Consider the following 69,044-nt stretch of genomic DNA (forward strand, 5'->3'; position numbering starts at 1 on the left):
TAAAAATCATTTTTGATATCAGCACATCAAAACGATCCAAAACATACAAATCATATTAAATTTTAATAAAAAAAAAATTCAAATTTTTTGAGAACGCAGCCGCAGCCGCGTTTCCAAACGTGTCCTAGATCACTTTAGAAATGCTTAGGTATAGTTGTTGATTTTTTTTTAAAAGGATTTTTTATTTAAAAATAATTTATTTTTAAAAAACGAATTAAAAATAAAAAAAAATCAAAATTTTTTAAAAGGCCATAACTAACTTAACAGGTCCTTTGTTTTGTTCATGTCTAATCATTTTGTCCCTTGCAATGTTCATGAGATGGAAGGGGCAGGAGAAGAGTATTTACTCACACAGTAGCATTCAAGACAGACATGAGAAATTTGGGGAATGGAAAGTCATCATTGTTAAAGCAAATACCAACCATGTTAAAAGCATAAACCAGATTCATTATATCTATCAGTCCCCTTCTTTTTTTCTTTTTCATTAGGGTATTTTTTTACTCCTACATTCTTGGTTTGATAGTTAACTCAACGACTCGCCGATCCAATCTAGAATTTAACTTGAGTTGAGTTTTAAATTATATTAAATAAGAATTGGTTCAATCAAATCTACTTATCTTAATAGGTTATCAACGATATAATCAACTTGATTAAAACTTGAATTTTCTTTTTAAAGATTTTCAAAATAATATTATTTCAAGTTATTTTTTAAATAGTTTTGAATCAATACACCAAAAGCAAAAAGCAAACTTGCCTTGGCTTTATCGTCAAGAATTTCATTCATTTTTCTTACCAAAAGGGCATACAGCTCCAAGAATGACGGTGCAGCCACACAAAAAAGGCGATGACAACTCCTAGAAAAAGTGATTGGGTCTTCTTAAAGGGATTCCAACCTACATTCGGCCTCCACACTGCCCTTACTTTTTATCCTGGGGTCCGTTATGGTTGCATATTCATTAGTTTGTGATAGCCCTAAAGTGAGAGAGATCCTGACAATAGTAAATCCACATTCTGTAATCTGTACCATAAAACTGCTGGGATTAGTAATGTATATTTGCTGTACTTTCTACCTTCTACTCACTGATAATTCTGTGCGTGCAAGGTCCACCAGAGAAGAGGGTATGAATGAAAATCCTACCCGTGCTAGCTGCTATCAACTAATTCTGTCTATGAAGGTCCAGCTAGGGAAAAAGAAGGTATGAATGCAGAGTCCAAGTACAGCTGCCATTATCAAGTGAAATACGAATAAAGTGGTTTCAATTATGATTCCAAAGCTCATCATTTGATTGTGATAGCATCAACTAACTCCACTACCTCGAGACTAGCCATCTCAACTACATGAGTGCATGACCAAACTCTCCACTACAAACCACCACTAATGAAAGATATTTGACTTCTATCATCCATGCATTTCAGGGTAGCAGACAAAGATTCGAAGAAAAGAAAATGATCAGAGAGCAACTGCTGAACGTGCAAAACACCATTGTATACATGCAGGCAATGGAAGAAGATAATTCCATTAAAGAATACCTATTGCGAAGATTACAAGCAAGGCAGATAGAACGTCCTTCACAATAAAAAAACGATTTAGAACATCAAATTACAGTGTTCCAGTTCCAATGAATCTCAGCAGAGACTCCTGTAGCCACAGAAAGTTGCTTCGATTACAATCATTCACCCTCCAATATACCTCTAAAAGAATCAATTGCAGATCTTTCACCCTAGGCAAGGATACCAATTGTTCAGTAGTCACTGCAAGTGGTGAAGAGCGTTGTCCAAATACCCCATGACACTGTAAGAGGTGCTGATTATGTATTTGCTCACAATTAAATTACATAAAACCATCAAGAGGCAATGCTCAATGAGCTCTCTTCTCTTGTTTCAAATCATTAGGATTGTCGTTTTAAAAACCTTAGGGACCAACCTGCTTCTCATCCTTCCAGATACAATTTTTTCGAGGGGAAATGAATAAGGATATGGAGTGCACAAGAAAAATTATCACACCTTTCTATCCACCCTCAAAGAGATGCAAAAAGAATCAAGAATTTGAACTAATGAAAGGATGTCTTGTGCTTCCCCCCTCATTTAAATTTTTGAAATTGATTCCACGAAATGTGACCAGAACAAAGGTGTATTTATCATTACCATAAACTTTTGGAAATAATCACATGCATATCCCCTACCACCATGCATGCCTGATAGAAGACATGCACGAAGATATTCTCTACTCTTCTACCTGTCCAGAATTCAGAGATTTTGCCTCAGATAACTTTTTACTTGAACTCCTTAAGCTTTCCATGGAGGTCTGAATCTGGTCTGAAATACTAGTGTAGAGACATCTCTGTGCTGCTTCATCCAATCCAGACAGGGAAAGGATGGGCCATCCTCTGGTAGGATTATGCAAATTACGGGACATAGAAATTGCCATTTGTGTCATTTTAGGAAGGTTGAATTCCATAGGCTCGCCAATAACTATGTTGATGCTCTTATTACACAACGGAAAAGGAGGCCTTCTCCCAAACCAAAAATTTTCAGGCATCACCTGCAAGTTATAACCAATGAAGTGAAATACTCAATGATGGCTGCATTTTATGTAAAATCCAGAAAGTTAAATAGGCCAAAAACGTTGCTGTCTGAAGAACTTCTAGACCAAAAATCAGTAAAATTAGTGTGTGAATGAAGAACTGTTACATGTAAATGTCTAGCTTTCTGGCACACAAGGAAAATGGGAACGCAATCCTCTTTCAGTTCTGTACATGTTCAAGTCACCTCTTCAAAATCTTTCAATTCTATGAATATTGAAGAAAAGTTACCTCTTCAAAACCATGATGAACAATTGGCAGAACTATTGGAGTTACGGGGGAACGAACAATGAGACTAGCAATTCCCCATTTCAATCGCCTTATAGGAGCATCTTCTTGAGACACTTTTCCTTCAGGAAAGGTATGTAGCTGCTCATTAAAAGCAAGAAAAGCATCAGGACAGTGAGAAAAAAAATTGCTTCCTCATAAAAAACTATGGAACAATTTACATAATTTCTCAGACACTCTGCCTGCTAGTGTAGGATATGTATCGCTATGATGGCAAGTGAGACTGAAACATCACCCAGGTAAAGAAAGCCATTAAATCATGCTTCCTGCTGTTCACAAGTCCATTGCAACCTAAAAACGTGCAATATTTTTCACAATATCAATGCCAATCCAGGTTCTCATCATATTACTATTCAAGCTACTGGTTTGAACTTGTAATAATTGAACTATACAAGTTACTGCCTGGAATTTTTTCATACTTGACAGTAATGCACCAATGTACGAAAAACAGGACATTGACTGAGCAACAACACATTAAACACTATGCTCTCATTCATGAAAAATTGACAAAACTAAGCATAACATAAATCGTCTCAATGTATCATTGACACTATGACAGCAATCTTTCTGTCAATCTAGTTACATCCATCAAGAAAAAGTGTTGAATGACCAAGCTGCTTCAGACTAAAAAGGCTCACATCTTTCACAAAATTGGCCAATGCTGAGAGAGAGGGAGGTGGAATTGCAAAGAATTATGTTTTAGCAGCCTAGTGAGGCCAGGACTTCATTGATACAATGAAGAAAGCATGGGCACTTTTAACTAATAGCATAAGGCCTGCCAGGAGAGTTCATTAAGACATAAAAAAAATGTAATGCTATAAACATTCAACACATTCATACACTAACCAAACTATGTTTCAGTAGAAACTAAACAACAAAACCATCCAATCATTACACCAGATAATGGTATAGCATTTTAACTAAATACCCATTCTCCATCACTCAACCGCTCAAGAGCTTCATTCATGTGCTTTTGATAGATTCCACCACCCCTTGTAATAGGTATACATTTCCCTGCAGAATTCACTACTTCAGACCCAAAAGCTTACTAAACAAGTATCACATAAATTACTTAAAAACAAGGATTTATGTCGCAACCACAACTGAAGATAGAATAGAACATGGCCTGTCCTATTTTAGTACTTTCAAGTGATATTGTTTCAGCAGCAGCTAAGGTTTGAACCGACAACAGAACACTAAATTGCAACTGATTTTCATATACACAGCTCAAATTAAAAAAAGAAAATGAAACAAAGAAAACTCCAAAACCAACAAACACAATAGACAGTTTAACACAAAAATCAGTAAGGAAAAAAAATACCAATACGGAAAAAATAAGACAGCAATGAATTCTTGAAACAAATGTCTTCAGCTGCAAGTGCCCATCTAGCCAAATTTGAATCAAAAATAGGAAACCCCTTGAATCCCCACATCACTGGATCATCCAACCTGTCAAAAACAACAGCAAAACTCTAAAAAACCAAACCTTCCCTTCATTAACGGTCAAAGAACCAATCTTTACCGAGAAATCAAGCATTAAACAAACAGAAAAAAGAAACCCAGAAAAGAAAAGGGAACCAAATGAGCATAAGTTACGTGGACATGTGATTGCTAACAGTGATTAGGGGCACCCCAAGGGGTCTAGATCGAACAAGATTGATAAGGGTATCAGCATTATGGACTGTAGTGGTGTTAAGAAGATTGGCAACTGCCTTTGCAAATGCTCCAACGGCCATAATCACCATCTTTCTTGGTATTCCTCTCATGTGGCTCCCTCTTGCTGCCCACTCCATCGTTCGAGTCATATTTTCCTTGACTTGTTTGCTGTTGCAGTTGGTCTTCGGTGGCTGTAATTTCTTTGCTGAAAATAAGAATAGTCAAGACCTTGGGCCTTTAGTTCGTTTTTTGTTTTAGGCCTATTGTGTGGGCCCTTGTAAATCCAGCCCATGCTTATTATTCGACACTTTACCCTATATGAAATTGCAATGAAATAAAATTCTCTAAATAAAATAAACTATAAAAATGAACAGTATAATTGAAAAAAATGCTTTAAATTATTTAAAAAACTCAATTCTATTAGTATATTGTATAATGAAAAATTAAAATCTATAGAACTAAAGCAGGAAATACGAAAAAGTAAATATGAGCAGTTGTGCCACTTTTTTCATACCTATCTTGAATTATACAGTGTCAAAGGTGGTCGTGATAATACGGTTGGTTGAAATATTTAAAATGATAATTAATGTAATTTGATTATTGTTTTGTAAAATATCTTATAGAATATCATGAATTAAAATAATAATTAATGTGCCTTCATTTTCTTTTTATATATATCCCTTACCAATTAATATCGAATCCAACCGGATATTGCCAAATATGAGTTGATAAAATGCTCGGTAAAACTTTACAACGAACCAATAATTTTGGAAAGTATAACTCGTTAGGTTCTAAATTTTTTTTTAAGGTTACCAGTTTGAGTTTTATAAACCTCATGGTTATTGAAGGTTTATATGATCATTAATTTCTAAACTTATAGAATTAATCGATATGTACGCAAGTTGACTTAAATACCGAGATTAAAAACAGAAAAAATATACAACGACGAAAAATGTACATAATCCTTGCATTTTCATCCCATATATGTTTTTCTGCATCACACATAACATTTTTCACAGGAAATTACAAATTAAGACAATAATATTAAAACTCAAAGACAATAATATTACGAGACATGTTTCTCACGTACGTAGCTAGGAAATAAAACACACAAAAATAAGCACTTCGTCAAGCTCTATATCAATTACATATCCAGAGATGGTGACTGAAGAGATGGCAATCACCACTCCAAGTGCACCCCATTATTCAACCACACTGTAGGCCGTGGACTTAGCGTCACATCACCTTTTTATTCTTCGCAAACTTTCTAAGATATTAATCATTCGTGTATCGTCTTGTTCCACGCCATCATTCATTGCATGATCGATCGATCGATCTATCCTAGCGACGGAAGCTCCTGACTGGACGGGGTGGATCAGTCTCGTCGTCCCGGAGCTTCACAAGCGTGTAGGTGCCAGCACCGACTAGGGCTCCAAGTGTCGGTGCCACCAGATAAATCCAAATTTCTTTGTAATTTCCTGCAGCTATTGCTGGCCCCAAAGTCCTCACTGGATTCATGGAACCACCAGTTGATGGCCTGCCCACGTCAAGAAGATTACAATTATACCACTGCACTTTCCAATATTTTTCTTCACCAAACTTTGTTTTCTGTGTTGTAAGCATTATATATTATGGTAAAATCACTATATTCTTGTAAAAGAAAATTATTTAGTTTTCATACTGTATATGAAAATTCCTGGAGCTTCTCTTGTTTGGTTCTTTCATGGTTTTTGTCCTTTCAACAGGAAAGGTTAGACCTATCCCTTCATCATTTCTCTAGCCATCTTTAACCCCGGCCCTAGCTAATGTGGTGTCATGTATTGCTAGCCCGCCTACTACCCTATTCGGGGAATCAGTACTGCTATCAGATACGACATTTTTAGGCTCTTCCTTGCATGCAAGGCTTGATATTATTGACTTTATAGAGAGCTGGATTTGTTTACTTATATTTCAACTTCCGTTTCCATGTTTTGTCACAAACACCTAGCAATATCCTCGAGATAAAATTACTGAAACGATGAAGTTTTCAAAAATCTCTATAAACAAATAAACGATTGCCTAAAGAAGGAAGGGAGACTTAGAGTAACTTACCCTGCAACAAGAATGTTCAGCAGAACCGTAGCTCCGACTGCTATTCCTGCCAGCTCTCCCACCTTTCCATCAGAAAGAAAAAAGAGAGAAAATATATAAGCTTATACATGTGTGTGCAGATGCACTCATGTGTTAGTACAAATTAATATATAACATTAATAACTTTTTTATTTCTTGCGACGCAGCCCAAGCCAATGCCTGAGCTGACGGGTCACAGGGTTTTGCAAAGGCGGTTTTTATTTCCTTATGAGAGAAACGCCATCTAGGTGGGTGTGTAAAGAAATGAATTACTAGGAAGAAGTACTCACAGCACGAGTGTCAGTGGCAACGGCAGTGACAACAAACAAGAGATTGAAAGTGATGAAGAACTCAAGCGCAAAAGCTTGGCCAGTGCTCACAGATGGAACGGTAACTCCACCAGACATGAAGGGGTGGAAGACTCCTTTAAGAGCAAAAGAAGCACAGATGGAAGCCGATACTTGTGCTGCAATGTAGGCAGGCACTTGGACCCAAGGGAAGTGGCGTAGAGCTGCAAAAGCAATGGTGAGTGATGGGTTCAAATGAGCTCCAGAAATGTGTCCAGTTGACAGGATTATGATCATCACTGCTAGCCCAGCACAGGCTGCATTTCCAATCAGTGTTTCTGCGTGATCATACTTCTGGTTCACTATTGGTCCTGCTGTCGCCATAAATATCAGGATGAAGGTTCCCACAAATTCTGCTCCAAGCTGCATGTACATGTCAGTAATTAATCCATAAACACCCAATCATCAATTCTTGATAATATTCGAAATGAATATTTTGACACGAACTATAGGCATTTTACCGCATTTTAAAATCATTAAAATAATTCAAGAACTCAATCACTCAACAAATTGACAACATGAAGAACTCATATAATTTAGCTTCACGTCAATTGGCTTTACATAGGAACTGATACATTCCAACCCTAATTTTCTAATGTTTGATGAGGATGCTCTAAAGAGACAGGTAGACATAGAAATATTATCTTCTAACAAGATGATGATATACGCAGTTTTACTAACAAACTGTCCTCACATAATCTTTTCAGGGGGGGTGGAGTGTCCGAGAGGAATTGTTTTTTAAAGTTTTGTTTTCTCAGTACATTAAAATAATAATTTTTTATTTTTAAAAATTATTTTTAACATTAATATTTAAAATAATTTAAAAACATAAAAATACAAATTAATTTTCAAAAATATATATTTAAATTTCCATAAAATACTATTTAAAATACAATTCTAAACTACAATACTAGGTGAGATGACTTCATGATTTTAATATTTTGGGTTATTTTTCAAAAAATTTAATTTTTTTTGCTAAAATTTAATATAGTTTTGTACGTTTTGGATCGCTTTAATAATGTGTTGATATCAAAAATAATTTTTTAAAAAATAAAAAAAAACCATTGACATGTATTTTAACATAAAAAATTATTTGAAAAGCAATCACAACTACTCTACATAAAAAAAAAAGATCCAAGAAGAAGCTTATTAGAATAAAATTAACCCACAAGCTCCCACCTCCTCATAGTGTTTAATTAGCATGCTGGTATATTATTTTAGTTAATTTGTAACAAATATTTAATTATAATAAAAACATTAATCATGCCCAACTAGTCATATAATTTAATGACAAAGAATTAATGAAAGAAGTGGACGTCTTAATTTCTATTTTAATCCCTCAGAGGCTAATAATGTAAGATTAACAAATATTAACTCCGGCTATACGACATCATGGTTATGCTTCTTAAAATAGAAAAAAACAGATATAAACGTCATTGATTACCTAAAAAAATATAAAAATTGAATATATTTTCACACAATTTCAAAATAAAACAATTATTTTTTTCTCGTCCCCTTCTCTTCTAATCTAGGGCAGTAAACAAACCCTAATTAACTATGAGACAGGACATCGCATTCAATTAGATTTACAAGCCACTAGGCTTGTTCATGTATGCAGGGTATCAAACCCACGGCCCCCCATCCAAGACTTTAGAGTTTGGAGGGTTATGGTTATTAAAATGGTTTGTTTTTATGTTTAAAATTATTATTTTTTTATTGTTAATTTTTACTTTAAATTAATTTATTTTTTATTTTTTAGATTATTTTGATGGGTGATATTAAAAATAATTTTTAAAAAATAAAAAATATTACTTTAATATATTTTCAAATAAGAAATATTTTTTAAAATAATACACCTTCTAAATTATCTAAATTGATCGGGGGGTTGATAATTGGATGCAATGTCACAATCATGTATAAAAATAAAATCTCTCACCGCCCGAAATTTCACTAAAACTCGGGAGGATAACTGCAAACAATGAAGTCAACATTGCAAGCAATAATAACTGCAGCGTTGAATTTTCAACGTATCAGAATTGGAGGTGTCTGTCGTGGCTTTTATTTCTTTTATCCTAAGTCAAAAATATTAAATTAATATTTTTTATATAGTTATTTTTATACAACTTTTTACAAAAAAAAAAAATAAACCTCATGTCATATCATAATTTTAAAAACATTACTAACATCCATATGAGAATACAGTCACTGTACCTACAGTGCAATCTAAGTTTCTAAAATAAAATTATCGACAAGTCCCAAGAATCTAAATTATTAACTGAAATCTGATAGGCAAAGTTTGAAAATAGTTTTATATTAATTCTATGATTTTCTTTCTATAAAAATCAATAGCAAAAGGAATTATTATGTGTAATACACGCATGATTAGAAGTAACGCCATGGTGATGTGAAGGGGTGGTGGTGTGTGTGCTTGCATGGCAGCTAGTGGCGTTCATGGGAGTCCAAAAACAAGAAAAAAAATAGAGAGAGATGATCATAGAGAGGTTTTACCTTGCGAGTTAGAGAAACATCAGGAGCAGGAATATCAAGGAAGCACGTGTGGGGTTGACCCCAATTTGGAGCAGTGACAGGCAAGCACTTGCATTTTGGCATTATTTTCCTATCTGAATAGGACAGTGAGTCCACCCTCAGCCCAGTAAAAAGTGGCCCTCCCGGTGTCCCCGGCGTATTCGGTGCCGTCACCGTCGGTGTCCCAGCTTCTTCTGGTCCCGGCATTCTTCTCTCCCAACTTCTTTCCTTTTTTTTTGGTTTTGATGATAACAAGTAACACTATAACAAAGACACAGACAAGTTTTTTTTTTTAATTTTTTTTTTGGAGATGATTAAAGGGTGGATAGGAGAGAGAGACAGTTACATGTTTTGAAGGTTTTTATAATGTTTTTGCTACAGGGTGATTTTGATCTTGGCCAGGAGGATCAGAAACAGTACTAGAGGAAAATTGTTACTCCTGATATGAAAACATATATAATAAATTACTAAAACTATTTTTTTTTTTTTTTTTTTTTGGAATGATGGGAATGAAGAACAAATTCAATTACATGCTTGACAAGCTTTTATAAATTTTCTGCTACGGAATAGGGGAAATGAAGCGAGCCAGGCTATAAACTACAAAATAAAGGCAGCTAGATCAGATGAAGCAATCTATGCATGGACAAAACTAGAAATTTTTTTTTTCTTTTCTGGGGGGGTTTCCTGGGATTTTCGAGAAAGCAAAGACTTACATGCTTCGAAAGTTTTTATAAAGGTTTGGCTAAGGAAGAAGGAGAAAATCAGACCGATCCAGCTTCAAGACTAAAACAAAGCAAACACAGTACTATAGAGCATAGAAAGCTGAGCAAGAAGAGGAGGAAATGGACAGAGGCAATTAGAGAGCAGTAGGGATTATTGTTCTAATAATATTTGTGACAGAAGAAATTAAAGAGACTGGAACTCGACAGGCTGCAGGGAAGTCAAGGAGGAAGAAGAGAGAGTTGGTGAAAGTGTGAGCCAAAAACTAATGCTATGTCAAAGCTTATATACACGAAACGAGGCTCCTATGGTGTAAGAACTAAATTATTCATATTCTATCAAGAAAAAGTCACTGCAAAACACATCATCATCATCCCTTAACAGCTCTAACTTAACCACATGATGCTAGAGTCACTTTACAATTTCCTCACAGGCACATTTGCTGCCGTGTGATCTCAGTAAACGCCACATGATGACCTCAAATGGGTAGCTATCTGATCATGCACTGTCATGCCATCTTTTTACTTGCTTAAAATAATTTCAATACCAGCCAATCATGGAATAAACAAAGCAAAATGAACCATCCTCCCTTCCCCTACAATAATACAAAACTTGCATTATTTTAGAGCTAGGACGCGTACATGAATAATAATGCATCTAGCCATAATCCCTTCTTGATCAGCTCATACAAGTATTAAAGCATATAAAGCAGGAGACGAGGGGCTCATTTCGAGTGAGTTCAAGAGGAAAAACTCAACATCCAATGATTTAGTATATATATTTGAATCAGTTTTGGAATACATTAAGATTTTTTCTCTCTCGATTAGACAAGTCATTCCATTGTTTTTTTTTTAATTTATGCTTGAATTTAAATTAGAAATGAATAAAATTTACAATTTGAGCCAACCCTTGGAGTGCTAAAGAATCAATACATAATTTTTTGAGATTGAGATGTCAATTATTAGATTAAAATATTAGATTGAAATGATATTTTAATATGATATTAAAATTTTAATAATATTTAGATGTTTATTAGATATGTGATATGTGCTATTATGTGAGTCGGTCTAGATATCTTTCATCATAAAAAAAATATTAATACAGTACAAATATTCTAAAAAACAAAAAAAAAACTCAAGTCATTGATGTAATTGGATTTAATAAGCTCCCATTGCAACAACAATATAATAACTAACTAGAAAAATTAGCAAAAAAGACAAAACAAAAAACGACTCAATCTCATCTAGCTTAGCATGTCAAATTTGTAATTAATACGGTGATGATATCAGGATAATTCTATCGAAAGTAAATTGAACAAGCTAATGAAGTTCAATTATCAAACAATTTAATGTTGATGGAAAAAAAAAAGGTATGGCTCAATCAATCTAGATTAACCCATTAACCTCGTGACCATGTATATAAGATTAGGATAGCTCTATAAATAGAAAAAAAAAACACGATAACCAATTCCCGATAAAGAAATAAAAATCTACAATAATTTCTATATATGAAATTAGATAACACAATAATCGTTATATGAAATTATATGTTTAGTAAGTTAATATAAAGTTATATCTAAATAGCATCTAAAACTTAAAATTTCCGAGTTGGGAATGGTTCTTTATTACCGAATTAAGATCAAAAGAAAAATCAAATGGTATAAACATGCAGTTGTCTATTATTACACTTTAGTTCATTTTATATATAATTAGGCATAATATATCATTTGACCGACAAACAACCACTCCGGAATCATGGCATCTCAACTTCAAGATCAAGGTTTAGCTCCTCCTATTTGCCTTCATCTAACTCAGCACTTTACACTTTACCATTATTTTAATTTTAAAGAAAAACCCACTTGTAGATCAACCTGCCCTAGCTCTGCGATTTTTCCTGTGCCTATAATCAAAACCATAGACCGTTGCCCTCCATCCTTTTTAACATCCCCCACATGCTTGATTATATTCCGTGGTCAGTTCACGTTAATTTGTTCTGTTTTGCCTCTCTTTTTCCCATTAAAATTTGATCAAGCATGCAATAACATTGATGTTGACGATGATGAAGATGATTATAATAATTCCCAGGTCATTATGGCTCATTAGTGCTATACTTAAGAATACGATGCTCATGAAGATACAATTCCAGGAAGAAGCTACAATCCTCCAAAATTTGCAATATGAACGAAGAAACAAGACATTGAATCGCCTTTGCATTGGTTGCTCTAATCTTTAAATACTTAGACAGGGCTGCCTATTGAAGATGAGCAAATCCCAAGATGATAAAATATTTTATTCAAGGAATCTTTAGAATTTGTCCTCGATTTTTCGTGCATTATTAATCCATCTTGCGTCTCATGCTAACACTTTGGATTTTGCTGTATAACCCTTCTTTTAACTCGAGTTAACTTGGGATCGAAATGACAACTACATTCAATCGACTTTAAACAAAAATAAAAGGGAATTAAATTAGTCTGACCTGGTATAAAAAACATAAATTAATTTATAACTCAATTGGGCTCAGAAAAAACTCAATATAAATTCGGTTAAAACCTATTAATTTTTTTTATTTTTTAAATGATATTATTTTTATTTTTTTAAATAAAAAATTAGATTAACCTAGATTAAGTCCAATTCAACTAACCCATGATAACCCATGACGAGTGATTTGTTTCGGGTGAATTACTGAATCGGATTTAAAAACTACGCATGTAACCCATGAAATAATGGGAAAACCTCAAAAGCAATCCGTCTGTAATGGATCTCGAATGAATCCTCGTACGCAGAGTTATGATTCTCAATTAGATCCCTAAGATTTATAAATTGAGCTCTCGACTGAGTTCTTTTCATTCGAAAACCACCACAAATTCCTTAAGAAAATGTATTAATTTAAAGTTTATTTTTAAAAAAATAAAGTTTCAGAGAAGTACAAAAGAAGGGTGCGGAAGGAATGTATAGAAATTCCAAATTAAGAGGCGTCACAGTGTCGATTAACAAGTAAATATTAAATAATGAGGCTAGAAGCCAAAGTGTAACAAATGTTCCTGTCTGTACTGCAAACGACCTATGAACTTCTGCAACTGGCCACCTAGAGAGAGAAACAGGTTCCTGAAGGACAATCTTGATAACTATCCACTACTCCTCTTGTATTTTACATTAATTTCTTCATGAATTATTGTACAATCTTAAATTTATTTAAAATCATTAAATTATATATATATATATATATATATATATGCCAACCTGGTAAAGTTTTGGGGTCGAATTCTCCTTAATTAGGTTATTATTTTATATTCAGGAAATGTGATAAAAAAAAATAAATTTATGAGATATACTAAGTTGAAAATGGATGTTTTATTTAAGATTAGATCAGAAAATAATTTGATATTTATTAATTTTTAATATAAAAAGGTTGATAAATGTATTTTAATATATTAAAAAGTAAAAAAATTGCGAACAACATAGTAAAAGTAAATAGTTATTTTATTAATATTATGATTTGCCGGTGACTGGTTGGATTAATTATACAGAAAAATAATAATATATTTTAATGCGTAACAGCTTCTATTTTAAAATATCTTTTAGGTTTGTTTCAAAGTCCATGGCTTTAAGATCAAATAATTCACTATTTTAATCAAGTTGACCCAATTAATAAATTTCAATTATATTTTTTTTCTTTTGACTTATTTGGATTTCTCTCTTAGAATTTTGTGCCTATTTTGTTTTTTTCATCATTTCACAAGTGATTTAAAAAAATTAAATTTGTTTTTATTTTAAATTATATATTTTTAGATCATTTTTTATGTTAATATCAAAAATAATTTTTTTAAAATAATAAAAATATTAAAAAATATATTTTAAAAATATACATTATAATATTTTCAAACACCTCATTGGTTCGCGGATATTGGCTTGAAGATGTGCAGCTCTGCTTTCCTATTGGTTGAATGTAAATAAATAAATAGAATAAAAATAATAATATTTGGTGAGATAGTCAATTGCATGCAGAGGCACCCTCGTCTCAATTTAAAACACAGTCGTGGTGATTAGTGACTCCATCACTTGTCGGTCACCTTCTACCTGAACCATGCATGACCTAAGCCAGGGATTCTATTTGTAGAATATCATGTCACCTCTTACATTATTAACTGTATGGAGTAAATAATCATCTAGGTGGTGGTCTAGTGGTAAGAGTTTGGAACTAAGAAGTTTGCTCTCTCTTAGGTCTCAGGTTCAAACCCTATAGCTACTCATATGATGGCCACTGGAGGTTTACATGGTCGTTAACTTCAGGGCCCGTGGGATTAGTCGAGGTGCGCGCAAGCTGACCCGGACACCCACGATAATAATAAAAAAAACTGTATGGAGTAAATTGTAAACCGTATTTTTAAAAAAATTAATTTTTTTTATTAAAATTTAATATATTTTGTATGTTCTAGAATGTACTAATATAAAAAAAAATTAAAAAAATATTATTGACATGCATTTCAATATGAAAAATTATTTAAAAAACAACCACAACCACATTGTCATACATATTAACCACTCGATGAATACAATATCTTTTTTTTTATTAAACTAATATGGGTTATGCGGTTGATCCATGTCTACTCGTAACAAAATCATTTCAAAATTTTAAAAAATAAAACAAAATGATGTTTTATTTTATTTAAAAAAAACAGTTAAGCTAAATTTTAAACGAGTCAATTGAGTGATAAATTGACCCGGTTATATCAAGTCAACTCCCATCTATTTTAATTTAAAATCTTGTCTAGGCTAAATTGATTAGTTATCGAGTTGACCCATCAAATCAATCAGATTATAACTTAATACTTCTTTAAACAGACCGTCGCTGAAACAATGTGCGGTCACTTAAGGTATCAATTGGTGCTCACAATCAACATATAAAATCTGAAACTGAAGGAATTAATTTATTGATTTCTTGAAAATGCATGACCGATCAAGTAATAATTTGATCGGTTACAAGAATTCATTAAAATTCACCAATTATTTTTATTAATGAATTATCCACCATTAGATTTTCACCGGTTAAAAACTTTTTGCATAAACTTTTAGGAAATAATGCACATATTGGAAGAAAATAATTGTTCTAGCCATTAATAAAGCGGTTGAAAGAGTTTGATTTTTTTTTTAATTTTTTTTATATATTTTTAGATTTTTATGATGTGTTAATATTAAAAATAATTTTAAAAAATTAAAAAAATATTTTTTAATATATTTTTAAATAAAAAATACTTTAAAAAACAACAACAACTATATTATAATATTTCGAGGAACTCAAATCAATTAAGTATTCCAAGTTAATGAAAGCACTAATTTCTTTTAAGATTGATTAGATGGGCAGTGCCCTTTTTCTCTCCGAGGGTTTTGAGTGGAGTTGATGCCACCAAATATTAATTAGCAAACTCTGAATTGTGCTGAGATTCCTCTACCACTCACAAAACTGGCTCTTTTAAGTATTCTGTACAGCTTTGATTAACCTAGCATAATGACAGAATACTTAGCTACCAAGTCCACTAGCACCTTCTTAGATCTCTTGATTAATGTGCTTAGCTAACTTAATCAAAACAAACAAGTATATCTTTGTGCAAATCAGGTGTGTCAGTAGGGAAATTCTGCCTCTTAGTCATGCCTCCTTTATTTCTGTGCTTGCTTGGCTACATACCCTTTAATCACAAGATATCCCCATCAACAAGTAACTGGGAATTTCTTCCATGAGCAGCAGAGGTTTTTTCTTGAAAAAGATGCGCAGAGGAAATGGATGTTTCAATGCATAACACTTGCAGACAAGATGTAGTGGAGGGCCTTTTTGGGAGAGGCCTTGAATGATGAAAGTTGAGACTCAATAAAGTCATCAGGATCTCTCCTCTCTCGAGCTCCTTTCCTTCCTGTTCTCCAATGTGACTAGCTCTTTCAAGCACAGTCAATACTCGAAAAAAACAAAACCCAACTTCCCCTCCTAGACAAAAGGGAAGATTCCTTGAATATTTTTATGAAAAGCACTTTTTGCATAATTTTCTCCATGTATGGAAGCGACATTCTCTACTAACTATTATGCGGTTAAAGCTAATCACAAGTAAAGCATACACCTTATATCTTAATTGTCTGGCATAATTCTGTCGGAATAATTCTGTCCAAGTCCCACAAACTATCAAATTTGAGATCAGAAATGCTTAGGAGAAAAAGTTGCTGTGGATTGCGCACTATAATGATAGCATGTGGGATACAAGAAAGTGGTTTGACCATCAAGTATACTCCATTTCTTTCACGCTTTAATGGGATTTTGTGTGGCAGAAACTCTAGGTGTGTTTGTTGAGCAGAAGATACACCGCATCATTCTTTCCGCTCTTTTCTGTTCCTTTTTATTTTCGAGTGCCAAAGGACTTTTCCACAAAATCAACTTTGCATCAATGCCAACCCTAATCATGAACCAAGCAACACCAGCAGTATCTCACTAGAAGCTTCTGACTAGTACTCCAATGAATAGATGAGCTTCACAAAGACAAGACCAGTGCTAAAGAGACATGGATTGCCATCCTTATTTTGCTAGCGTGGGATGCAACTTATTTGACTTGGGAATAATAACAAGACAAAAATGTAGGCATTGGTCACTGACAAGATCCCTTTTGGCCAGATCCTGTCAAATCTGCATTTACACGGTCAAGTATACATACATATCTTAGCATGCACTGGAACAGCTATGAGGAAAAGGAAATACAGGCAAACAAAAAATAATACAAGAAGCTAGCTATCAAATAGCCCATGGTTTCACCTAAAAGCTGAAGAACTAAATCACTCTTCACATAGATCTTGGTATTTAACTTGGAAAACATGTCCTACTACCAATCGATTACCATTACCAGAAGAATTAAAATCGAGATCAAGAAATGAAGCTGTGAAAAACCCATTACTCATCACAATATATATATATATATATATATGCGCAAATTATCTGTGAAAAAGTGAAGCTGCTAAATTATATTCAGATAACTTGCTTATTTGAGAAATGAAATGAAGAACCTGAGGAGAAATCAATGATTAAGATCAGATTCTATATCAACTCAAAATGCAAAATTTTAATTAAAGACACTTCTTATGTTGATGGAAGGTACACTAGCTCGTACATTAGAATGACAAAAATGATAGATTGACTAAATACGGTCAATAATCAGAGATTATCCTGCAGTAAATAGGCGGAGATGAACACAGACAGTGCACAAATAGATAAAACTAGCAGAAGACCAGAAGGAATCAATTTTTGGGTAGCTGCCAATCGTATTCCTGGATAGTATAAGAAAAACAAAGAAGAAAAAGGCAATAGAAACAGTCAAATTTTCAAATTATGATGTACATACTACATAGGACCAACATCAAGATACCTAGGACATTCTGAACAAAGAAAAGACTTACCAAATACAGAAGAGAATAGGAATGCTGACCCAAACCCGAGGGAATCCCCAATAGCTTTTGTCTCCGGAGCTTGCATCAGAAAGTAAGCCTACATGGAAAAGGCAAGCCTGGTTATCAATGTAGTAGCACAAACTTTATAATCTGGTTTCGCTGTTTACGTTACTCAGAATTCAAGGATGGCTACCTCCAACTTGCATTTACACAAGTTCATGCGTGATTGTATACACATGCACACATTCCCAACATTTCTGAAAAACAATCTAGTACTGCTAATTCACAATAAGTGGGCAGCATGTTTGAACCACCTTCAGCCTTGTCCTAATGCATTTTGAACAGTCTAGTACGGTTAATCATAATAGAGTTTAATGGTATTGAAAATGTTGATTTTGTTTAGTTTTTCCAGGTCTAACGTTGCAGATTCTTTCTTTTGTTTTTTCTTTTCTTTGGATAGACAAATAAATTCATTAACCAAAAAGGAACAGGTGGCTAACACTTGTAAAGAATAAGCATTAAGATAAAGGTAACAGCGATAATAAGCTAAATACAACTGATGCAAAAAACCTTAATATAGTAAAGTAAAGATTTAAGAAGACTAAGGAAACTAACAAGCAATCCTCACAATCCCTTTAAGCAACATTCTGAGCAAAGCTGTAACAGCAACAACATAACCACTCAAAAAGAGCCCAGGTAAGTTTGCTCTACGATATAATTTCATAAGAGTGGCCATTCTAATTTTGCACCAAATCTTCTGCAGAAATCAAACCCATCTCCATACACCATCTTTAAGCAAAGCTGCAACAGCAACAATATACGCACTCAAAAAGAGACCAGGTATGCTTACGAACTCATTTGAATCTCCAGCAGACCCAAAAGCTGAATTCAATCTAGATATGGAATTTATTGAGAAAAGTGTTGAATATTAAACTCAATCTAGATGGTCAAGGAAGGCAACCACCAGCTGCCACTGACCAGCCGCCACCGACCAGCCGCCAGCCACCAGCCGCAACCGCCAGCCGCCTTCACACCACCGTCCACAGCCGCCTTCACACTTGAAGGTTGAATTTTCTTGTTTTGAATTCGTGTATAAATAGCAAGCTGAGCTTATGCTATTATGTGTGGGAGAGTAGAGAGAATAGAGAGACACTAGAGAGAAAGAGAGGGTGTGTATTTGTAAGTTCTTTTTGTGTTTGTTAAGCTTGTGTTCTTGTAATAAAACTTTGTGTTTTATCCCCTCTGAGTGTTTCAAAGCCACCACCAGTGGTTCCTCCCACCAACAAAAAGGTCTTGTGCTTGAAGTACTCCTAGCTCAAGCAGTCAAATGTTCCATTCTTATACTGAGCATTAGAAATCATCCAATGACTAACACTTTCCCTAATGAACTATCCTGTTTCTATCCAAGTTTAGGTAGTATACATAATCATATCAAGAGTGGGCATAGAATTGGGGTTCCATCTCCTTACACTGATCACCTAGACTGCACATCAACTTGAATGCCTTGCTCTGCTAGCTTGTCTTGTTTGGATGGAAGGGCTTGGATTAGCAAGTCCGAACCAATCTAATACTTTTCCATTCATCTTTAATAACATCCCCCAAGGGCCATTGCAGTAAAGTTCCTATCTCAAGTTGATTTGAGATTCGACAATTCCACATACTACTCGTTCTGTTTCAACTAAGTTCTCAGATTTGGCAGTGAGTTCCAGCCCATAGTTTCCTAGAACTTGGTACATCTTAAGGTCGCTGTATGATCATGGGGGACAGTACACCCCTTAGCATAGTATGCATTGCATTGAGGGTATGCTAGGTTGGTTCACTATTTGGAATGGCGGTATGCTTTAGAGTGCTCATTGGGTTGGCTTATTATTTATTATCAGTGAAATCAATTTGACGCCATTAGTAAGACAAGTAAATTTTTAAAGAAGCATCCATTCTTCTTCTTAACTTCAGTCCTTCATCCCACATCTTCTTTCACCATGTATAGCACCTAATTAATAATTTGGGTGGTCAGTTTTGGCAGTGCAATCAAATGGAGACCAAGATTCGCTTTTACAGGGGGTCTAGGACAGCTATTCCACTCATTAAAGATTGAGGGTGTCATGAGTCCAGAGTTAACAATGTGCTATGCCCATCATCAGAAACATGAGAGAGATCAAACCCCACCTTTATCTCTGTGCTTTCAAATGAACTAACTATCATAAAGAATCTTAAACACTACAAACACTCTTTTGAAGTTCAGAACATGAACTATCACAAATATGGAAAGCCTAACAATGAGGCATCGTTCTAGTAGTCAAAGGACTCAAGGCTAGGACTCGTAATGCATCAAAAAGTTCATACCAAATTTTAACTAAATAGAGAGCAATGACAAAAACTTAAGTAAAAGTTACCGTTCCCATAAGAGCAGCCCCTGTCAACCCTCCAAAAAGTGACCCCTTGCTTCCTGATTTACCAACTTCATTCACAAAAATGCAATCCTTATAAGCAAAAACAAAGATAAGGCAACAAAGGCAAAAAAGAAAAGAAAAGGAAAAGATTCAATTTTTACAGGCAAAGAGGCCACCGCCAAGAAGAATGACACCATAGGCAGCAGAGGTTACAGGTGCAAGATCTGCCAACTGACATTTGCAGCCAAGACGTCTTCTTTTCGAAATACAAGTAGCACTGGAATTGGATCTTCTCCCATTCCTTAAACAAGAAAAAGAAGAGAACCCCGGCAAAGTTGTTGAGATGATGTCTTTGTTGTAACCAAGTTGTTAAAATCGGTATTTTTATTCTGTACGGAAAATATAAAACAAACTTAATAGTAAAGCTATAAAATTTTAAAATATATTAAAAAATTCATCCTTCAAATAAAAATTCATACATACTTTAAATATTTTAAAATATATAATTCAAATAAAAATTCATGCATACTTTAAATAATTTTTTATTAATTAATAATTAACAAACTTAAAATAAACAATCTGCTGGTGTGTCATATAAACTAAAACCAGCTTTATTATCTTCATTTTTCTTATTATTCCTCAGACATTCATCAATATCATTAGCATCAAAATGATTATTAATATCACTACTAATACCAATACCAATATTATGAACATTAGTACTACTACTTGTACTAACACCAATATCATCAATTTGAATCTCCAAATCGCGATTTAAGCCAAATACTGTTTGAAACAAAAAATACCTTCACTGATAATTTTTTGACAATACTTGCTGAATTTTTTTAGAATTCTTATCAATATGTATACAATGTTGCCATCCCACATCAAACTTATTACCATAAAAAAATTTTCTAGATGCAATAAGTAAATTTTTTAATTTTCATGGATTAAAATTTGAAATCGGTCAAACTCGATTAAAATTAGTCAAACTCGTAAAATCGGTCTAATTTTATCAATTTTAACCGAGTTTAATTGATTTTGATTAATTTCAAATTTTAATCTGATTTAATATATTATATACATATTACCTTGTAACATCATAAAATTTTAAGAATTAACTCATAATTTTAACCACAATGATCGTAACTAGTCAATGTGGGGAACCTCGTAGGAATCAGCAAAATGGAGCAAGACATGATCACTTTCTAACTCTCACTGTCTTGTCTGCCCTCTCACTATCTACCACTGGCCCTTGGTAAATAGTACTTGTGGCTAAAGAATTTTTTTTTTTTTAAGGCCATCCAATTTAATTTTGGGCTGGTACAGTTCTAAATCTCTAATGCTGATTTTGGGTTCAGATAATAAATCTGGCACAGTCTAAGACTTAAATTTTAAATTTTAATCGAGTCATCAAATGAGTTAAATTTTTTTTTTTAAAAAATTAAAACAATATCATTTTATTTTAAAAAAATAAAAATTAATGGGTTGCAATCAGGTTTTTGAACAAATCTTACCGGGTCAATTAAATCACCGGGTTAACCTTCTGGATTTTTTTTTTCTCTATTTTTTTCAACCCAATTTGATTTCAATTTTGAGTCAGCTGGGTTCTAGATCAACTCACTGGATCTGGCCGAATTTTAAAACTATGATTAGAATTGAATAGTTTTTGAGGATATCGTTTGCCTTTCATAATGAATGCAAAAATGTGCCATGGACCTCTACTTTGGGATAGGAAAATATATAGCACAATTCTTAAATATAATTTTTTAGGATAATTAAACTTGAATTAGAAAAAATTTTGGGTTGCAGCAATTGGTGGGTGATAGTGAATTAGTCATAGTTTACAGGAGTTGATAATTCATTTTCTAAAAAAAAAAAGAGATTGATAAATAATTTTTACAACATTTTATAATTATACAAAATGCAATTCCGAGCATGTTATATTGAAAGAGAGTTATTAGTGTAATTTGGTATTTTTAATTATAACTAAATAAATGACTCATGTGTACGCTGTGGACGGATCAATATTTTGTTAAAATAAAAGAGGGTATTAATGTAATATCAACATTTTATAATGAGTAAAAAAAAATCTAAGATTTTGATAACTAAAAGAGGTCACGCGTGTTATTAAGATAATAACCTGAAAAGCAAAAAAAAACAAGAACCATGAATGAAGCATAAGAGGGTGGGTCAAGAAAAAAAAAATAAAAAATTATAAGAATAGAATCAAATCTAAAACATCAAAACATAATAAAAAATCAAATATTTAGAAATTTTTAATGTGCTTTTTACATAAAAAAATCTCATATGTAAATCGAAAAACTTATAAACGCATCTAGTTAAACAAATCAATAATCATCATGTAAAGAAATAAAAAAAATCAACAATAAACAAAAATAAAACTGAAAATATTAAGAGACAAATATAGATCAAGATATTTAATATTGCAATATGAATAATTTAAGCGGTTGTGTTTAATGAATTTATTAATCAAAATAAATTTGTAATAGAAACTAAAACACACATAAAATTTATTAAATACAATAAAAGAAAACAAAATACTATGCAAGGTTGCATATATTAAAAATCTTATGAAAAAATCAATATTGTTTTTGAAAAAAAATAAATTTAATATATATAAAATCTAAAAAAATTATAAATGAATCATGCTAACATCTTTAAAAATTAAACATATCTACAATGTTATACGAGGAGGTAAACAATAACGCCAAAAACTAATCTTTTTAAATATATTGTATAATACAATACAACGATCTTGATTTTTTTCTATATTTTATTTACTCTTTTTTTCAGAGAGAAAGGAGAGAAAAGTATTAAAGAAAGATTAAACAACAACAAAAAAGAAAAAAGATATATATATATATATATATATTTCATAATTTTTTTATATAATCCAATACAATGATCATTTGATATTTTTGTCTTAACCTTTCTACATTTGTTTTTCTTTTAAAAATTTAGTTAATTACCACTTGATTCTTGCTTAATCAAATTTATTAAATTAAAATTGTTTAGGTTGACACATTCAACAAAACATATTTATTGCATTTTAATATATAGTTTATCATGAAATCTCTGAAATGTTCAAATAGATAGGATTTATTATATAGCTCACTTAAATGCTATAATTCTTTTTGCAACCTTATTATTTTAATTATTTGGATCCAAATTTGATAGTTTTTATACGTTGTAAATTGATTCTTATTTAATCATTTTCATTGAATTAAAATGTTTTACCTCAGAGATATGTTGTAAATTGAATGCATATTAATTTTCCTATAAAATAAATTATTTTCATTAATAGGTTTTAAATGATAGTAATTAATAAAATAAAGAAAACACCTTTATTTTTTACTCTTCTTGAACCAAGGTCTCACTTTCATTGCCATCTGAACAAGTCCTTAGCCAACAATCCTTTTCAACAAATGACTTGTATGCATGTTACAAATAAATGACATGATATTAAAATTAAAAAAAAAAAAAAAAAAAACTTGTACGTGCATTTCATTTACAATTTGACGCCATCAACATCATCCCTGTAATTCCTGACAGAAAGTTTCTACTAGCATTTATTTGGCAAATCCTTTTGCTGTGTGCAGAGGAGGGAAATGGAAGCTACATTCTCCTTGATGGTATGCAGGATTTGTGCAGCAGAAGGCCTAAGACTTGGAGACTGTCCAAGGCAAAGAGCTGCAAGGGAAATCATAGCCATGACTTCCTTGACTTCGAAGTCTCCTCCCAATTTTGGATCCACCATTTCTGCCACCTTCGTCGGGTTGCACTCATCACCACTAGCAATTATGCTCTTCAAAATGGGTCCAATCATTGATGTCAATAGCTGGCCCTGGCCTCTTTCCTCGCAAAATGCCTCCATTCCCGTCACGAGTTCCAAAATGATGACTCCATAGCTGTACACATCATTCTTCTTTGATGCTATTCCTGTTCTAAGGTAGTGTGGATCAGTATAACCCGGAGAACCCATCATCACTTGCTTCCTATTATTGGAACTCATTACTGTAGAAGAAAATCCCATCTTTGCGAACCCAAAATCACATAGCTTGCAATTGAGTTGCTCATCGAGTAAAATATTTGAAGGTTTGATGTCACCATGTACAATTTGGAGAGGACATTTTTCATGTAAATATTCAAGAGCTTGAGCAAGTTGGTAAGCTATTGCCATTCTCTTTCTCCATGAAAGTACTGTACTTCTCGATGACTCCCTAATTTCTCTTCCTGCACCATGGAGTTTGTCTTGCAAGGTTCCATTGGAAACGTACTCAAATACCAAAGCACCTTCGTCTGAGAATTAAAAACAATAAAGATAGATTTTTAGCACGAGAACTCAGATTTAACAACAAACAAGTAATGTCACTAACAATTTTCTCAAGTAAAACCAGGCACAAACCTTGATTGTCACAGTATCCTAGAAGCTTGACAATGTTGTCATGTTGAAGTTGGAGCAGGATGTCTAGTTCTTGCTTGAAGACTCTATTAAGATAGTCACTTGGGCAGTGAATCTTGATTGCCCCAATGCTGGAACCACGCAAGTGCGCCAAATATACTGTGCTAAACCCTCCTGATCCAACAATCTGAGAGAAATTCATTGACAGCCTCTCAATCTCACTCCAACTGTATTTCCTTGCACAGCCATTAGTACCATCAAAATCTTTTTCCTCTTTCGGGTCAAGATCACCAGTACCATTTGAAGCAGCAGCAGCAGCAGCATCGATTTTCTTGGTGTCTCTTTTGTGTCCGAATTTGAGTCTGAGAAAGCAGCCCATGATGGTGACACAAGCAAGAGAAGAACACTAGAGAAGCAGCGATCGAGAACTATATGGCAATTCTATGGTGAAAGAGAGATCAGTGGTGGTGTTCTTAAGGACTAGTTGTCGGTGGATGGATAGCACTAGGGGGGATGGCAATGGTGGGTATGGTGGCGGGTTGCTTAAGGGAAGCCACAGAGAAGGTGTGCTGAGAGGAGTAACAGAGAAGAGATCATAAGAAAATACGTGAAGGGATGGGCCAGCACCACCAGAACCTGCAGACAACTAGGCCTCTGGTTGGAACTAGTCTCATGCTACCAGAACTCATAGAAACATCTCCAATGGTCTTTGGATTTGTGTATGGTAAGGAAGGAAACATATGGAGTCAGAATCTGACAGACTCAATCCATTCCTTATAAAACATACTTGGAAATTAAATTAAGACACAAAATCATTAACTAATTACATTATTAATTCTTGCTGTTATTGTTTATTTGTCAAGCAGAGTTTTTTTTTCTATTATTTTAAAGTTGAACAAAACTTCATCTCCATGTGCTGTTGGTCCAAAGTCTAAACTCTACATGCCCTAGCTATAACTAAAGACAGTTTAAAATACGTACAAATGGTGATTCTTGACAAATTTAATTTGAGAAACTCGGACTTCGATGGCCATAGACTCACAAATTTATTTATTTTTTTATTAAAAAAGGATAAAAATAAATAGAACATATACATTATTTGAATGAAAACAATTCTCCCATGTATTGGGTTGGGGTAATAAACTGGCTCCCGTCCATAAATGTATGATATTAAAATGATATGTGAAAATAAAAAATAAAAATCTTATAGGAAAAAAAGAAGGTAATGAATTGGGAAAAAATTATTCTGAGAAAAAAATGCAAAAAAAAGTTTGATTCTAAAATAATAATTGAAGTTGTTATTTTTATAAAATAAAAAAATTATTAAATTAATCTAGTTCATCCTCTAAGACAATAGATCAAACCAATAAATGTTTTACATATCATGGAATTTATCCAAGTTATTAATTTTATGATTGATTCACTGTATTTTTTTTATTTTTTAATTAAGATTATACTATTAAATTTCATAAAATTCTAAATATAATTTATTAATTTAATAAAGTTTTATTCATTGGTCGACTATAATCTTAGAGGGTGGAGGATTAAGTTCACCTAATAATTATTTTTTATACAAAATATCATAACACTTATTAAAATTCACATTCTAAATATAATTTATTAATTTAAAAGATGAAATTAATTTTCTATTTGAACACAAGAAATTAACCATGCATGAATTAATGATAGCATGGGATTTTATCTCATTGTCTTCCCTTTTTATTGAATCCGGAAAGGCATGGGAAATTAAGGAAGATGGTGACGTGCTAACAGCAACACGGAATTACCAATAATTAAAGAAGAAAGAAAACAAAAAAGCTTGATTCTTTATATCTAATGATTTGAAATTTAAAAATATATAAAAAATCTGGCAAGTCAAATTTAGGTTGCTGGCTGGCTAGCTAGCTAGTTCTTCTCACTTTCTTCAAACCCTTGTGCTTTTTATTCATGGCTGGCCATGCTTTCATTTCAAGAAGGTAATCAATTATAACTCAAGAGAATTTAACATCATCAACAATTATACATGCCCGTGTTATTGATCTTGACATGGTGAATTTAACCAGTGCTTTGCAGGCTGTTGATTTCAAACCTGCAATTTAAACATGATTATTCTTCTTAACTTCTGAATTAGAGATGAGAAAAGGTGGTGGTAATTCGGAGGAAGAATCAGTAAAAAAATAAATTCTATATATAACATGGTGAATTAATGGTTGCAATTAAATAATGTTGATGATGATCGGTGATCATGGTTTGCATCCCTTCACAGCAATTCTTTGAAACACAATTTCTTTCCCTAACACAATAAACTATCTGCAGATTTAAACTCTGTGATCTTGCAGCATCAGTTCACGAGCAAGGGCGGTGATATATAAAATTGGTGAGAAATGCTGAACATCACCGTGCTCTAGAAAATCTTATAGATATCACAATGAATTATCCTGTGGACGTATAATCATGAATTTTTTAATATGAACAAGAAATTCTGTGAATGCATGATTAATACCAATTGAACTATAATTTGTTGGGATTATCATCATAACAGAAGATTTATAGATGATGAATCAAACCTAATGATTTCACCTGAGGAAAAGTAAGAAAAGGGCAGAAGGGCTAGCGAATTCCCAATAATTTACACTGTTCTTTAGCCTCTTTCATGCTGGTTTGACTTTCATGCAAGAAGCTTAACAATGGCCATGGAGCAATCATTATACTATTATAATGCAGATTTTGTCAGGAAAAAAAAAAGTTTCAAACATTGCCTTGACACATTCCTGGTAAGAGCATCATGAGATAGAGTAATTTATTTGTCAAAATTGCAGGCATGTCATGATCTATCTCTTAACGAATCCTAGGCAACTATTAATTAATGAATTTTTATTTATTTATTTATTGTTTTAGTCTGAAGAAGTTCCAAGCCCACATATATTCCCATCTTATTTTAATTTTGTCCCCATGTCAATAAACAATCTCTCATTAAAATGAGTTCCTAATGCTTTTGAGTGTGACTGGTAATCCCTACCGAGTTGCTAGGATTTTATTGTCTTCCCGTGTGCCAAAACAAGACACAATTATTATTATTATTATTATTATTATTATTATTATTATTATTATTATAAAAAATCAATTAGAACAGAAAACATTGATTAAGCATGAATATTTTGATAGATTCTACAATCCGAAGAAACTAGATAGAGGACAAGCACCGATCAAACCAAGAGAAAGAACCCTAAACAACCAACTCTAAAACAAATTTGTCTCTCAATGTTTTTTTTTGTTTTGTTTTTGTTTTCTTTGTGAGTTTGTATCTTTCCAGAGAGGGCCAGGCGGTGGCTATGGTAGAGGCTGAGCATCAAGGGGATTAAATTCGTAAATTAGAATGGCAAATCCATTCGGAGTCCCTGGCTTTCGAGCAATCATATTTATGCTAATCCCACAGTTCCTGTGAGGATCTTTACCGGTAGTGACCAAGACAGAGTATGCCTCACAAGAGTAAATGTAAAAGTTCGACTCGGTGACAAATTGATCAACATATACCCGATCAGTCTCAACGGTCATTTTATTAAGATTTTGTTCTTGTTTTTGTGTTTTAAATCCTCATAAACTTGGAGAATAGAAAGTTGTAACCTATTTATCTAAATAATTTAGATGATATTCAAATCTTGTTTCTTGATAGAATAGAAGGAATGAAAAGTCATAATTAATGATATCAAAATATATTAAGTCATTGAAAAATCTTTTATACATTTATAAATGTAGGAATATGATTATTTCTTACATGAATATTAGATCATGTTAATAATCTTAAGATAGAACTGAACTCTATTGTCCTAACATGGATCTTTAAGACAATTGGGTTTGGCGTGTAGCCACACCTAGAGGAAATAAATTTGACAGTTCATTCAACTTATTGTGTCTTGAGCTCAACTTACAGTTGTATTAAAGTATATTGAATTTGATATATTGTTAAACCCACAATGCCTTGGACCTTAGCTCATGACTAAACTCAAGTATATTGAATCTGATAAAGTGATAAATTCATGGTGTCTTGGGATCAATTCATGGTTGAACTCAAGTATATTGAATCTGATAATTTATCAGATCTATGGTGACTTGGGTTCAGTTTATGATCAAAGTTAAATATGTTGAATATAATAACTAGCCAAATTCATGAATATTTAAACTGAGCTTATAACCAAACCATCTCTCTCTCTCTCTATATATATGTGTGTGTGTGTGTTATTTCTAGCCAAACATGCTATCTATCCTTGTACTTGAAAAAATCATGACATACATTTTCATATAATATCTTTTCATTCTTGAATTAAATATGATAACATGAAAGTCGAGGAAAATAAAATTAAAAAAACATTTATAATAAGCTTAATTTTAACATTCAACGACAAGGATAGTGACAGTAAACAATATGTATTAGGTATTAGACACCTTTTGATAAGTGTTATCAACCCATCTCAATGTATCATATACTAAAACCTGATTTAGTTCAGGTTTTATAATAAAAAATATAAAAGTTAATTTACTCAAATGTACCCGAGTAATCTAGCTAGTCATAACTTAGTTTAATTTAAAATAAATTTAATATAATATTATTTTAAATAAATTGAGTTAACTCATCCAATTCAGACTGAAACAAATTTAACAATTTTGGTTCTGAATATCTTAAGTATACGCATCTTGCATGGGATTGGGTATTTTATCTCTCAATTACAAAATAAAAGGGAAAGGACATATTTATCCCCAGACAATCACAAAATCATCAACTAGGTCCCAAAATAAAATAAAACCCAATTGAGTCCCTCGTCTATCAAGTGTTACCCAATTAAGCGCTGCCTTAAGTTTTTTTTTTTTTCCCATGAGAATAAAACAATGAGGACATGTTTTTCTTAAAAAGATGCTTTTTTGTCATGCTTTTTTATTCTTTTTTTGTCATGAAGAGATTATACGCTAAAAATTAATCTAAAAATATATATATAAAAAATATTCCTAGAAAAATCATTACATTGACAAACAAAAATGAAAAGGTTAAGAAATTGACATGTCATCAAAAGAGACCAATTTCAAAAGCAAAATCCCGTTCGAACCTCCACACGTTTGAAATTCCTCCGGGCTACGACCCAACAAGCACACCGGCCGGTTCCAAAAAGATTCCACAGAAAATTATAAAATAAAAAATAGATTCCCTTTCCCTTTCAATTTTCAAAATCAACAAATCAATCCCCCCTTTTTTTTTCAAAACTTTTTTAAATAAAATAAAATCATTGCTCACTCATTCTACTTTGTTTAAAAGATGTTTTATATTGTATTATTATATTTTTAAAGTGTTTTTCAATTAAAAATATATTATAATATTTTTTTTATTTTTTAAAATTTATTTTTAATTCCACCGTATTAAAATTATATTAAAGAATAAATAAATAATTTGAAATAAATAAATAAATAAATTTTATCAGAAATATTTTTGAAATATGAAAATTATAATCCTAAAACCCATCCTTAATCCCTCCGAACAACAAGATCAACATAAACCAAACTGAATTGTAATAAATCTTCACCGTAAACAACACGACCTTTTTCCGTTTTCTTATGAGACGGAAACGATTCTTCCCACCCAAACAACAGAAAATCGGAGCTCATAATGGACTTTTCCTCTCCTCCCTGCCGCTCGCCGCTCTCACTCTCCCGCACCCGCAACCGCAACCGTAGATGGCGTCAGAGTCGGACTGGCACCGCCGTCGTTGTGGTGGCTGCACTCGTGATTTCCACCACAGCCTGGCTGTCTCTTGTATTTTCTGGCACTACTGCTCGGTGTTGGCATAGGTTTAAGAATTGGGAAGGCAGTCCTCATACTCTCACATGGAAGCCACGAAGTCAGAAGCCAAATCAAAACGGGAAAGTTGACGGAATTTCGAGTTTCTCCACCGCCCCGTCTCTTCAATTGGGCAGAAACAGGAGCCTGTCCGAGGCGGAGAGACGGAAGGTTGAAGCAGGATTGACGTTGAATCATATAGTTTTCGGCATTGCAGGATCCTCTCAGTTATGGAAGAGAAGGAGAGAGTTTATAAGGCTTTGGTGGAGAAAGAATTCAATGAGGGGTCATGTTTGGTTAGAGGAGAAAGTGGATGATAAAGAATGGGATGAATCATTGCCTGTGATTATGATTTCGGAGGATACTTCTCGGTTTCGGTACACGAACCCGACCGGACATCCTTCTGGGCTTCGGATTGGACGCATTGTGTTGGAGACTTTTCGACTAGGTTTGTCTGATGTAAGGTGGTTTGTTTTAGGCGATGATGATACTATTTTTAATGTGGATAATTTGGTTAATGTGTTAAGTAAGTACGATTATAATGAAATGGTTTATGTTGGTGGCTCTTCGGAGAGTCACTCTGCGAATACTTATTTTAGTCATAATATGGCTTATGGAGGTGGGGGGATTGCTATAAGTTATCCTCTCGCCGAGGCGCTTTATAGTGTTCTTGATGATTGTCTTGAGAGATATCATAAGTTATATGGAAGTGATGATAGGCTCCACGCTTGTATTTCGGAGCTCGGTGTTCCATTGTCAAGAGAGCTTGGGTTTCACCAGGTTTGTTTATCCAATCAGCTGTTAATTATTTTCTAATTGTTTAGACAACTTGCATTTTGTTAGTAATTATGACTTGTGCTGCTGAGAAGTTTGTGATTTTTTTTATCGAAGTCAACTTGATGAATTAAATGTTGACCACAAAATTTAGAGGGTTGTCTTGACTTGTTGAATTTGAATTGTGGTTGGTTTTGTTATGGCAGTGGGATATTAGGGGTAGTGCTCATGGTCTGCTATCTGCGCATCCGGTTGCACCCTTTGTATCGATTCATCATGTTGAAGCTGTGGATCCTTTTTACCCTGGGTTGAGTTCACTGGATAATTTGAAACTATTCACAAAGGCCATGAAGGTTGACCCTATGAGTTTCTTGCAGCGATCGATCTGTTATGACCGTGCACGCCGCCTATCCTTTTCCGTCTCGCTTGGTTACACTATTCAAGTGTTCCCGGGCATTGTTCCTCCCCGGGTGCTTGAACGCTCAGAAATGACTTACTCTGCTTGGAACAAGATTCATAGTCGGAATGAGTTTGATTTGGATACCAGGGATCCTTCCAAATCTGTTTGTAAGAGGCCGGTCCTCTTCTTCTTAGAAGACGTGGAAAGACAAGGCAACACTACTTTGGGTACATATGTGCAGGCAAGAATGAAAGATGATTTGAAAAGAAGTTTTTTCTGCTTTACTCGTTCTGCTCCTTTGCCTTACGTGGAGAGTATTCAGGTGTTGGGGTATCCTCTGAAGAAGAACTGGCATTTGGTGAGTTCCTTGTATTCTTTTTACTGTCTACTCTGAGTCTACTGTAATTTTCAGACTTTCCTTTCAAGCTAAAAGCTGACATTTCAAATATATATTTGGACAGTCACCACGTCGCCTGTGTTGCAAACTGAATCAAGCAAGTGATGAACTCCTTACAATATCAGTTGGACAGTGTGAGAAAGGATCTTGTGGTTCTTTTGCTGATTCTGTGTGAAATATGGGTTGAATGGGAGCACTTGGTATACTCGCTAGTAATGCTGTGGATATATTTTTTGCTTGAAGAAGGCCCTTCTCCAACTTGTGCTTTATGTTGTTCAGCATCATTGCTTCCTTCTTGCAACAGCAGTTTACTGACTGTAATCTGGCATTTTGAAAGCCATGCTAACAAATTGCAGATATGATAGTTCCTTTTTGTACACAGTTGAGTTTAAGATGAGATTGCAAACTTTCACTTCGTGGACTGCATTCTTTGCCTTCCTTTTTCTTCAGAAGGTAAATAATTTCAAGTCTGTATCTAACATATAGACATTGCTAATGATGTGAGAGACAGTTTTAGTTAGTTTGCTAATGAAAATGCCGCGATTCATTCCTTCTATTTTTAAGTGTGTGTTTTATGTCAATTCTAGTAATATTTTCTCTTGCACCTTCAACTCTCTCTGGAACTCTATTGTTTGAGCAATTAGACCTTCATTGTGCCACTCACTCATCCTAGTGGATGTTCAGTTAAATATCATCCCAATTATTTGGTGTTAGTTTGATATGTCCTTTTCACTTGATAGGGAAAGCCCTTGTTAGGATTTTCATGTGTGTGTGTGTGTTGGGGAGAGAGAGCATTTGTTTGAGATTCTGTTCTAATTAGAATGCAGTTGTCTTACAATACGGTTCTGCTTTGCTGTTGATAGGTGGGATCCAAGTGCAACTTGTTGAGCACATCATCTTACATTCTCATATCTCATTTGTGTACTTTCAGTGCTCATTAGTGCATATTTTCTGTATTTATTCCACCTGTATGATACTTGCTATGATCTAATTCTATGAATATATTACATTTGACTTCCCAGTTTCTGATACTAGTAAGTTTGAAGGATTTGTTTATGTACTCCATGAGTCTTACCTCAACTCCATGCAATTTATGAGGCCATTATAATATGGATTCATAGGCGTGCATCATAGCACAACTCAACTTGCATCTTGTCTCCAATTTGTGTACCTTCACTGCTTAAACAGAAAGGCTTCATTTCAGACTGATGGTTATTTTTCATTTCAGTAACAAAACTAGCATTAACACACATACATGCGCATGAGACATCCATGCACATATTAAAGGAATGAAAGAAACAAACTGAGGAAAGAAGGACAAAACCAACCGTGCTATCAGAAGCTAGATAGCATGGAAGAAGCTAAAGTGTGGGAGGTCTGCCAACCAGATTTCGGGTCATTGACACATATTCTAGCTAGAGATGCATTCCGTGGGAACAATATGCCCAACAAATAGGAAAGTATATGCCCAGAAAGACTGGAGAAAGTGTTAAAATTACAAGGGAGCCTTAGAAAAAGAAAAAATGTGTCAAAAGGCATGTTGTAGTGTCAGATAAGGCTTCGGGGAGTCATGCCAGCAATTCAATGCTGTTGAATTGAGTTGTGTTTAAGTTTGTATTTTAATAAAATGTCTCTCTTCGCCCTCCGGTGCAGTTTTTTTCTCCTGTTGTAGACCTACAACGACTTGGAGTTCATTGGTTTGTTATCAACTCTTGTTATGCTCACAAGAGCTAGATCATTCAATTAGTTCACCATGTCTGTTTGATAGCAACTTCTCTATTATGGCTCGAGTATATATTGGCAAGGACCTTGTTAGTCCAATTACGACCTTATGAAGTTCGTTATTCTAAATTCTCACACTCCAAATTTGTATTGTGCTTTCTTTCGTACCCTTGGAACTTGGAAGGTTAGGGGTGCAGATTTTGTGAGTGTGATAGAAGAACATTTTGGTGATTTGTCACCAGCATTTTGTGATTTTTGCTGGTGATCATGTCCTGTACTGTTCTTAAAGCCTTCTTTGTCTGGTGATGACCGTGTCTCATTCTCTTAGTCATGAATCTTTGTTCTTTAATAATCGATGAGTTGCTAGTTAAAATGTACTTTTTTAAGGAAATATGTTTTGACTAGCATTAATGAGTCTCTCCAACCTATCTTCATTGTAACGAATGGGATAAATGGGCATCTATTAGATTTGATTGTTTGAGCAAGAATCTAGGAGGGCATCAAAACAGACACAGTTCAATGGGTCCATGCAAAAATGAACAGCCAATGTCTTGTTTTGATTCGTTCTTTATGTGACCTGTCACTCTTAATTAAACTAGCATCTTAATGGAGCCTTTTTTCTCTTCCCATTGAGGGTGTCGATGTGGTTTTCTTACTTCTTTAATAAATTCTCTAGATGGTTTAACTTTACTAATCTCTCAGTGAAGGGCTGTTTGTATACACCGCTGGTAGTTGATTTGATCATTTGCCTTTACCAGTCATATTCTTCTTGAGAGGAATAGGCAACTAAGGCGAGATTCTTTGTGTAGCTGTGTTTCAAGAGGCCTTTACAGTCATATTCTTTCTTTTCTGAACTAGAATTTCCATCTTTTCTTCCACGCAGCCCAGCATAATGGTTTTCGCATGAGAGTTGTCGTAATTTTGGTTCATTGGTTAACTCGCAGCTTAATTTTTTCTTTCTTCCTTGCAGTTCACTCCATGTTAATATACCTGTCTTGAGACGGGAATTGCACATAAATCATAGCATGTTGTCAGACATCTGCAATGATTTTTAATAGCTTTACATTTTAGTGCTTTAATCTTTGTGCATCGACTGATATGGTCTACTTACTATGGTATTACTTCAAGATTGCATGTGGTCTAGCAAATCAGAGGTGGAATTTGTAGCTGAGAACCTCTCAAAAAGTGGGAGGTCAGCTGCATTTGAAGTTGGAAGTTGAGAATGAACTAGTGGATACACTGTACATCCATTGCATTAGTGAGTAAAGCCAAGGGTTCATAGTGACTTTTGAAGGGCCAGATGCAGTTTGATGTCACGGTAAAGCATTAAGTGCCAGAAGTGCAACTTGTTCATTCTGGTGGGTGCAAGTCATTTTAGTTCTAGTGGGAACTGCGGCCTAAATAAAGTGGACAATTAAGGATGCTTTAGGAGTCGTTAATAAATCACTTCAATTGACAGTGACCTCTTCTGAACTTCATGGGATTTGGCTTAGGACACACATTTATCCTATTTTTTTCATTTTCATCCTATAATTTCCACACCTCTGCAAATTCATAAGCATGTTTTCCATTTGTTCTCTTTTCCCCTTTCTAATCATGTGTTTTGAGTTAATTAAGGTTGATTTCTTCTTGTTTTTTGTCACTAGGGAGCTCAACAGTATAGATTTGAGATTTCTATTCGGAGATCCCATAAGGACTAATGTTAGCCCGAGATCGGTCAGGTTGATTACCTGGGGTTATGGAGTGTTGGATGAAAGGAATGGTGGTAGTTACGTCCTTGAGAAGCGTTTATACTTGTCAGAGCAGATCAGTTGGGATTTAACTTGAACACATGCTTCTGAGTTCATTGATAGATACCGGAAAAAAGAAGAGGTGGGCAGGGTCATGTGGCGGAGGACAACTTTGGATTTCGAGCTGGGACTAATTTGTTTGCGCACCTCTTGAAAAGGGCATGAAATTCATGTTTTCTGTAAGGCGCCGCACGCGGCACACCTCATAAACAAACACGTTAAGGTTATTACATGGTTGGTCACTTTAACAAGGAAGCGTTGGGATTGTTGTTTTTCACTATGTGTGAGTGAGGGCTAAACCATAACCTCAAAACACTGAATTAGGATTCTGCTCATACCATAATAATGTTCATTCGTGGTGCATTTTGGACTCCAAATGCATGGAATATGTGCGCTGTTTTGCAAGATTATGGTGATGACAATAGCAAGCTCCATCTCATGTCAAATCTATTTGCAGTGTTTTGTCTGTGTGTTGGCTCTAATGTTTTGCTCACATTTGGTCGGAGAGTGTGTTTCGCTGGCTTGTTTGGTGTTTTGAGTGTGTGTGTGTGTGTGTTGTGTTGTGAGATTAATAAACTTGAGTAAGATACATTCATGGCGTAAATTAAATTTAAAGTCACCATTTAATTTAAAATATTTGTTTAAAGTAAATAGAATTCTAAATAATTCAGTTAAGATCCATGCAGGCTAGGAGCTAATTAAAATAAAATAATTAAGGTTAGTCAATTTGAACATATTTAAGGTTATTAACTTGTGTAATTAAACATTAGTTAATTGATATTTATAAAACTGAAAAGACTGATGTTAGTTAATCTTAATATATTTAAGTCTTTCATCTCATTATTAAATGTTGTTTATTAATTTCTTATGCTTTTTAAAGTGAAAGCTAAACGTATATTTAATTGTATAAAACTTGCATTTCACTCTTCAAAAATTCAACTAATTTTTAAAACCATAAAAAAATCCTCCTTTTTTTTATATATATTTGCTTTCAAGCAAAGTATTAAGGATATATATATATATATATATATATATATATATATATATATATCAAACGCAGTGCATGTTCATGTGCAAATAATTAATTAGGAGGAAGATTAATCACCTAAATAAAGAGTAATTTATGAGGTTCATAAATTTTAAAATACGCCAATTAATTAATTAATTAATTAGGAAAATAATGGATGGTGAGCTGGAGTGGATTAAGCCCTCAATAGTCGATAAATACAAGGATTGTTACAGTAGTGATTGTATATAAAAGGTGATGAACATGGCAGTAATTTGCATTATTTTTATTTTGGTGTTTTACAGCTTTTGTCTCTGTTCTTTCGATGATTTGATTGTAAATTATAGGACGTAACCCTTCTTTGTTTTTGTTAGACTCTTCGTCAAATGAAGTTAGAGGAGATCATATCTCCTCCTTTTATTTATTTATTTTTATAAATTGAGGCCAAGTTCTATCATCTTTTTTTTTTAATATTCAAAATAAACTCAAAACTTTTTGGATTTTGTTTTAAACATCTTCTTATCTTTATCGAAACTTTTCACTTGATAGGTTAACTCGGTTAACTATCATTCCAAAACATAGCTTATGCTAGATTTGATATCGAACTATATTAAGAGTTGACCTGGTCAAACCTGATTGATTGATTTAATTTAATTTTTTTAAAATAAAATAAATAAATTTAGTCAATCAGATTATGACCGGTTCAAACAACATGATCACAGCTCTCTTTTTTTTTAAGAAAAAAGAAAGTCTTGAAACGAATTTTATTTTGAATTAACTCGTGTAACCCGAGTTTTAATTATAACTAGCAAGAAACTGGAGAGGGGGAGGAGGTGGATGAAAATAACAAGGGAAGCAAGGGGCATGTGCGCACCCATTAGGGCAATTAACATGATGGGGAGGGGAGGGGAGGGCGGGAGTGGTGTGGGTGGCAGTTGGGAAGGTTTCACAAAACCAGGAGAAACGCCACGCACGTTCTTACACCTCACAAAAATGGGGCCCTTCTGACAGCTGTTCCAATCTGTTCTTGTCTCTCCCTCCCTTCCTTTTCCTTATTTCATCCAAGATTTATTTATTTATTTATTTATTTGACATCTTCTTGGTCCGTTGAAGATTTTTAGGTGAAACCAAGATTAATTATGATAGATTTTGATTCCTTCCTAGAGTAATTAATGCTCTAATTATATAATTTTTTAATAATAGTGTGATTAATGTTCTGTTTATTATTTTATTGAAGAGTCCATTAATCACTTTTCATTTCATGTGTGTATTAATTAGTGATGTGCTTAATACCGATACATTACCAATTAATCTCTTAATTAGCCTAGTTGGTTGAATGCTGATCCACAACATCTTCGTTTATAGGATCAAGGTCAAGCATTCAAATCACTGCTGGGATTAATTAGTGTATTCACTATCATTTTTTTTTCTGAGTTTGAAGTTAGACGTAATTAAAGAAAACTAAATCATTCAAAATGAACTCGAGTTGGATTCGTCTTTAATCTTAATTATTTACCAAACAAATTAAACTTGATTGACTTAATAAATTGATTGAATAATTAAAGATTAATTTCTCTTGAAATATAGACCTTATTTTTAATAAACATTCTATGTATTTGATATATCAAACTAAGTGCATGTTTGATATATATATATATATATACTATGTTTACAATTGAGTACGAGCAAGTTTTAAAAATACATTTGCTTTGAAAAAATTATCAAATTGATGTTTTTTTAGTGTTTTTGTATGATTTTGATGTCCTGATACTAAAAATAAAAAAAAATATTTTTGAAAAGCATTTTACACCACAATATCAAACACTCACTAAGAGTCCGCTTGTTTTTTTCATTTTAAAAGCGTTTTTAAAAGGATTTGAAACTTTTTATTTTCTTTCACTTCAAATCAGTTTTTTGATGTTTTCATATCGTTTTAATGTGCTAGTATCAAAAATAATTTTTAAAAAAATATTATTTCATTATATTTTTAAAATAAAAAATAAATTACATCGTGATTCCATAGACAGAAAGCTCGCTCGAATACGCAAGCAATTTTTATGGTATAAAGGACACAAGATGCCCCGTAGCTATTGATTATTATTTATTACGATAGAGGTTTCCAAGTGGAGTCCACAAATGATGAGGGGAGTAAGCTCTGGATTAAGTAATGCTTATCATGTTGTATAGTCTCTTTTAGAACCCTAATTTAAACAGCCTAATGTCATGTGGGTATGATTAGGGATTTTAATGAAACAGTTTGGAAGAAGCATAGAGTATACTTAAAGATCAAAAAGGTGGAAAATAATAAATAAAAAAGAGGAAGGAACATGGACACCATTAATGTGCTGTCAAGAAATGTGTACGTGGTGAATGTCATGGTCTTAAAAAAATGTGGTCATGATGGGCGCTACAGGGGAGCAATTAACCACACCCATTAACCCACGGACCCAATCACATGGAACTTATTAAAATGGGTCACGTGGGACCGGGCCATAAATACTTTTCTTCCCTTCTTTTTGCTTCTCGTTTGTTTTTCGAAAAAAATTAAGTTTTTAAATTAAGTTTTTTTAATATTTATTTATCATTTTGATGGGCTGATGTCATCAATAAATTTTATAGAATCAAAAAATTATTATTTTAATATATTTTCAAGCAAAAAATACTCTAAAAACTAATTTATATCGCAATCCCAAACAATATAAAGCCATCTTCCATGTGTTATTCTGGAGCGTCTCTCATGCTTTGTACTATTTCACTACAAAAAACAAAATAAATTATTGAATTTGAATTTTTGGTTTCCTGATCCACTAATTAATGTGGAGTTGTGTTCTTAAAACCGTTCGAGATGATTGATATTTGAGAATATATATATATATATATATATATATATTCATGGATTTTAGAAGAATATAGTTTGAATTAATAATATTGAATTCAAAACCTATGAATTAACATCTTAAGAAACCTATGATCCACTAATTTATTTATTTTTTTTAAAATTACTTTAACTATATATCAAGGCATAAAATCTTATAATTAATAGTATTAACCTTAATAATTAACATCTTAAATAGTATTAAGAAATTAGATATTCATAGAAACACAACGAGTAGATTTGTCAACATAAAAAACAATTATAATTAATGGCGAATATACCAATATATATAGTTCTCAAGCTGGGAGGAAATTAAAACACACAATTATTCTCAAATAATTACTGATTAGATGCTACACACACACACACACTCAACATCGAAACGATGTAGTATCTCGTAATGATTGATCCGGTGTGCATAATATCCTAGCAATTATTTTTCATTTTGTAGTTATTACAAAACAAGAACAAACGGCTATTTAACATCGAACTAATGAACAGCCGTTTTAGCCTGATGTGTGGTTGGGTTAACACTGAACCATGGTTAAGTGGGAGCGTACATATTCTGATTCTCACGGTTCCACCTTTGTCCAGCTCAAATCTTGCGAAGAAAAAACATTAAAAATGGAAAAGAAATGATAAATTGAATTGAAAAAAAGAAAAAAAAAAAGGAGGAAAAATCAAAAGAATATATATGGTATGGCTCTGTGTAGGGTAAGGAGAATCTAGTGTTGCCGATTTCAATAAAGTTAAAGCAAAAGTCCCAATCGAACATGGCCATGTCAATGGCAGTGGAAAATGGTAGGTTAGATGCAGAATATCATTGGAGACGAAGACGAAGATGGTTTGCAGAGAATTTTAATTTCAGGGATGAGGTGATGTGTGTGTGTGTACTTGTGGGTGACTGATTGTGTGCTGCTGATCCCTTTGAGCTTTCCTTTTCATCCTCCTCCCCCACCTGAGCCAGCCATTGCTCTCTCTTCTGCAACTACTTCCAATTAGTTATGCTATTCAAATTCATTTAATCTTTTTGATGTATACTCCTCCTCCTCCTCCTCCTCCTCCTCCTTCTTCTTCCTTTTTGTTTTTATGGTGATGGGTATTATTCTTGGATTTACCATCAATTAATATAGACTATCAAACTCCCGACACGCCGATCCAGCAACATGTCAATTTAAAATCTATCTCGAGTCAAATTTGCTTTTAAACCAATCTTTTCTAATCAAAACAATATCATCTCAAGTTTTGTTGAGAAAAAATAAAATAATATAGTTTCAATAATTAAAAAAAATAATAATTATAACTTAATTTAACTTTTTATACATAACCTATAATTATATTTTTAATTGATTCAACTCTTGTGCTGGATCTTATAACTATGCTTTAAAAATATTTAAAGGTGTAAATCTTACTTCATGTTAATGTATTATTTCTTAAAATATTGATATTAAAATAATTTATTTTAATTTTAATTTTAATTTATTTATCATTATATTGGCATGGAAAATGTTTTTAAAGTTTTTGTCAGAATTTATGGGAAAAAAATATTTGTCAGTAAACCTGCAAAACAAGTACATAATTAATGAGATTTTAATCAAAATGAACCCCCAGAAATAACTCCATCATAGTAAAAAAAAAAAAAATAGAAAATATATACGTTGAGTCATCTCACTATTGTAATAAATCTATATACATTAAAAATAAAAAATAAAAATCACCCTATAAAAATCCATTAAACTTGTTGACTCATTTCATCACCAAAAAGTATGATATATATTGGATAAAATATTTATTATATTGAATAAATAGAAATGACGATGAATAAAATGTTGCTAATAAAAAAAATTAAATCCCACCACCCAAAAAAAAAGTATTAAAAATAGAAAATATGTTGATTACCTGTAGAAAATATCACATGCATTTCAAGGAAAATAAGTAAGGAATTACGCTGTAGAAATGCATTTATCTTGGTGATTAATTCCAAATTAATAATTTTTATTATTATATTGAATAAATAGAAATAATGATGGTAATAAAAAGGGGTCATAAACAATTATTAGCGGCAAAGGGAGAGAGAAGAGAACTGACAACACAGCATCTCATTTGTTTTATCATTTCACACAGCTCTCTCTCTCTCTCTCTCTCTCTCTCTCTCTTAATCATCAACATCCTCATAATTTGTCATCTCCATTCATCTCTCTTTCTCTCTCTACCTAGCCTCATCTTTTGGCAGAGTGTAGTGCAGCTGATGATGATGATGATGATGCCCTTCTTCTAGTTTTTCTTTTTATTCCTGGTTTTGTTGAATTAAAAACAAGAAAAAAGGGTTTAAAAAATAATAAATCAAATCTGAAGAAGAGGGCAGCAGCAGCTAGCACTGACTCATAGGAATTCTTTCTTTCTTGGCTTTTATTTTATCTTTTCCAGTTGTCTACTCTCTCCCTCCCCCCCTCCCTCTCTCTCCTTTTCTTTTCTTTTCTTTTTAAGCATCACCAGAACTTCCCTTACCCTCTCTCTCTCTCTCTCTCTCTCTTTGTTGCTCTCCCAATTCTCTTATTATCTCTTGAATTCTTCTCATTTCCCCTTAATCCTCTTGCGAGGGAGGGGACAAAGGGATCAAGAAATCATTTACGGGCTGAATTATCATCATAGATGAAGAGAGATCCTCAGCTTCAAGAATCGCAAATTTAATATCAAGGAAAATTAAGTGAGTGGGGGGAGAGAGAGAGAGTCAAGTTCAGAGATGCAACAAGGAGGTGGAGAAAGAGGGTCATCACAGTCACAATATGGAGTGCCACACCAACAGGAAGGTGATGTACCTATAACAACTCCTACATCTGCTGCACTAGCAACCCACATGCAGCAGCAAGTAGTAGAAGAAGCATCGCCCATTAGCAGCAGACCTCCTGCCACAGCTGCCACAACAAGTGGGGTTATGAATTTAGATGAATTTATGAGACTTTCAGGGAGTGGTGGTGCAGAAGAAGATATTGTTGCTGGAGAAGATGCAGATCGAACAGGAGGTATTGCTAGTGGCAATAGGTGGCCAAGGCAAGAAACTCATGCCCTTTTGCAAATTAGGTCTGAAATGGATGCTGCTTTTCGCGATGCCACCTTAAAAGGTCCTCTATGGGAGGATGTTTCAAGGTAGACAAATATCAACAACATTAACCCTTTTCTCCATTTCCTTTTTTTTTTTTTACTATAATTCTCTTCAGATCTCCATTTCTCTGTAAACACAAGCACATGGCTTCTATCTCTTTCCATCACGACTCACGAGCTACCTAGATTGGCATCTCTATTTTTAAAAAAACAAAAATTCTAATAAATAATAATAATAATAATAAATTGGATGAAATATACCCAATTGGGATGTAAGCATAACTACCTTCACTTTTTTTTTTCTTTCCTTTTTCTTGCTATTTTCAATGGAAGAAAAATTGAAAATCCCAAGAGGGATATGAACAAGATCGATTCTTTTTTATTTTTTATTTTTTGTAATTTTTCATTATTTGTTTTTACTATTAAATCAAGCAACTCTCTTTCCTTTGTTTTTGTTTTTTTTTTCTCTCTCTCTCTCTACACTTATTAAATGGATTAGATAGTTGGTATGGGAAGTGGAGAAGAAGCCAGTGGGCCTAAAGGTATGAAAGTGAGTGAGAGAGAGCATCATCTTCTTCTTTATTAAATTTAAATCAAGGTAAGATTTTTTTAAAAAAAAAAGATGTATTTTTTATCATTGTATCATTAGAAATCTTTGATTTTTATTTTTTGTTTTTTATCATTGGAAAGTATACTTCTTGTGGTAATAAAATATGAAAGCATGATGTAACAGGAAGCTAGCAGAGATGGGATACAAGAGAAATGCCAAGAAATGTAAAGAAAAGTTTGAGAACGTGCACAAGTATTATAAAAGAACAAAGGAAGGCAGAGCCGGTCGTCAAGATGGCAAAAGCTACAGGTTTTTTAGCCAGCTTGAAGCTTTGCATAATACTACTGGTAGTGGCGGTGCTTCTGCTAGTGTCATCAATATGTCTGGTGCTGCTCCTCAGCAGATTTTCACTACAACAACAAGCAGTCTGGATGTTGCTCCTGTTTCTGTTGGAATTCCTATGCCTATTTCGTCTTCTGTTAGAATCCCTCCACCTTCTTCTCGGGTACTTCAACCAGCTTCAAATATTGGCTCAATGTTCCCTCCTGATTTGGGGGCAACAGTGGCCGCAGCTGCTGCAGGTGCTGGCCATGTTGGAATCAGCTTCTCGTCGAATGGGTCTTCTTCTTCTCCAAGTTCTGAAGACGTTGACGACGAGGAGGAGGAGGATGAAGAGCTATTAGGAGGACAACCATCAGCTACGGCTGCTGGTACGAGTCGAAAACGTAAAAGGGCATCATTATCGTCAGCTAAAGGAGAAACTCATCGGATGATGGAGTTTTTTGAGGGACTAATGAAACAGCTCATGCAGAAGCAAGAGGCGATGCAACAGAGATTTTTGGAGGCGATTGAGAAGAGGGAGCAAGATAGGATGATAAGAGATGAAGCTTGGAAAAGGCAAGAGATGGCTAGATTGAGTCGTGAACATGAGATTATGGCTCAAGAACGGGCTATTTCTGCTAGTCGAGATGCTGCTATTGTTGCCTTTCTACAGAAAATTACAGGCCAAACTATTCATTTGCCTACGCCTGTATCAATGGCTCCTCCATTTTCACTACCTCCACCACCACCACCACCAGAACCGCAACCGGTTCAAGTAACGCCATTGTTCACTGTCTCAACCCAACCACCACCACCACAACAACTTCAACCCATGCCACAGTCACAAGTAACACCACAACAAAATATACAACAGCCACAACCACTCCCCCAACAGCAGCACCACCACCACCAACAAGGGCATCGTCAACACCAACTACCCATTTCTTCAGATATAGTAATGGCGGTCCCGGAACAACAAATAATACCACAGGAAATTGGAAGTGGTGGCGGTAGCGGGAGCGAGCCAGCGTCATCAAGATGGCCAAAGCCAGAAGTTCTTGCACTTATTAAGTTGAGAAGCGGGCTTGAAACTAAATACCAAGAAGCTGGGCCTAAGGGGCCACTTTGGGAAGAAATTTCAACAGGAATGCAAAGGATGGGCTATAAAAGAAGTGCCAAAAGATGCAAAGAAAAATGGGAGAATATCAACAAGTACTTCAAGAAAGTAAAAGAAAGTAACAAAAATCGCCCAGAAGATGCCAAGACTTGCCCTTATTTTCATGAGCTTGATGCCCTTTATAGGAAAAAGATTCTTGGTGGAAGTGGTGGTGGTGGTGGTGGAAGCACCTCTACTAGTGGCTTTGACAGCCAAAGTAGGCCACAAGAACAGCAGCAGCAGCAGCAAGAGAGCTTACAATTGGACCCAATGCCACATCCAATGCAGCAGCCACCGCAACAGACACAAGGCACAGAATCACAAAATAAAAATGGGGCTGGTGGTGATGTTCAAGCAAGCAATATAGGTTTGCCTGGGATTCTCGGAGAAGGAAATGGAGGAGCAGCAAAGAAGGTAAACCTTAGTTTTGTTCAAAAAAGAAAAAAAAAATGTAATGTTACGAAGTAATCGATGTTCAGTTATTTGATGCCTATTGATCCTTTCTTTGATATTGAAGCCAGAAGACATCGTGAAGGAGTTGAAGAAACAGCAGGGGACTCAACAACAACAGCAGCAGCAGCAACAGCAACAACAGTTAATGGTTGATGGCTATGATAAGATGGAGGAAGGTGACAGTGAAAACGTAAATGAAGATGAATATGACGACGAAGACGAGGGAGACGACGATGATGAAGAGGAGGAGGAGGAGGGGTTACAAGAGGAGAGGAAAATGGCATACAAGATAGAGTTCCAAAGGCAGAACACAAGTAGTGCCGCCAATGGAGGAGGGACTGGGGCACCCTCCTTTTTGGCCATGGTTCAATAGTACCATTGTCAATATCCTCGTATCCTCAAAATGTACCATATGTACCTATGTGTGCAGAAGCTCAAATCAAACAAAAGATATCTAACAAAACTATTTGAGTTCAAAGCCTGACAACCATAAAACTTCTTCCCTTTAATTCCATTTCCTTTCACCCCCATAAATTCTTTTCTCATCCTGTGTCTTATCTGTCCCTTTCCTTTCCTTTTCCTTCTCCTTTTCCTTCTCCTTTTCCACCATAATAGCTTTGTTAAGATGAGATGTCATTTTGCATGGCAATCATCACCACTATTTGTACCACTTTTTCTTTCAATTTATTGATTTGTTGATTGTTGAATAAAGCACCTGTTTGTTCAAGACAAAACAGGAGGATTGATTAAGGAAGACCAAAATAAGCTTTGGCCTAGCCTAGCTTACTACCTAGGACCAACACCATAGTCATTTAGTCATGTCAACATCATCAAAGAGATCAGACAGAAGACAGCAGCAGCAGCAGCAGCAGCAGCCCAGAGAAGAAGATATGGGACGAGAGAAAGAACGTGTACAAGTTAATTAGAGCATGCATGCTGATAATTGTGATCATATATACAATCCTTAGGAGAAGCTAGCAGATCATGTTAATTAATTAATGCCTTTTATTTATAAGCAATATTGCATTCTTTCTCTTGCTTAGCTTGAGTTTTATGAAGATTCATTCTTGGATAGTTTTCCAGGATTTCTTCATCTTTATTGATAATGTAATCAAACTTTATTTTATTTTTAATTCTTTAACTTCAGCGCATTATAGTGATTGTATACAATAATTATCCCCTTCTAATTTCTTGTGTTAAGTTAATTCATAATTAATGACACATTTGTGAAAAAGATAAATTATTTTTTTTACTAACCCTAACTATATATTCTCAAGGAGTTAATTCATTTAGTAGTGAGTTGGACAAAGCACTTATACGATCGAATTCCATTACAGCTCTTTATGTTTCAGGATGAACATATAATCTTCATTATATTTCTCATTCTAACTTACAAACTTGACATATATATATATATATATATATATATATATATATGATTAAAAAAGATTTAATTTCAAGTATATGAAAGCTAGTGAAGGACACCATAATCATTAAAAGAAAAAAGAAATTATAGTATTCAACTTCAAAATAAAAGGGAAAAAATTAGAAATATCTTGAGAGCCAAGCAGCAATATTATAAAAGGGACATGGTGTGGATTTTTGACAAGGAGCAACAGCAACAAATGTGGGTAGCCATGTAGAAATTGCTTTCCTATAATTCCCCACTTACCACACATTCATATTTGCCAACTAGCAACAAAAATGGGTTTCTATATTCCTTTCTTCCCCTCTAGCTATTGTAATCCACTTACCTCATGAAATCTTACATCAAAGCATGGCATGTTCTCCCCACCCATGTGCTTTGCTATTTTCCCCTCCCATGATCACCAACACCCCCCCCCCCACTTGCTCCTTTCCTTTATAATTATTTCTTTCTTTCTTTCTTTTAATAACATATTTATGCTCTTTTTTCCATCACATCATCAATTGCTCTCTTTATAAGCATTGATATATAAATTATTAGAGAGTCCTGAAATCTTATTTAATACATTAAGTTCTAACTTGAGAAAGTTATTTAATATGGTAGCATAACTTTATTAACCAAGTGATTATGAATTCAAGTATCATCGCCCCATTATAATTAATAAAAAATTAAGCACATGTTATTGTGGATCTATGCAAAGTTTTAAATTCAAATAATTTTCATTTAAGATGATGTATTAGAAAGTAATATAAAATTATTCTTGAAAACTCACTTAGCTTAATAGCTTAGTTAAGTTATTTTGCTGAATTGATTCTTTAAAATAAACTTTATCGATTATGATATTTATGAGTAATTTATTTCATTGAAAACTATTTAAAACTTGAATTTATCAGACCCGTTAAATTAAATGTTTAGATGTTTAGAACTATTTTCTTAGATAATATTTGATTATATATCTCCTTTTTTATTATTAGTTAAGATACAAAGAGAGGTTGACTCCATATATACCGGTATAGCTAGAATATTGTGAATAACTAAAACAATTATATAAAAAAAATAAAAAGACACCAGAAATAGAAGTATATATCATGCTCACAATACACTATGCATGTATTAATATAGTATTCGGTGATTAGTTTAGTGTTGGCAGATGTAAGCTAAAAGTAATAATACACAAATCATTTTTATATACATAGCTAGGTTCTGCACATGAGGAAGAGTAGCTAGCTAGCTAGCCTGGTTGGTGTTGCTGCTGGCACTTGGTAGGATTTATGCATACATAATTAAAGCACAGCCCAGCCTGGACTTTACTTTAAAATATATGCAGGCATGATCAAACATTTTATTATTTTAGAGAAAAGAGAAGAAGGGCGATGGGAGATCGATGAAATAAAGATGAAATGGAGGGAACATGCATTAGCCGAAATACTTTTCTTATGTTTTTGCCTATAATTTATAGCCGAGTTAGATTGTGTTTGATAATACGGTATAAATATCTATACAAAAACTGTTTTTATATTAAAAATATATTTAAATAATATTTTTTTGATTTTTTTATATTTATCAAGATATTAAAATCATTGAAAATTTTCAGGAAAATATAAATTTGATTCTTTTTTATAAGAGAATTTTGAAAAATTCTTTCAATAAGCAGCAGAAAAACAAAGATTACCTAAATTTACTTTTAGATTAAATTAAAGGGTTACCTTAAGACTCAAGTTATTTATAATACTAATGGGGCAAATTGAGCCATAAAGTTTTAGTGGCAACAAAACAGCCGTAATGCTCTATGAACTAAAAGTGATCACATACAGAGTACTTTTCAGTGCTCATAATGGAGATGTATAGACATGAGAGGAACAAATTATGAGGGGCTGCAGGTGCCAGGACCCTACATAGAACGACCACCCGTAAAGCTGCTGTTGATTTTTCACCTTTTCCACTGTCGTGAGGTTGATTACTGTTGAGAAAATCAGTCCATTAATTGATTATAATGAATGGTAATGGAAGTTTGCAGGCGTTGAACCACATGCACTCGTGTCCACTGCAATTGCTCTTTGCTTTTTTGATATTGTCCCTTCAAAAATGAATTGAATCCATTAGGATATCTTCAGTAAATATTCATCTTCGTTTGCACTTCCTATTTCATTCTTTTAAGCTACAAGTTTTTACAGGCTCAACGTACTTGGATTCATATAAAAACCTATTAGAAAAGTAAGAAAAAACAATTTTATTCGGTTTTGATTTTATAAGACTAAAATCAAATGAACCAAACCAAACTAAATCAGTTCAAACTGAACTAAACTTAGTTAAAATGATACCTAGCCGTCGCACCCCCAGCCATCAAGACTCTCTCTTCATCTTTCTTACTCTCCTAGTCTGTGTCTTTCAATCTCTTTGAAAAATTGGTCCCGCTACTCCTTCTCGATAAGTGAGGTAGGGGTGTTGTTTAGTTCCAGTAATCAAGCGCTGCTCTTTGTTGATTATTCATGGATCTGGAGTTATAATATTCCATTGTTGATTTAGCTGCCTTCTTTCATAATCTTAGTAGCGAGTATCTTGTAAGTGCATTTAGCGTATCATTTTCCTGCCAAATGTCGAGGAGGCCATCGAGTCCAGTAGTCATTGATCTGCCCACACTAGTGTAGTATTTACAATTTGCCTGGGATAATTGCTAGTTACTTTAAGAGAGTAGCAAGGGCAGACCCACCAGAAGTAGGGGCAAACTAAGAGCATATTTTCCGTCTTGAGACGGTGATTCAGTCCAGCAGCGGTGATGGTTAAAGCAACAGAGACAATCTTAAAGGTCGAAGATTGAATCTGGTGAAGGGTAAGATTATTGGGAGCGCAAGATTAGATCTTTGTGTTCTTTCGTCCCAAAGGGCATCTCCCCATTCCTTTACATTGGTTATAGACAGGCCTTGCTTCACCACAGGCCTGTCTGTTCCCAGAATGATCGCAAATAAATGAATCTGCCATTATAAGCTTCAAGCACTGTCACATCACTTGTTTGTTTCCAGTAACAACAATTATCTGGGTAATACTTGGGAATTACGGGCTTGCCTGGACTTGAAAAGAAAAAATTCCCATGGTTCATCGATCAGTCCAGGCATCTGTCAAAGTGGCAAAGAGGTTGCTTTTTCAAGCAAGTTGAGCAAAACCCTATTCAGATTTCTCAATCATTACCCAGAAACAACATCATTTCGACCCACACAAAGTCCGAGCCATCACTTTCCATTCTGAGGATAGCAATTCATATCTCAATGACGGTGGTAATGAGTAGAGCTGCACGTGCAAAGAAAGAACATCTTGTACTCTCGTATGGCATCTACTTTTATCAATGTCAGACCAATCATTTAATGATTCTTATCAACGCATTTTACCATTTGCCACACCGACACATCAGTATTCAGTACGCAAAACTTGAGGAGAAGAAGGAAAAATAAAACTATCACCTTGTTTTCCAAGCAAAGAGGATTTTCTATGATGACTTCGTCAGCAAAACTAACTGATAATGGGCCACACTTGCACTTTCATTATGGGGGACTGAAACTCGGATCTCCACCTCAAATTAAAGCCAAGAAAAAAGAATACAGGATACATAGGACAAATAACTCGGGGAATTATTGTTGACCATTTGCATCCATCTCTATGAGTGATCAAGTTCACTTCATAGCCAGGCTACACGGTTAGGATGAGAGCTATGAACACATAAATGGCAAAGGGTAATAATGAAATGAAAACCTTGAGAATAAATTTCCATTGCCTCAGCTTCAACACCTATGAAAGAACGTTCCAAAATCGAGATTCTGTAGAGAATGGAAGGAGTGATCCTAATGGTTACAAGTGCCTCCATCCAATTCCTGCTTGCTCTTACTTCTCATTTTAGCCTTAAACCTTGACTTTGCCATTAGTGTCTGTACTGTGTTTAAAAAGTTCCCAACCGCCATGAAGACCAGAAGGAGACCGCAGAAAATAACCTGCCAGAAACAGATTCTGTCACTAGATTGCATTCTGCAAATTTGTACGGGGTACAGTTGCAAATTGATAGGTAGCAAAAGCTATCTTAAAATGGGGCAAAGAAATTTATAAAAGCTTACCTGCCATTCAGAGGTGACCCCTTTGAATGCAGTCCTCAGCAGCTGTAGTCCAACATATGCCTCAAAACCCTGAAACAAGTCCAGAAGCACACACGGCTAATCAGGTCAAATCTCAATTCCAGAAGCACATACCATATAATCGTTGAACTCAGGCCATCATGCTTGTTTCAACAATTCAAATGTGAAAATTACTAGTAGTAGACCACACTAATTGCACAATCATTTGATGAAACCAAATGCTTCGACAATTTCTTTCAAACACATGAAACAGAAGAGGATGCCTGTTGATGCTTTGTTAAACGAGCGCAACGCCTGCCAACCCAAATGAGCCACTCATCACTAAACTAGAATTTCCAGCCCGTTTTGAATCCTCAGAATTTGAAATAAATGAAATCAATTCAACACTATTTTATCCAATTATAGCATTCAGAAAATTGAAATGAATTCTACAACTTGTTAAAAGCAGTAATTTCTGTACAACTGCAAACAATCACACCCTTTAGCACATCCAATGGGGTGCAATTTGTTTCAGAATTGACCGTTTAGAATTTTATCCCCAAAACACCCTTTTTTTAGGGCAGTTATGCATTATTTCCTCATGATATTTTTGGAAGGTTCAGATTAAGTTATTTTGAAGGCTAGGATTTCTTTTGACAAGGGTTTTCTTAACCATTTAAGGGATGCTATCGATGTAAGGGATTATTATTAGTCATTTTTTTGATTGTATAAGAAAGAGTTATTTCTTTTTCCTGGCCATATAGCACATAGGACCAGCCATAGCCTTGGTTGTTTTTGATCTCTTTCACTCTCTTTACTCTCATCAATAAATAAAAGGGACAGTTAAGTCGAAGAAGATGTTTGAGGAAGACGGAGAGTTGGGTGAATGATGTAGCTGGAGTAACTCAATTCAAATTAAAACCAGGTTTTGAAACATATTCCAAACTAAAAATTCAAGTAGAGAATCAATTCAATTCAATCTACTTCAAGCATTAAAATCAATTCTAGTTAAGTATTGGTTCCAAACAAGCTGTTCATTATATTCCTTAGCCTACTTCATTCATGTAGCATGTCTTCGCATCAAATTTAGTTTCACAACAATAGAACAAGAGTTTCTTAACCCACCAATGTAATTTAGTGAAAACAACGGCCTTGGTCAACTAGACTGCTGAACACATTCATGGTTATGATATGATATAAAATTGCTATCAGATTAAAACATTGCTTCATTTACCATACAAAGTGTATGCAAAATTAGCGGAGGCAAAAAATTCTTGATGAGTAACGCTTATGATTAGTGGACAGATGCAAAGAGCAGGCCCCATCTGTATACCAGAACAACAGGTGAGAGGTAGCATAAATACCTGCAGAATGAAGAGAATAGGATACAACAGCCACAATTGCCCATCCACCCCAGCTGTTTCTCCCCAGACAACATCCATTCGCTTAGCCTAAAATAAAAATTAACAAAAGGATTGAAACTATAATGCATTAAATAAAATGCATGTGAAATAGAGACAATTCCTATCCTGTACATTAGACCTGTAATAAACAAGAATCACTAAACCACACACTTCACAAGAATAAAGACAAAAACAGACTGCGCCTGAAGTAAAGCACCCAGCGATTCTTTGCAGGGCATAAAAGTGATTTTAGAAGGATACCTTTCCCAACGCAATACGAGTATAGAGTCTCTGGCGTTGATATCTATTTTGCAAAAGCATTGCTACTCCTTGCATCATAGCCCATTGCAAGAACAGCTGAACCCCTCTCTGCACAGGATTTAAGAAATGGTTAACAAATAAAAACAGAAAATGCATTTAGAATCTATTGGGGGGAAAAAAGCAACCTGCTTCTGAGCACAATTTGGATGTCCTTTGATGTCCCAAGTGAGACTAACAAGGGCCATAATCATCGCACAATAGTGATGGTATATCCACCTGCAAAGGCATATTATCTACTTCATTGAGATATTCTTGAGCCAGTTCAGGGGACAATACTATCTAATGAAACTGGCATTTCCATGCATATTGATGAACATCATATTTATGTGAATGCTCTAAGAGGAGAATAAGCCTAATGACGTGGGGAAACTTCTTCAAAATTCTTGGCATAATAATGTTTATTGAATTATTTCATTAATGATTAAGATATTTTATGTTTTAAGGAGTTTAAGAGGAGTCCAAAACACGGTTTGGTAAAACAAGCATGAATTTTAATCTAACTGTTGGATCAAAGCTAAAATTGACATAAGATTTTGAGGGCAAAAAATTTTGATTGGGTTAAAATTTCATGATGATCGAAGATTGGGAAGACAAGGCTTGGAAGTTACTATGCGGAATTGTATTTATTTACCTTGTTGTATTTGGATTCTTTTTCCTTATTTAAATTAAGACTTCCAATTTTATTAGTATTTTACTATTTAGAAAATTTCACACCCCTTTATTTATGTCTCATATCAAAAGAAACGAGTTCAGTTAACACAGTCATGGTGCTAATTATCTGAATAATCCCTTGATTTCAATGCATCTCATCCAAATTTATTCCAAATCATTAACATTTTGCATGCAAAACACTATAAAGGCCGGAGCTCAGGCAACATGTTAAAAACCAGAAAAGCCAGGATTGCAAATACCATGGACGAATATCACTTCCATTGGCTCTCAATATGTTTTCTCTCAAAGCCAATCCAGTGTAGAGAAACAATAGCCAGGCCTACCAAAGCACAGCCCAAAAATGTAAAAACTTGATCTTGAATGAAATAAGCCAAAAACATCAAAATCCCTCGATTCCTGAAATAACAAGCGATTACCTGATACAATTGAACCGGAAACGTAGGCAAGCACCCATTCCAAACCCAAGATCTTAAACACAGTAAAACCGATGGGAAAAGAAGAAACAAAAGCGCAGTCCTATCCTGCTCCCAAAGAAAAACAGCACTGTAAATTATACATAGCTTTCACAATCACTTTCAAAATCAACTTTTTCAATAAATTCCAGAAAAAAATAAAGGAAATTTAAGAAAAAATAAAGCATACCCTGTAGCTGTTATACTCCTCTTTAACCTTCCACTGCACATCTTTGCGAGACGCCCGCACATTAATCGGCCCCAAAAACATTTTTAGAAAACGCCCTGCATGCATGCATACATCAAAAACATCTCTCATTAACATTTCCATGGATTACTCTCGCCTGAGCAGAGTTCTGATACGATCTAGTGCATTATTTATTCATTAACCATTAATCAAATTTTTAAATCCATAAAAAAGAAATCAAAATAAGAAGACACCTTGAGGCTTTGAAGGAAGAAAAGCGGAAGCATCTCCATCAGTTATAATACATCTTGCTTTCTGTAAATCTTCTTCAAGCTAAAAATAAAACAACATAAAATCAATCAATCAATCAGGAAAGCAAAAGAGATCCAATTTACACTCAAAAGCAGAGAAAATATTCAATCTAATTAATTGCCTTGGCAACTAATTTAGGAGCGAGGCGATTGTTGCGGTTAAGGAGAGAACGGCAACGGCGAACAGAAGATTCGAGAGAGAGAGCTTTCTGTCGAAGAGATTGTTCATCATGTGAAGATTTAGCAATTAAAGAAGCTGCGGTTTCTTGCAACTCCTTCGCTTGTTCCACCACTCGAGCTACCTCTTCCTCCACGGTATCCTCCTCCGCCGCCGCCGCCGCCGGACTATTATTATTGTTGTTATAATTCGCCGCCGCAGCCATTAAACGATGTGGCGCTGGCGCTGCTGCTGCTGCTGCTTATTTTGGTTTTTAATAAGGTAATGTGATATGTGATGTCACTGTCTTTTTGGAAAGATAAATATTATTTTTTTCAGTGTTTCTCTAGATGCACAATTTTATGTATCTGGAGTCTACATCTAGTTTTGGAATTTATTTATTTATTTATTTTGGTTTTGTATCCTCTGTACAGGTGTACGCATGACAACAAAATAGAAGTAGTTAAAAATATTTTTAAAAAACTAGATTTTTTTGTTTTTAAAGTTATCACAATAAAATCATTACAAAACATTTACATTAAAATCATCACAAAATACTTATAAAAAAAATTAATATTTTTTAAACCATGTATATTTTTTATAACACAATTAAATATATTTTTAAATAAATAATAAATAATAATATGTCGGTTTAAAACCTCATTCTAAATATGTTTCAAGTTAAACTAGGTAAAAATTGATCTATTTAACTTAATAGATCAATTCACAATCTAAACTCATTCAAAATCTTTTAAAATAAATAAAATAATATTATTATTTTTTTTTAAACATATTTTTAACCAACATTGTTTTGGTTTTATTTGAATTAGCTCACTTAATCCATAACTTAACTGTGTGCTAAGTCCTAAGTCCTAGGAGGAGTTAGGTTTAATTATGTGTGTGTTAGGATGTCAACATATATATATATATATATATATATATATATATATATATATATATATAAAGTTAGGATGTCAACTATCTTGTTTTTTTGTCTGCATGGATAGTGAAGGAGGTAGTTTCTTTTTAATATTACAAAAATATTATTTTAAATAATTTTTTTTAAGTAAAATCATGTCTTTTATTGGTTATATAGATTATTTTTAGACTTGTCAAATCAATTAAATCACGTCAAAATAAATTCTATATAATTTTAATTTTAAACACAAATTAAATTATAAATTAGGTTGAAAATTTTTAAGATTAACACTTTGAATTAGATAATTAATGACACAGGCATCGTCCACTTATTAAGTATGTGGAACACGCGCTAGCAGCTTTTCGAATAAAAATAAAAAATAAAACATGAAAACACTAAAAAGTCCCTCATGATTCTTTTAATTACACAACATACCTATATAATTTTACCATCACAATTCATACTAATATTTATTTAGAACTATAGTGAAATCCCCATTACAGGAGTACATACGAGAGTCATGGCCTGTACAAGTTTAATATCGTTATTCAAATTTAATAGTTATTTCATATAAATTTTTTTATATAAAAAAACCCTTTTCTTAGAAAGAAAAAATATATTTTAGTTCAAAATCTATAGCTATTATATAATTTTTTTTTTTGTATATGAATGATTTTTATATCCAAATATGTTATTAGGCTTTTTTTAATTTTAAATTCCTAGCTCTGCCTTTCGTTGTGTACGTGATCAATGTATGAATTATTTGTGATTAGATATTCAAGGGTGTTCCTTAGCGTTTATTCAGTTTTTTAATCTAACAATTTTATTTTTTAAAAAAAAAAGAAATGATGACAATTCACATGCATTGCTTTTGTAAGATTAGAATCCTAAAAATTTGATTTTTTTTATTAAATTATTATTCAAAAATATTATCTTATTCTTTGCTTCTCCACCACTAGCAAAGCAAAGCATGAATATTGTCTCATCTTATCACATTTGATCACATCATATTATTTAGCAAAATTCTGCTATTCCTTTATTATCTTTCTTTTAATAGTTTGTTTTAGGTAAACAAATCTGAGTTCATATATCTTTATTATATTTGGTTATTATATGTTATAGAAAAGAGTTAATTGTTATTATATAGTTCAAAACCTAATAAATTTTTACAAAGCTTTTCTTTTTTACAAAAAAAAAAACGAAGTACCTAATCTGGAAAAAATCACAAAGTTCAATTTTCAATCAATTAAATGATAAATGATAAAATTAAAAAAAATATATAAAATAAATTTTATACCTAATTAAATGGTTAAATTAAAAAAAATTAGTAAAAGGACAAAAAATTAAAAAGAATGAAGACTGAAATTGACATAAAAAATAAAAACAATATTGTAATTAAAGGGTGAAATTGAAAAGAATAACAATAAGCACTAAATTAGAAAATATAATACCATCAATTTGAATTGAATGATGAAATTGAAAACTACTAGAATTTTTACAAAAAGACCAATGATAAAAATTAGAAATTTAAAGAATGAGAACCATATTGGAGAATATAATATTTGGTAAATTGAAATTGAATGATGAAATTAAAAACAAATAAAATTTATACAAAAGAGTCAAGACCAAAAGTTAGAAATCAAAAGAATAAGGACAAAAGTTGAAATATCAACAAATTAAAGGGTCATACTATAATTTTGAGGGGAGGAGAGAGAGAAGAAGGGGGAAAAAAAGATCCACTAGCGCCAAACCAGATCATCAAATGAGACATGTGCCGCACTAAAAGGTAGAGGACATGGAGGAGCTTTCAATAACAAACACGGTGGAAGGACATTTTTTAACGCTGAGAAATGTCATCTAAAAAGCGCGACTGCCTCTCACATATCCCTAGGTGCAGTACACTCGAGCCCATCTTTTTGTTTTTTTTTTTTAATTATTTAGCCAATTATAGAATTCTCCTTAGCTGACTTAGTAATTACACAAAAAAACATTGCAAAAAGTAAAAAATACCCCTTGATCTCATGTTTTAAAGTCTTTATTTTAATGATATTTTGTAATTTCATCGTGTATTTTAATTATTATTTGTTTTTTATATCCGTGTAAATATCAAAGTGTCATTTAGCTTCAATTATAATAGCAAAAAAAATATTGTGCAGATACAAAAATACCCCTTGACTCTAGGTTTAAATTTTTTACTTTCAATAATACTTAAGTTATTTTATTATGTAATCAAGACAAGAAAAATACATTTTTTTTTGCAATAACAAATAGCCCATTTGAAAAGACATCAATGTTTTTGTATGCATTTTTTAAGTTTTGCAAGTGGAGTGGTAAAAACATATTGCACTATTTCAATGAACAATAATAATGAGTCTAAAGCTATAATAATTTTCAAGAAATTTTATTTTTTTAATAAAAATTATATTATTTATAAACTAAGATTATAAAAAATTATATATAGAAAAAATTCCATGAAATACATATATTATAAAAGAAATCACTATATTTAATCTCCATACCGTTTGTTTATCAAAGGGATATTTAAAAGTGTGGTAGTGATTGTTTTTTAAAATGATTAACGCTTAGAAATACATCAAAATAATATCTTTTTATTTTTTATATCAACACATCAAAAATATCTAAAAATATTTAAAAATAAATTTTAAATAAATTATTTAAAAAAAATCAACACCATCACAGTAACAAATAAGTCACCAGCGAGACGATGAAGTAGGTACAGCTATATCTCGAGAGCAGGTGGCAGACAACCTTTAAGAGAATCTAACTTAAATTCATGGCCTCCATTTGTAAAGAATCCCCAAGATTTTTTGAGCTAGTTTTTCATTATCGTGACAATAAATTAATGAGTGCAACTGTGCAACTCAGAGGAAGACAGCCAATCTAACTGCCAAACATTTAACAACCAACCAGATTGGTCTCCATCCATGTGATAGGCCGGGTTAATTTTTTCTTAACTTGAAAAAAGAATGATTAGGCATGCTAGCATTTAAAAAAACAAAAAAGAAAAAACTGAGTTTTCTTTTATTATCTCCAATGAATTTAATAAACTTGGTTAAGTTAATAATATATAATACAATTAAAAAAACAAAAGTGACATTAAAAATGACTCGAGTCCACTCGAGTCATTCGACAACACTCGCGACCTGGCCACAAAAACAAAATAACTTCGTACAAAGTAAATTGAATAAAAATTTGAAGATCAATTATCAAACTCATCCAATATTGAAGGGCGAAACTTAAAAAAAACTATTTTTTATTAAAAAAATAAAATAAAAACTCTGAGTCAACTCGAGTTGAATCGTCAAGTCCACAACCCGTGACATGAGATCAAGATAAACTTATAAAGAGAAACGTGAAAAAAAATAGTTAAGTCCAATCAACCAAATATTGAAGGATGAAACTTGAAAAAAAATCAATATAAAAAAAACATAAAAACCACCGAAGATAACTCAGACTAATCTTCTAAATCTGTTATTCAAGAAATGAGATTGGGATTAGCCCATGGAAGGTAAATCCAAAAAAACCACAAAGACAAATTTCTAATCAATTAAATATTGAAAGATGAAATTGAAAAAAAAATCCAAAACAAAATAAATAACAATCAAAAGATTGAAGACCAAATATAACTTAAAATATAATTAAACCAAATGCAGAGGGATGAAAATGAAAACCAAATTCAATTAAGAAAAGGATCCAAAACAATACAAATAGCAATCGAAAAAAAGATAACTAAATTTTATATAAAAATTAAATGAAACAAAATGTTGAGGGAAGAAATTGAAAAAAAATCGATTAAAAACATAACAAAATAAAATAAAATAAATAGCAATCAAAAGAATGAGGATCAAATTTTATAAAAAAACAAAATGAATGACATCTTTCAACTTTGGCAGATCAACATGGTTTTCAAAGAAATGAGAGAGAAAAGATGGAGAAGAAAGAAAAGACCGTCAGAGCCTCACTATAACCATGCATTTACATGTGCCGCCACCACTAGAAAGGTCTCATCATGGCGGTTCTAACGCATCCGTGAATGACAATAGGAAACCACTGGAAAATGTCACATGCATTGTTAGAGTGTAGTGACCTGTTCCCACATGCTGGCACGTGCACCGCATAATCCAGTCAAGTTTTCATGTTCGTCTTTTTCAATCTTTGTAGTTTTTTCTTTTCAAATTGGATCCCTTAATTTTAGATCAATAAAATTATATTTATTTTGCAATATTGAGCATCAAATGCATGTCAGAAATTTTTCCTTGACATTGTAGAATCCCCATATCTAAGCAACTAAAAAAAACTATCAAGTCAAGTCTAAAAAAATTGAACGTAAAATGATCAAATTAAAAACAAATCAAGAAAAAAAAGGGATTAAATCTCTTCATTGGCCATGCAATTCAGTCTATGATGTTTTTCTAAAAGAGCTCAATAGTTGTCCATTATTCAAATTAAGTCCCCATTACTTTAATTGTTTTAATTCAATTTTTTTTTTCAAATCGAGCATCAACATAGAGTTGGTTTTCTTTTTTGATATTACAAGTAGCCAAAACAAAACCAAACAAAACAATTAATCAAGTCCGATCCCAAATTACTCTAATATAAAAGGATTTAACTGGAAAATAAAATTAGTGCAGAAAAAATGGACAAAAAAAAAGAAATATTACTCTAATGAACAATGTATCCCCTTACAATCAACACTAAAAGGTTGGTGGTTTTTTTTTTTAAAAAAATAACCAATGTTAATTTTAATAGGACTCACAAGTTTATAAAATACCTAATTTGAAATTTGGTCATTAAAAAGTTAAGCGGTCAAATCGCAAAGTACTTTTTAAAGTTTCTTTAAATAACATTCCTTGAAGTAATTTGGACTATATTTATTATATTTGGCTTAAGATCCAGGTTGTAAGTTGATCCAATGAACTCTAAAATAATAGTGTTTCAGTTTTTTTAATTGAAATGATGTGATTTTAAATAAAAAGTTTTAAAAAATATTTTTAAAATTAACCTGAACATGTAGCTTTATGATTTCATCATGTCCCTGAATTTGATTGGTTTAACATCCACCTTAATTCACTAAAAAACTTATACTAGACCACATTCCAAGTCGATCCGCCTTACATACCCAGATGTAATAGCTATGGTTTGGATAAGATCAAGACAGAGTTCATCAATTGCCATTTTCTTATGTGATTGTTTTTTTAGGGCGGCAAGGGTATAGCTTGAGCAAGCTTCCTCTGTGATGCCTGCACTCTTATGTGTATTGGTAGAGTTTAATATTTCACTCACACAATTAGGCTGGAACAGGTTAGAAATAGGACTATGTAGATTTGTTTAGCTTAATTCTTTTCTTAGTAGGTAAGCTGCATTTCTAAAATTAAGAGAAACAACAAGAAGTTCATCAATCTTGGGTTTCAGTTAAGACTAACAATAGATAAAACAGATAGGAAATTTCAAGCTCAAGAAACAACCTAGCCTGACAAAATCTTGATCTATGAAACCATGTTTCATCATCAAATCTGTGATGGCATCACGAGCCCTGAGGTGGGTGGTAGATTCTTAGATGCCATTGCCACGTAGAGTAGAAGAAATCTAGCTAGCTTCAAACCTAGTGGTAGTCCGCTTGCTAGGAGGTTAGGTTTTAGTTTTCTGCATGGATTACTTGAGCAAACGTGGTTTGTTGGCCAAATCAAAAAGCTGGGTCCTCAAAATTTTCTTCACCATGCACAAGACAGTCTCCTCTCATGCCTTGCTCCTTCCAATTCCTCGTAAAATAAGCGTTTTGCTCTCAAGGAAACGCACTCCTTGTCAATACTTGGATTTTGCTTATGGTTTTAGGTAGGGATTACAATTACAATCGACCATTCGATATCATCTCGTCGCTTATGGATATTGAAGTGCTGACCTATAGTTATGGAACTCCAATCCATTTTCATCCCTAGTTTTGAATGTTCTTGTGAACCTGCACAATTATGTAAAGAACTCAAAAAAGAAAATCTATATTTTTTGAAAACCAATCTCTCAGACCTAGTCTAACTTTCACTATGAAGATGAGAAGAAATGTGGAGGAAATAAATTTATCTTCATTGGTGAAACACATGACCCAAAAATATGGAGGAAAAGCCTATCCGCAAGGAGAAATATCCTGATAAAAACAATCTGATTCAACATCATGATTACCAGAAGGAGAAAAGAAAGAAAGAAAGAGCATAAAGAAGGGCACCGGGAAGAGTAAAAAAATGATACTACACGGCTTCTACTATTGTTTTTGCTTAGCTTCACCAGTCCAGTAAGTTTTGACAGCAACAAGAATTTTCTCTGGATTAAAGGGTCCACTTTCATGGTCCATAATTTGGCTCTTCCATCTCATGCCATTTGTTATAGTCTGAATCTTCACAAGAACCTCTACTGTATCCCTGAATATCACTGTCCCTTCTGGCCTTAGAATTCTATCCATCTCCAGCAGAATGTGGGTTATGTCACACCTTCAAGAGAGAAAAATCAAACACAAATTCAATCACAAGATTGTAACTTACAGGATCATGGTGATCAAAGTCAGTTCTTCAGCATTCAAGTTTTACCTGTCCTGATATATACTGAACACCCCACCAGCATGGATGAGATCATATGTTCTTGGATATGTTGAGACTGCCTCACACCAATCCTGATATGAGCCAATAAACCCTCGTTCATAGATCACACCAAGTGTGTCTGGATTTGAATTGGCAGGTACCACATTCATAACCCACACCGGATATTTTACCAAGGCCGCAGCAAATCCCCCAAGTTGAGCATTCATGTCCATTATGTTCCGGAATCTGCCTTGGGTGAGAGGACTAATGATATTCTTATAATGTGCCGCTCTATCCTTCCACAGATCATTATCCTCCTTGAATTTCTCAGCATTGATTCCTGGAATAGAACCACTGCGAATTCTTGGAGGGACTGCGAATGCGCGTGCTGGCCATTTCTCCACTACACCACCAGCAACTTCATCCGAGCCGCTTACCTCTGGCAATGGAGTTATGCAAGTTTCCATGTCTTTATACCTTTTTTTTTTTGGCATAAAGCACATGTATGCATAGGTGTTAAATGAAAGGTTTTGGCATATCAAAGATAGGATATGCAATAGCATGATAGATGGGCATTGAGAGAATACCAGGCAGCATCTGGATTGTCCGACTTGCATATATGTGGTGTTTTATAGATCTTCCTGCTTGCAACACACTCGATGTGGTTAAGGGGCTTTTGCCAGACTGAAAGATCACCCTTTTCAACCACTTTCTTCCAGCACAGGCGCTTGGCTACATCCTCGATAGCATCCTGCTCTTGCTTCAAGTCTTTCGCGGTTCTTTCCCAACCTCTCCAGTATTTCTTCCAGTGAATAGGAGGACCAGATAGAATCCAATAGCCACCAGGCCTTAAAACTCTATCCACTTCAATCAGATACAAACCATCTGTGAAATAAAAGAAAACAACATGCTTGGATCAATGAAAGTTTTGTTGAACCATATTGATAAACGAAAAAATTCTGGTTGTAATTGAGCTCCATTTTTATTAAATCATCCTCTGTTGTGCAGAAGTCCATGCTTTATATGTTGTTCAAACACAAGTGCAAGTTAAAATTGAGGGCGTACCATTTTGATGCCATGGTATCAAGCAACGGGAACAATGAGCCATGTCAAAAGCCCTTGCTGGGTAAGGAAGCCTTTGTGAAGCCATGATGCCAATCATAGCAGGAACTCCCCTCTCCAATGCAAACCAGACCTGTGCTTCATGTGTATCCCTTGGTGCAAAAGACATTGCTATAATGTCCCTCTTCAACAGGTATGCACCCCAACTCGCAACCTTAACACCCACAACAAAGACATAAACAATACACATAAGGCTTGGAATGCTGATAATTCTCATGGAATAGAACACATGTAGATTAAGCTATTTGGATAGGATTCGAAAACAGATGTTGAGTAGAAAACATGATATTTTGGCAATTAACTTACACCACAGCCTGTGTCAATTGCAGTTCTGATGCTTCCATCAGTAAGAGGAATGAGCTCACTAATGTCATCAATATAAGCATCAGCTCCACGGGGGAACATGGTGCCCCCACCGGGGAATCTAAATCGGTCACCCTCAACTTGAATCCAATTCTGCACAGCCTTTTCAATGCTAAGTTCATTATGGGGAATGTTATCATACCAGGCATAATCACGGCTTTGTGGCCATTTAAAAGGGGTCTTATATTTAGGAGGAGCAGGTATCAAGCAAAGAAGCAACTCATCCTTTGTTGGGCAATGCCTCTCTCTATATTTCAACATGTTCCTATCAAATTTCCTTCCCCTTTGAGGATCTTGGCAAGGAGTGTACTCACTATAGGACATGTCGCATGGTGGAATCTCATTAACTGAATCAGTGTTGTTGATCTGAATCTGATGATGGCTATTAAAGTCCAAGACAGCTGATTCTGATGATGGATTGGAACTAACCCCGGAAACGTTTGAAACATCACATGCTACTTTAGTGATGGACTGGGCTAGATTTGTGGGGGCTGCGGTATGCTGCCAAGCTCCCAAAACATAGAACAAAACGCAAAGGCCGCTGACCCCAAGAATCCAAGTTAGGCGCTTTCTCTTTGCTTCTAGCTGATGCTGCTTTGGTGATCCATTTGCCATTTTTATTTCTAATCAACACTGCAAATATCTCAAACACAAGAAACGAGCGGAAACAGATTTAGAGACAGGAAGGTCTAGGTGGTGGAATTGTTGAACAAACATACACATCATTTTTATAAAGCTGCCAGCCTCATCAAAAAATCAACACTGCACACCAAAAAGCTCCACTTCCACACATGGACTCATGATTTCATTATTCATTTTGTGAAAAGGAAAAGAGATATTCTGCCAATCTGGCAGAAAATGACGGTCATAATGACACCAGATAGCAACCTATTCATGAACTTACAGTGATCTGTAGAACCAATGAAGAGCTAGCACTGAAAAAGACATGACAAAATTCAAGGGCAATTTTCGTGATTTACTAAACAGAGGAAACAGATAAGAGACAGAGCTTGGATTGATTACTCTAAATTCCATCAGGGAGAAAAACCTTGAAGATGGAAATTAAGGGTAAACAAACAAGTAAGCATTAAACATGTTTGAAAAATAAAATAAAAAATCCCATGTGACAAAAACACAGCAAGATCATTACAACCCTAAAAGCAAACGCCAACATGTAACAACATTTCTTCCAAGTTGCAAGATGGTGTAAGAAAGTCACAGATACAAAGCTTACTTTTGTGCTCTTTTTTACCTCTAATGGTTAGATAAGCAAAGCTTACCTCTTTCTAACAACATAAATTAGAGTGTAAGTATCAATATTTTCCAACAAGAAATCAACTTTTTACAGCCTTTCTTCTTTCATCTTTCTTTCTTTAAACAACAAAACACAAACCCACAAAGACAACCTCAACAGATCCACAAGAAATATCTCTGTACATTTTCTTGAACTACTAAGAGAAGGGTTTCTTTTTCTTTTAAAAAAAAAGGAACGGGGAGGAAGGAAGGAAGGAAGAAGAAAGTACAGTACAGTACCTGAAGAAGGAGATTCTCTCTCAGCTTAACAAACCCTTCACTCAAAAAATAAAAGAATAATCAAACAAGAAGCTAAAAACTCAGCATGGGTATTCTTTAGCTTGTATCTAACTATCCTCTGATTAAATTACTAGCAATGACGAGAAAATAAATAAGAGGAAAAGGGAAAGAAGGCTAATGAAACTATCTAGCTTAAAAAAGGTCAAGAAGGGAACATGAAGACAAAGAGACAGAGAAAGGGAGTGGTTAAGGTTATAAAAATGTGTAACATGTAAAGGCAGCATAGAAAGTCTCCACCATTACAGGAACAAGAAGGTGGGGTGGTGGACTAATGAGGAGAGAGCGTGTGGCTCACTTGGACTATGTCTTTGTTAATGAGTTACAAAAATGGAGGAAGGTGGTGACTGGTGAGCCTTGATCTTGTGGGATTTTGATTTAGTTAAAAACAATAGACAAGGTGGTGGCAGGTTCCGAGCATTCACAGGAGACTGACCAGCCTCTTTTCACTCCCCTTCGTCTAGTTCTTCTCCTTCACTAACTTCTATTCTATTTTTGTTTTTCTACTTGTATTTTTTAAATTATTTAACCTTTTCCCCATCTTTTCAGGCTCCTAATCGTAACATTAAGTTAAGGAATACTCTAAAAGGCTGGGAAAAACTACTGTAATTTTTCCACGCATTTCACTTATTAATATATTATATTATTATAATTATTATATTAAATAACTGTTTTTTTTGTTTTTTAATAAAAAAATTTTGTTTGATTTAATTTGTTAATTTTAATTTTTTTAATTATTAGATTTTCATAATACAGATCTCAGGTTTGATAGGTTAACCTGATTTGACGAGTTAACCCGAATTTTTTTTTTTTAATTAATTTTTTTTTAATTTAGTTTGTTAATGTTAAATTTCTTTCTATTTAATTATCAGACTTTCATGACACATATCCTCGGCTTGACGAGTTAACGTGGTTTGATGGGTTAACTCAGTTAATTCTGAGTAAACCCGTCAATTTTTTTCTTTTATTTAATTATCAAACTTTCATGACGCGAATCACAGGTTTTACGGGTTAACCTGATTTGAACGGTTAACCCAATTAATTCAGTTTTTTTCTTTTTCTTCATTATTTTTTTTCTTCCTGTTGGTTTTTTTCTTTGTTTTTTTTAATTAATCTATTTTATTCTCACACTTTTATGACACGACCTTATAGCCAGACTCATATCCAATATTCTTGGGTCCGGTGTTGTAGTCAAACTCACTTAAACTTTGATCATGCAAGTTTAATATTATTATTAATATTATAAATATTACTTTTAGGTCAGACGTTACAGTCAAACTCAAAACTCTTGGGTATAGCTTTGCAAAAAAACCTAACACTTTTAAATTTTAGTTTTTTTATATATTTTTTATGCAAAAAAAGACTCACAGCATCGCGCGGGTCATGTAACTAGTTAACAATACTCTAAAAGGCATCGGAAAAGCATTGTAGCTTCCTCACGCCTTTTAATTATACTGTTGTATAATAATAATAATAATAATAATAATAATAATATATTGTTATTGTTATTGTTATATTATACTATAACATATACATTTTTTTTGTTTTTTATGCCTTTAACGAATTAACCTGTAATTTTATTTTTTTGCTTTTAATTAATTTTTTTCGTTTAGTTTAGTTTGTTAATTTTAAGTTTTTTTATTTAGTTATCAGATTTTTAAGACACAGATCCCGAGTTTAACAGGTTAACCTGGTTTAACGAGTTAACCCGAAATTTTATTTTTTTTGCTTTTTTTCTTTTTAATTAATTTTTTTCGTTTAGTTTAGTTTGTTAATGTTAAGTTTCTTTCTATTTAATTACCAGACTTTCATGACACGGATCTCAGGTTTGACTGGTTAACCCAATTAATTCATAGTTTTTTTCTTCATATTTGTTTTTTCTTTTTAATTAACATATTTAATTATCACACTTTTATGATACGACCTTACAGTCAGACCCACGTCAAAGACTATTGAGTTTGGTATTGTAGCCAGACACACTTAAACTTGAATCATTCAAATTTAATGTTATTATTAATATTATAAATATTACTCTTGGATTAAGCATTGCAATCAAACTAAAAACTCCTGGGTATGCATTTTAATAATAATAATAATAATATAATTATATTACAACATTTTTTTTGTTTTTTTTTTGTTTTTTATCCCTTTATGGGTTTTTTCTTTGCCTTTTTCTTTGTGTTTTTTACTTGTAATGAATTTTTTTAGTTTAATTTAGTTTGTCAATGCTAATTTTTTTAATTTAGTTATCAAACTTTCATGACACAGATTCCAAGTTTGACGGATTGACCTGGTTTAACGAGTTAACCCGAAATTTTATTTTTTTTGCTTTTTTTCTTTTTAATTAATTTTTTTCGTTTAGTTTAGTTTGTTAATGTTAAGTTTCTTTCTATTTAATTACCAGACTTTCATGACACGGATCTCAGGTTTGACTGGTTAACCCAATTAATTCATAGTTTTTTTCTTCATATTTGTTTTTTCTTTTTAATTAACATATTTAATTATCACACTTTTATGATACGACCTTACAGTCAGACCCACGTCAAAGACTATTGAGTTTGGTATTGTAGCCAGACACACTTAAACTTGAATCATTCAAATTTAATGTTATTATTAATATTATAAATATTACTCTTGGATTAAGCATTGCAATCAAACTAAAAACTCCTGGGTATGCATTTTAATAATAATAATAATAATATAATTATAATACAACATTTTTTTTGTTTTTTTTTTTGTTTTTTATCCCTTTATGGGTTTTTTCTTTGCCTTTTTCTTTGTGTTTTTTACTTGTAATGAATTTTTTTAGTTTAATTTAGTTTGTCAATGCTAATTTTTTTAATTTAGTTATCAAACTTTCATGACACAGATTCCAAGTTTGACGGATTGACCTGGTTTAACGAGTTAACCCGAAATTTTATTTTTTTTGCTTTTTTTCCTCTTAATTAATTTTTTTCGTTTAGTTTGGTTTGTTAATGTTAATGTTAAGTTTCTTTCTATTTAATTATCAGACTTTCATGACACGGATCTCAAGTTTGACGGGCTAACCCAGTTATTTCAGATTTTTTTCTTTTTCTTCATTAGTTTTTTTCTTCATGTTGGTTTTTTTTTATTTGTTTTTTTTAATTAATCTATTTAATTATCACACTTTTATGACACAACCTTACAGCCAGATCCACGTGCAAGACTATTGGGTTTTAGTATTGCAGCCAGACCCACTTAAACTTGGGTCATTCAAGTTTAATGTTATTATTAATATTATAAATATTACTCTTGGGTTAGGTATTGCAGTCAAATTCAAGACTCTTGGATATAGCTTTGCAAAAAAATCTAATATTTTTCAATCTTAGCTTTTTTTAATATTTTGATGTAAAAAATTTGACCCGTGACATCACGCGTGTAATGTAATTACAGTCTAATTCAAAAGCCTACTTAGGCCATGTTTGTTTCCTGGAATTCATTTTCCGGGAAACCACTTTCCAAACTTTCCTGTGTTTGTTTGCCATTAGGAAAGTTGGTTAACGGAAAACACTTTTCGGTCAACGAAAAACACTTTCTGGTCAACGGAAACACTTTTCGGTCAACGGAAAACACTTTCCAGTCAAAGAAAAATTTGGTTTGATTTCTAGGAAAGTGTTTTCCCTTTTGGCTGTGTTTGTTTTCCGGAAAGTGGTTTCCGGGAAACCACTTTCCAAACTTTCTTGTGTTTGTTTGCTATTGGAAAAATTGGTCAACAGAAAACACTTTCCAGTCAAAGGAAAATTTGGCTTAGTTTTCAGGAAAGTGTTTTCCTGAAAAATTTGGACGGAAAACACTTTCCGGAAGTTGTGAAAAATTTAGAAATGTCATTATTTGCTATTTATATCAAATTTGATCCTCAAACTTTTGATTGTTATATATAATTTGTTTTGAATATTTATTTTTTAATTTCATCTCTTAAAATTTAATTTTTATATTAATTTTGGTCCTTATTTTTATAATTGCTATTTGCTTTTTTCTTATCATTTTTTTATTGAAATTTTTTATCTATCAAATTTGGTCCTCATTCTTTTGATTTTTACTTATTTTATTTAAAATAATTTATAAAATGTTAATTATTATTATTTTAATTTCTTCACCTTTCATTTTTTTTAATTTTTTAGATTTGATCTCTATTATTTTGATTATTATTTATTTTATTTGAGATAATTTATGAAATTATATTTTTTTTCAATTTCATTCTCATTCAACTTTTTAATTTGTAAGATTTGTTCCTCATTATTTTAATAAACTTGAAAAAATAAAACATTAATAAGTTATTTTCCAGCTCATTTTCCATAACATAACCAAACACTGGAAAGTGTTTTCCAACTTATTTTCCATTACACTACCAAACATCGGAAAATACTTTCCCAGAATTCACTTTCCCCATAATTCACTTTCCAAAAGGAAACTACTTTCCTGCAAACAAACGGGGCCTTAGCCTTTTACAATTACAATTATTACATAAAAAAATGAGCTGATCCTTTGAAGCACATACATTATTATTATTAAATTATAGATTATAGAAAACTCTAACTCAGTTGGGAAAACCACTGTATGTGTCCACTATACACAGGACACAAT

At 33.3% G+C, this 69,044-nt stretch overlaps 8 protein-coding genes and 1 long non-coding RNA gene across 16 annotated transcripts; 3 read left to right on the forward strand and 6 right to left on the reverse strand.

The window, feature by feature from the left end:
- Positions 1-1,492: 1,492 nt before the first annotated feature.
- On the reverse strand, positions 1,493-4,723 carry LOC133703895 (N-acylphosphatidylethanolamine synthase). Of its 3 annotated transcripts, none has more exons than XM_062128630.1 (5): positions 4,467-4,723; positions 4,192-4,319; positions 3,106-3,161; positions 2,814-2,951; positions 1,493-2,542 (listed from the first exon to the last, which is right to left on the reverse strand). In XM_062128630.1, the coding sequence occupies exons 1-5, from the start codon at positions 4,673-4,675 to the stop codon at positions 2,225-2,227; spliced, it is 849 nt and encodes a 282-aa protein (XP_061984614.1). In that variant the 5' UTR covers positions 4,676-4,723; the 3' UTR covers positions 1,493-2,224. The 3 variants fall into 3 exon arrangements, with proteins under 3 accessions (XP_061984614.1, XP_061984613.1, XP_061984615.1); XM_062128629.1 differs by lacking the exon at positions 3,106-3,161 and adding an exon at positions 3,799-3,884; XM_062128631.1 differs by lacking the exon at positions 3,106-3,161 and adding an exon at positions 3,799-3,884 and having other exon boundaries at positions 4,487-4,620.
- A 741-nt stretch (positions 4,724-5,464) lies between these two features.
- On the reverse strand, positions 5,465-10,502 carry LOC133703842 (probable aquaporin NIP5-1). The gene is made up of 4 exons (XM_062128541.1): positions 9,491-10,502; positions 6,926-7,345; positions 6,618-6,679; positions 5,465-6,063 (listed from the first exon to the last, which is right to left on the reverse strand). Exons 1-4 carry the CDS (start codon positions 9,713-9,715, stop codon positions 5,868-5,870), a joined length of 903 nt encoding a protein of 300 aa, XP_061984525.1. The 5' UTR covers positions 9,716-10,502; the 3' UTR covers positions 5,465-5,867.
- Positions 10,503-16,312: 5,810 nt separating this feature from the next.
- LOC133702801 (protein FATTY ACID EXPORT 4, chloroplastic-like) lies at positions 16,313-20,405 on the reverse strand (the record flags this gene model as incomplete). The annotated part of the gene is made up of 4 exons (XM_062127114.1): positions 16,313-17,526; positions 17,656-17,743; positions 20,040-20,104; positions 20,198-20,405. Coding segments are annotated over 4 exons (474 nt in total), but the record flags the coding sequence as incomplete, so codon positions are not given.
- Positions 18,068-18,886, forward strand: LOC133702906 (uncharacterized). Its single transcript, XR_009843801.1, has 2 exons — positions 18,068-18,342; positions 18,410-18,886. It is a non-coding gene; the product is annotated as an uncharacterized LOC133702906 (long non-coding RNA).
- Positions 20,406-23,381: 2,976 nt separating the features above from the next.
- Positions 23,382-25,237, reverse strand: LOC133702905 (probable receptor-like protein kinase At4g10390). The gene is made up of 2 exons (XM_062127239.1): positions 24,466-25,237; positions 23,382-24,359 (listed from the first exon to the last, which is right to left on the reverse strand). Exons 1-2 carry the CDS (start codon positions 24,839-24,841, stop codon positions 23,623-23,625), a joined length of 1,113 nt encoding a protein of 370 aa, XP_061983223.1. The 5' UTR covers positions 24,842-25,237; the 3' UTR covers positions 23,382-23,622.
- Positions 25,238-29,952: 4,715 nt separating this feature from the next.
- Positions 29,953-35,774, forward strand: LOC133703240 (uncharacterized). Of its 3 annotated transcripts, none has more exons than XR_009843851.1 (4): positions 29,953-31,066; positions 31,267-31,818; positions 31,922-32,310; positions 35,226-35,774. XR_009843851.1 is itself a non-coding variant. In XM_062127700.1 (3 exons), the coding sequence occupies exons 1-3, from the start codon at positions 30,116-30,118 to the stop codon at positions 32,030-32,032; spliced, it is 1,614 nt and encodes a 537-aa protein (XP_061983684.1). In that variant the 5' UTR covers positions 29,953-30,115; the 3' UTR covers positions 32,033-32,413. The 3 variants fall into 3 exon arrangements, 1 of the variants encoding a protein (XP_061983684.1); XR_009843850.1 differs by lacking the exon at positions 35,226-35,774 and adding an exon at positions 33,086-35,219; XM_062127700.1 differs by lacking the exon at positions 35,226-35,774 and having other exon boundaries at positions 31,922-32,413.
- Positions 35,775-41,325: 5,551 nt separating this feature from the next.
- LOC133703849 (trihelix transcription factor GTL1-like) lies at positions 41,326-45,983 on the forward strand. Of its 2 annotated transcripts, none has more exons than XM_062128552.1 (3): positions 41,326-42,397; positions 43,086-44,793; positions 44,897-45,983. In XM_062128552.1, the coding sequence occupies exons 1-3, from the start codon at positions 41,994-41,996 to the stop codon at positions 45,203-45,205; spliced, it is 2,421 nt and encodes an 806-aa protein (XP_061984536.1). In that variant the 5' UTR covers positions 41,326-41,993; the 3' UTR covers positions 45,206-45,983. The 2 variants fall into 2 exon arrangements, with proteins under 2 accessions (XP_061984536.1, XP_061984537.1); XM_062128553.1 differs by having other exon boundaries at positions 44,901-45,031.
- Positions 45,984-49,789: 3,806 nt separating this feature from the next.
- On the reverse strand, positions 49,790-54,247 carry LOC133703470 (uncharacterized). 2 transcript variants are annotated; one of them, XM_062128009.1, is made up of 10 exons: positions 53,824-54,247; positions 53,645-53,723; positions 53,394-53,488; positions 53,168-53,272; positions 52,991-53,070; positions 52,205-52,295; positions 52,020-52,127; positions 51,720-51,806; positions 50,359-50,427; positions 49,790-50,238 (listed from the first exon to the last, which is right to left on the reverse strand). In XM_062128009.1, exons 1-10 carry the CDS (start codon positions 54,082-54,084, stop codon positions 50,092-50,094), a joined length of 1,122 nt encoding a protein of 373 aa, XP_061983993.1. In that variant the 5' UTR covers positions 54,085-54,247; the 3' UTR covers positions 49,790-50,091. The 2 variants fall into 2 exon arrangements, with proteins under 2 accessions (XP_061983993.1, XP_061983994.1); XM_062128010.1 differs by lacking the exons at positions 49,790-50,238; positions 50,359-50,427 and adding an exon at positions 50,454-50,670 and having other exon boundaries at positions 53,824-54,221.
- Positions 54,248-60,855: 6,608 nt separating this feature from the next.
- Positions 60,856-64,923, reverse strand: LOC133703469 (probable methyltransferase PMT18). Of its 2 annotated transcripts, none has more exons than XM_062128007.1 (6): positions 64,383-64,923; positions 62,793-63,482; positions 62,430-62,640; positions 61,952-62,249; positions 61,374-61,841; positions 60,856-61,277 (listed from the first exon to the last, which is right to left on the reverse strand). In XM_062128007.1, exons 2-6 carry the CDS (start codon positions 63,462-63,464, stop codon positions 61,052-61,054), a joined length of 1,875 nt encoding a protein of 624 aa, XP_061983991.1. In that variant the 5' UTR covers positions 63,465-63,482; positions 64,383-64,923; the 3' UTR covers positions 60,856-61,051. The 2 variants fall into 2 exon arrangements, with proteins under 2 accessions (XP_061983991.1, XP_061983992.1); XM_062128008.1 differs by having other exon boundaries at positions 62,793-63,492.
- Positions 64,924-69,044: the final 4,121 nt, after the last annotated feature.

The sequence above is a fragment of the Populus nigra genome, chromosome 9 (assembly GCF_951802175.1).
Source record: "Populus nigra chromosome 9, ddPopNigr1.1, whole genome shotgun sequence".
NCBI classification, from domain to species: Eukaryota; Viridiplantae; Streptophyta; class Magnoliopsida; order Malpighiales; family Salicaceae; genus Populus; species Populus nigra.

Coding starts and splice junctions, on each gene's coding strand:
- LOC133703469 (XM_062128007.1), bottom strand. CDS start 63,464: ATGGCAAATGGATCACCAAAGCAGCATCAGCTAGAAGCAAAGAGAAAG. Junction 62,641..62,792: donor CAATTGACACAGGCTGTGGT/GTAAGTTAATTG, acceptor GTGGGTGTTAAG/GTTGCGAGTTGGGGTGCATA. Junction 62,250..62,429: donor GATACCATGGCATCAAAATG/GTACGCCCTCAA, acceptor TTTATTTCACAG/ATGGTTTGTATCTGATTGAA.
- LOC133702905 (XM_062127239.1), bottom strand. CDS start 24,841: ATGGGCTGCTTTCTCAGACTCAAATTCGGACACAAAAGAGACACCAAG. Junction 24,360..24,465: donor AGGATACTGTGACAATCAAG/GTTTGTGCCTGG, acceptor TTTAATTCTCAG/ACGAAGGTGCTTTGGTATTT.
- LOC133703842 (XM_062128541.1), bottom strand. CDS start 9,715: ATGCCGGGACCAGAAGAAGCTGGGACACCGACGGTGACGGCACCGAAT. Junction 7,346..9,490: donor ATGTTTCTCTAACTCGCAAG/GTAAAACCTCTC, acceptor ATGTACATGCAG/CTTGGAGCAGAATTTGTGGG. Junction 6,680..6,925: donor TTGCCACTGACACTCGTGCT/GTGAGTACTTCT, acceptor TCTGATGGAAAG/GTGGGAGAGCTGGCAGGAAT.
- LOC133703470 (XM_062128009.1), bottom strand. CDS start 54,084: ATGGCTGCGGCGGCGAATTATAACAACAATAATAATAGTCCGGCGGCG. Junction 53,724..53,823: donor CTCCTAAATTAGTTGCCAAG/GCAATTAATTAG, acceptor TTTTATTTTTAG/CTTGAAGAAGATTTACAGAA. Junction 50,239..50,358: donor GGGTCACCTCTGAATGGCAG/GTAAGCTTTTAT, acceptor TGTTTCTGGCAG/GTTATTTTCTGCGGTCTCCT.
- LOC133703849 (XM_062128552.1), top strand. CDS start 41,994: ATGCAACAAGGAGGTGGAGAAAGAGGGTCATCACAGTCACAATATGGA. Junction 42,398..43,085: donor CTATGGGAGGATGTTTCAAG/GTAGACAAATAT, acceptor ATGATGTAACAG/GAAGCTAGCAGAGATGGGAT. Junction 44,794..44,896: donor ATGGAGGAGCAGCAAAGAAG/GTAAACCTTAGT, acceptor TTGATATTGAAG/CCAGAAGACATCGTGAAGGA.
- LOC133703240 (XM_062127700.1), top strand. CDS start 30,116: ATGGACTTTTCCTCTCCTCCCTGCCGCTCGCCGCTCTCACTCTCCCGC. Junction 31,067..31,266: donor GAGAGCTTGGGTTTCACCAG/GTTTGTTTATCC, acceptor TTGTTATGGCAG/TGGGATATTAGGGGTAGTGC. Junction 31,819..31,921: donor TGAAGAAGAACTGGCATTTG/GTGAGTTCCTTG, acceptor ATATTTGGACAG/TCACCACGTCGCCTGTGTTG.
- LOC133703895 (XM_062128629.1), bottom strand. CDS start 4,675: ATGACTCGAACGATGGAGTGGGCAGCAAGAGGGAGCCACATGAGAGGA. Junction 3,885..4,191: donor GTCTTATTTTTTCCGTATTG/GTATTTTTTTTC, acceptor TGAATTCTGCAG/GGAAATGTATACCTATTACA. Junction 2,543..2,813: donor TTCATCATGGTTTTGAAGAG/GTAACTTTTCTT, acceptor TATAACTTGCAG/GTGATGCCTGAAAATTTTTG.